Here is a 72,089-nt window from a genome sequence, read left to right on the forward strand (position 1 = left end):
GTATTAGTAGAAGTAATTAAGATCAGAGTTGCAGAAAAGAAAGGGTTGCAAACAATTGTAGTTATAACACAATGCAGACCGCACAAAATGTAGTGCGGCCGCACAGGGACCAATGCAAACCGCATAAAATGGCAATGCGGTCCGCACAAAAGTGGGGTTCAGACTAACCACTCTTTGTATCCAGGCAATGCGGACCGCACAAAATGTAGTGCGGTCGAACAGGGGACCAATGCGGTCCGCACAAAATGCTATTACGGACCGCACAAAGGCACCGCAGACCGCACAGAATCGACTGTGGTCCGCACTGAGTGCCCAAAAGCAACACTAACTTAGGGTTCAATGTATTTTGATTTTAAGTCCAATTTTACACCTAAGAAAGGTTCATATGTGTTTGCCTAGTGTTTCTAACTACCTAATTCTACTTTAATCAAGAAATTAACTAACCTAATTTTACCAAATCAAAAGAAGTACGGGAAGAATAGAAGGGAAGCAAGAAAAACAAAAATTAAGAGAAATTAACAAAACTAACAAAATTAAACAATTAAAAGAAGTTAATGGTACCAGATGTGAGATGAACTGAAGGTAAACAAGTCCAAGCAGATAATTATGAGCAAAAGGAAAGATGAACAGTGCTTTTATGAGTTCTGAGAGCAAAGGTTCGAAAAGTGTGAAAGGAGGACCTCAGGCCCTATTTATAGAAAAAGGACCTGGGGCCCAGCTTACCAACCCAATGCGGACCGCACAAAATGGATTGTGGTCCGCACCACACAACATTGTTTCATGTTTGAGAAGGCAACCTACTGCGATCAGCACAAAATGCCATGCGGCCGCAGTGGTCCACCGCGAACCACACAAAATGTAATGCGGCCGCGATGGCAAACTTCAGAGAGCTAGACTTTTCGTCCTTCATCAGTGCGGTCCGCACTAAATGTAGTGCGTTCGCATTGAAAACTTCAGATACCTAAACACTTTTTCCACTATGTCCTGCACTGCATCAACACAATCTTGTAGCATCTCACAACCAGTTAGTCCAAAAATAAATTCTATACTACAATGAAAATCAAATAAAAACAAGAAGAAAAACACATGGGTTGCCTCCCAAGAAGTGCCTGATTTAACGTCGTGGCATGACACAGGTTACCATCAAATCATTTGAGATAAAGAAGTGTAACCACGTGGTTGTCATCAATTTTTCCCAAGTAGTGCTTGACCCTATGCCCATTCACTCTGAAAACTTCCCCATTTTTGTTCTTTAAATCAAGTGCACCAAACGAGGTCATACACATCCACTCCATTTTGACTTAAGCTTTCCCGGAAACAGACGTAACCGAGAGTTGAACAAGAGAACCAAATCACCTACTTTGAACTCCTTGCTACGAGCATATTTATCATAAAGGTACTTCATCTTGTCCTTATACAAGGACGAACTAGAGTAGACATGGAATCTGAATTCATCAAGTTCATTGAGCTGCTCCACATGAAGATTGGCTGCAACATCTCATTCAATATTTAGCTTCCTCAAAGCCCACATGGCCTTGTGCTCTAACTCGACTGGTAGATGGCAAGCTTTCCCAAACACAAATCGATACGGAGACATACCAATATGAGTCTTGTAAGCAGTCTTATAAGCCCATAAAGCGTCATCCAACTTCTTTGCCCAGTCGGTCCTCTTTGTATTGACCGTCTTTGACAATATACTTTTGATTTCCCTATTGGAGACTTCAATTTGACCACTTACTTGAGGATGATAGGGAGTAGAAACTTTGTCATTGACACCATACTTTGCAAGCAAAGTGTCGAAAGCTTTATTGCAAAAATGAGACCCCTCCCCATCACTTATGATTGCACAAACAGTACCAAACTTTGTAAAAATGCTCTTCTTGAGAAATGCAACAACACTCCGAGCCTCATTGTTGGGCAAAACCACGACTTCAACCCACTTTGAAACATAGTCCACCGTCATAAGAATGTATGTGTTCCCACACGAGCTAACAAACGGGCCCATAAAATCAATGCCCCATACATCAAAAATATCAACCTCAAGGATGGTATTGAGAGGCATCTCATCTTTCTTCGAAATTCCACCCGCTCTTTGGCATTCAACGCATCTCTTCACAAAATCACCCGCATCTTTGAACAAAGTTGGCCAATAAAACCCACAACTAAAAACTTTGGAAGCCATCCTTGCCCCGCCATGATGACCATCATAGGGAGAGGAATGACAAGCCTCCAAGATACTCAATTGCTTTTCCTCCGGGACACACCTTCTGATCACACCATCCGTGCAAATCTTGAACAAGTACGGCTCATCCCAATAGAAATCCAAACTATCCCGCTTGAGCTTCTTCCTTTGGTTAGAAGAGAGCTCACACGGGATTATACCAGTCACAAAGAAATTAGCAACATCAACAAACCATGGCATATCATTCATAGACACCAAAAGGAGTTGTTCGTCGGGAAATGAATCATTGATCTCTAGGTCGTCACGAGGCCTCCCCTCCCCCTCCAAGCAGAACAAGTGGTCCGCCACTTGGTTCTCACTACCCTTCCGGTCCACAATCTCCAAATCAAACTATTGAAGTAACAAGACCCATCGCATCAGTCTAGCTTTGGAATCCTTCTTCGTCATCAAGTACCGGAGTGTGGCATGGTCGATATGAATAATAACCTTAGCACCCATAAGATACGGCCAGAATTTTTCCATTACGAACACAATAGCCAAAAGTTCTTTCTCGGTCACCGTGTAGTTCACTCGAGCATCATTCATTGTCTTGCTCGCATAGTACACTGGATGAAACATTTTGTTCACTCTTTGACCCAAAACTGCCCCAACCGCAACATCGCTCGCATCACACATGATCTCAAAGGGCAAGCTCCAATTAGGTGCGGTAATGATAGGAGTGGTGGTCAACTTATGCTTGAGAAGTTCAAAGGCTTGCATACATTTTTCATCAAACACGAACTTAGCATCCTTTTCCAACAACTTGCACAAGGGATTCACTACCTTCGAAAAATCTTTGATAAACTCCGGTAGAACTCCGCATGCACAAGAAAACTTCAAACTCCCTTGACAGATGTAGGGGGAGGGAGCCTTGAAATCAAATCAATTTTTGTTTTGTCTACCTCAATACCATGCTTTGAAATTTTATGCCCAAGAACTATCCCCTCTTCCACCATAAAGTGGCATTTCTCCCAATTGAGAACAAGATTGGTTTCTTCACAACGGTCCAAGACCCTATCAAGATTTTTCAAGCACTCATCAAATGAATCCCCCACAATACTAAAGCCGTCCATGAACACATCCAAAATGTCTTCCACCATATCGGTGAAAATGGCCATCATACACCACTGAAATGTAGTCGATGCATTACACAACTTAAAAGGCATCCTAGAAAAGGCAAAGGTGTCATATAGACAAGTGAATGTGGTCTTCTCCTGATCTTCCGGAGCAATCAAGATTTGGTTGTACCCAGAATACCCATCCAAGAAACAATAGAAGGCACGCCCAGCAAGTCGATCTAACATCTGATCAAGAAAAGGCAAAGGAAAGTGATCCTTGCGGGTCACTTTATTCAACTTGCGGTAGTCCATGCATACCCTCCAACCAGTGACGGTTCTTGTAGGAATCAACTTATTTTGTGAATTTTTAACCATGGTCATGCCACCCTTCTTCGGTACACATTGCACCGGTGAAGTCCAAGAGCTATCAGAGATGGGGTATACAACCCCGGCATCCAACCACTTGATCACCTCTTTTTTTACCACTTCTTGAATTGCCTTGTTTAACCTCCGTTGATGCTCTAAGGAGGGCTTTGCATCATCTTCCAGAATAATCTTGTGCATATAAAATGCGGGGCTTATCCCCTAAATATCAGCTAAAGTTCATCCAATTGCCTTTTTTCGCTTTTGAAGCACCACCAATGTGGCATCAACCTGCATGTTAGTAAGGCAAGAAAAAAGAATAACTGGCAAAGTAGAATTTGAGCCTAAGAATCATACCTGAGGTGTGGAGGCAGTGGTTTCAACTCCAACACCGGAGGCTTCTCAATTGAAAGTTTTGTTGGTGGAGTCTTTCTATTCTCGAGGTCCAAAGATAATTTCCTAGGCTCATAAGAGTAAGAGCCCATTCCATGTAAATCATTCACGCACTCCACTAGGCTTGAATCCTCATTGACATCAAGATTTAATAATACGGCCTCTAATGGATCCTCCACATTGATCATTGCACTGGTGTCATCAATTATCATTGCTGTGACGAGGTCCACAAAAGAGCACACCTCAGTATTGTTGGGCTGCTTCATTGATTTGCACACATGAAAGACCACATTTTCATCACCCACCCGGAAGGTGAGTTCCCCTGCTTCCACATCAACTAAGGCCTTCCCTGTGGCAAGGAAAGTTCTTCCCAATATGATAGGAACTTCATAGTCCACCTCGTAGTCCAAGATCACAAAGTCAGCTGGCAAGATAAATTTGTCCACCCAAACAAGCACATCATCAATAATACCCAATGGTCTCTTCATCGATCTATCCGCCATTTGTAATCTCATGGAAGTCGGCCTAGGTTTCCCAATACCCAATTGAAAACTGAGTAGGGCATCAAGTTGATACTAGCCCCCAAATCACATAGAGCCTTAGCAAAATCCGCACTCCTAATGGTGCAAGGAATGGTGAAAGCACCAGGATCTTCAAGCTTCGAGGCCATTGAATGCACTATAGCACTAACTTGGTGAGTCATCTTTATAGTTTCATAATCCATAGAACGCTTCTTTGTAACCAAGTCCTTCATGAATTTAGCATAGCCCGGTATTTGTTCAAGAGCCTCCACCAAAGGCACATTAATGGACAAGCTCTTCATCATGTCAATGAACTTTTTAAATTGATTCTCATTTTTCTGCTTCGCAAGCCTTTGAGGATAAGGTGGAGGTGGCCTTGGCAAGGGAGCCTTGGCTTTAGGCACAACCGACTCCGGCATGTCTATTATGTGTTCCCTAGACGGGTTCACATCATTTTGAGTTTCAACCTCGACATCTTGAATATCAATCCTCACTTCTTCATTCACATTTTCATCAATCATATTTTCAACCACAAAAGGAACTTCATCTTCTTGCAACTCAACATCATCACTCAAAATTTGCTTTTGTTTGGAGGCATTCACATCACCGCCTCTCCCACTTCTTGTTGTTACGGCCATAACATGATTGTTCCCACCCTTCAGGTTCACTACCGTATCACTTGGTAGAGCACCCTTAAGGCGTGTATTCAAGGATTGAGATATTTGGCGTAACTAAACCTCCAGAGTTTTGATTGAGGTATTGTGGGAAGCCAACTGTGCATCAGAATCCGCATTCTTCTTCATCATTTGTTCGAACATCATTTCAATTCTACCCATATCATTGCTAGAAGAACTAGGACCTTGAGATGGAAATGGGGGTGGATTGTTCGGTTGTTGGTACATTGGGGGCCTTTGAAATCCTTGCCCCCGGTTTTCTTAGTTTTCATTGTTCCATCCACCTTGATTGTTATTACCACCCCAATTGTTGTTAGTACCATTCCAATTTCCTTGATTATTTTGATTGTTGTTCTGATTGCCCCAGTTGTTGTTTTGGTTGTTGTTCCCCCAATTACCATTGCCTTATTGTTGATTGCTCCAATTGCCTTGGGGTTGCCATTGTTGTTGATTAGAAGAGTTGCCTCTTTGGCCTTGATAATTATTCACATATTGTACCTCTTCGTTTTGTTCATCATAACCATCACTTTGAAATCCACCACAGTCATTATCAAATTTCTCAGAATTCCCTTGGTTTTGTTGCCCTCTTTATCTTCTTTTGTTGACAAGCATGTTGACACCCTTCATGGCATTCACCTGGCGAGGATTTTGAACTTGTTGCAACTGTGCTTTTGCTAGTTGGTTCATCGTAGTTGTCAACTCAGCTATAGCATGCCCATGATCATGTAACTCCTTGTGCAAATGAGTAACCGTGGGGTCACCCTGGGGCACATTGGCTCTACTTTGCATGCAGAATAAGTGTCAGCCATCTCGTCAAGAATATCACATGCCTCATCTCGGTCATATCATTATTGAGGCATTCCTTCACCATTGTTCTATAACGCTCCCAAATCTCATGCAAAGGTTCTGTGGGCTCTTGATTGAAAGCCAATATCTCATCTCGCAATGCCGCCATATGCCCCGGTGAGAAAAATTTGGCAATGAACTTGTCTTCCAACTCATCCCAAGTAGTGATGGAATGGTTGGGAAGTCACTCGAGCCAATCCAATGCCTTCCCTCTAAGTGAGAATGGGAAGAGTCTCAACCTAAGAGCATCATCAGACACATTAGTCTGCTTGCTCCCCCAACATGTATCCACGAATCCTTTGAGATGTTTGTAAGCATTTTGATTTGCAGCGCTCGTGAAATACCCACGCTGCTCTACTAATGTCAACATCATTGGTTATTTGAAAATTACCCGCCCGGATTTGGGGTGGGACAATAGCACTTGCATAGCCTTGGTTCGGAAGCACTCTAGGAGCCATTTTTGGAGGCGGCAGAGGAGGGTCTGGAATATTGTTATTAACATTAGCATTAGCCCGACGACCTCTACGTTGTCCTTGAGGTACGAAGGGCACCTCATCATCTCCGACATCATCTACCTCCTCCCCCGCAATCACATTTCCAAGAGGGTCATTGGCATTGTTCGCTGCCATTTGGTACCTGAGTTGTGACACAACCAAATTAGTAACAAAGAAGGAAGGAAGAACAATACACAAAACTAGTTAGATAGATAGCCAACATCGTTAGCTCCCCGGCAACGGTGCCAAAAAGTGATCGAGGCCAACCCTGCACTACTATTGAGTAGCGAAAAAGAGCCGAAGCAGCTTTTACCCGATTAAGGTCGGGATCGATTTTCATAGGGAGCTAGAAGTTGGAGTTAAGTTTCTATCTAATTGAGAGTTGTGTATGTGTTCCAAATTACACTTCTAAACATTTTTAGGTTTTTGTTTTACTTCTAATTTTATCAAACTACAATGCTAAATTAAACTAGAATAAGCTAAGAGTAAACTATTGCGAGTTGTTCAAATGGTTAAAAGGCACTAAGGTAGTGACTTTCGCCTAGGTGGTCAATTGACGGATACTTGAGTCTAAGGCATGATTGACATATTTGGGGAGTATGATATAACCGTTGTACGATTTTACCCACTCTACACCTCTCGGTGGTTCGAGTGATTTTGCCCGAATTGACTTTCTCAAGACCAATTGGGTATGCAAATTTGCACAAGCAATCAAGGTTCAAGTCGGGTATTACTATCTCTAGGTTTAACCCTTTAATTGGGGCTATCAATCTCTTGAGTACGACCTAATTCCTTGTTGGACCAATTTTAGAGACTTAGGCTCTCTTTCTCAAGAAGAGACAAAGTCAACTAAACACAAATTAGTGTTTGCAACCACCAATTCAGCAATTAAACATGAAATTGGCCCAAATATCAAACATTCATAGTCAATCTAGCCCTAAAACACAAGACCCATCAATTACCCACACTAGGGTTGAGCCACAACCCTAGCTTATGGGTTTAGCTACTTATAATTGGAAAAAAAATAATATTAATTGCTAAGATAAACTAGAAGATTCGATGTTGAAACGAAGCAAAAATTGCTCAAAATAGCTAAAACTATCAAAGTCACGAGCGCAGCTCAGTACAAAATCTACTTGATGACCTAAAAATGGGAAAAGAAGATATCTATACTAAGCTGAAATATCTAGACAAAAATACCCCTGTGGGGCTAATGCGGACCGCACAAAATCACGTGCGGCCGTACTAGGGCTCCGAACTTGAAAATCCAACTCTCTGAACTCGGGCAATGCGGACCACACAGAATCGAGTGCGGACGCGGTAGCTTCTAGTGCAGTCCACATGAAATGGAGCGCGGACCGCATTGGCTTCAATCTCCAAATTGGCACTTCTCTGATCTTTGGTTCTGCGAACCGCACTAAATCGAGTGTGGCCGCAGTGACTGCAATGCGTACCGCATTAAATCTCATACGGCCGCATTGCATGTTAGCCTGGAAATCAACCTCTCTGAACCTCACTTGTGCGGACCGCACAGAATGGTGTGCGGCCGCATTGGGCCTGTTTTGCCTGAGTTTTGTCTTGTCTTGGTACTTGTGCAAGTTTCACTCCTTTTTGAGCTAATCTTTGACATCTTGTCACTTTGTTGATCAAACCTGCAATCAAGCACAACTTGTGAGCCTTTTGGGACTATTTTGTACAAATTTTTAATCAAAACATAAGCAAGAAGAAGTGTAAAATGTATCAAAATCTCTAGTCATCACATGTGTACTGTGATATTTACACATCAAGTTTGGGTTACTTTGAGATTCTGGTATTTCCGCACCTGCGGATTCGGGACCGCAGGTGCGACGCCGCATATGCAGGAGACGAGTCGTAGAAGCAAATTTTTGAGGAGTTGTCAGGAACCGCAGATGCGGCTGGGGACCGCGCCTGGAAAGTCGCAGATGTGGGAAAAGTATCGCAGAAGCGAAAATGGCCTGATGACCAGCGACCGCAGAAGTGGCTAGGGTGACCGCATCTGCGATGTCGCAGATGCGGAAGTGTGATCGCAGATGCGATATTTGGCCGGATAAGTGATTTCCGCATAAGTGGATGATGAACCACAAATGCGGTACTGCAGAAGCGGTTAAAGGGCCACATATGCGAAAATGACTGGGCAGAAAGTATAAATTGTGGCCTTCACGAATTTTGAGCTATTTCACCATTTTTATATCGGCTTTGGAGCTTTTTAAGCAATTTGAAAGAGGGATTTCAATTAAGATTCATTGAGGTAAGGAATTTGGACTTGAAAACTCGTTCCTGTGCTATTATTTCACGGATTAGAGCTAGAAATTACGGAAATTAAGGGTGAAAATTGGGGAAACTAGGGCTTGGAAACTTAGGCCTTTGATTGAGGATTTGAAGGACCATTTGGGGTCAGATTTGAGAACTTTTGATATGTATGAACTCCTGGGGAGATAAGGAATCTATTAATATAAAAATTATTGAATTCCGAGACGTGGGCCCAGGGTCGGGTTTTGGTAATTTCGGTTTTTGTGTGGTAATTTGATTATTTTCGCTTGGGCTTCATTCCCTTAGCATATTTTGACGTCCTCGTTCTAATTTTGGATAGATTCAACGCGAGTGGAGGCCGATTCGAGGGGCAAAGGCATCACGAGCTAGAGATTTGACCGGTTCGAGGTGAGTAATGATTGTAAATGATGTTTTGAGGATTTGAAACCCCGGATTACACATCGTAGTGCTATATTGAGGTGAGGCACACGCTTGATGACGAGCATGGGGTCGTGCACTGTTGGGGATTGTGACTTAGTCCGTCTCGGATGACTATTTCACCGCGTATTTCACTGAAATCTATTTGATATCATCATTATTTGGGTTGAATGCCATATTTGGGCCTTGCTATTTGAACCCTTCGAGGATTTTTACTGGTATTTCCTCACTGTTTTTGACTTTTTACTGAACTCAGTCATGTTATATTTTATTGTTTTCGTACTCAGCCATGTTTACTCTGTTTTAAACACTTACATGATCTTTTAAATGATATTTCTGGGTTGAGAAACATGTTTTACTACTGCCTGAGTGGCTTGTGAGGATTTTGACTGAGTAAGGCCGAGGGCCTATGTTGTGAGGAAATATTTGATACTGATTATGAGGTCAAGGGCCTGAGATATGTATGCCACGAGGTGGCTTGATTGATATGAGGCTGAGGGCCTAGTGGTGATGCCACGAGGTGGCTTGATATTGCACTTGGCCCGTAAGGGGCCTCTCCCGGAGTCTGTACACCCCCAGTGAGTGCGAGTACCCATTATGATGTGAGATTGAGCCTGAGGGGCTGGTATTGTTCTATGTGATTGCCCGATGGGCTGGTATTGTTCTGAGATGTTGCCCGAGGGGCAGATTTGTTGATATTGTGCCCGAGGGGCGAACCTTTATGTATTTATTCTTCATAATTGACTGTCAATTACCTGTTTAATTGTCGAAAAAGGCTTTTCAGGAAGTTAAATTTGAATTAAAGGATTTTACCTATATTTCACTGATTCACTGATTTTAAATGGTTTTACTACTTCATTATAGAATACTTTGTGCTTTACGTGATTTCTTACTTTCAGTCTTTATTTACATTTGTTACTCACTGAGTTGGAGTACTCACTTTACTCCTTATACCCTGTGTGTAGATTCAGGCGTTGCAGATCCTGCCAGTGTGAGTTGAGAGCTCCCGGCAGATATCGGAGTCCACGAGGTAGTTGTTGACGTCCGCAGTCTCGTGTTTCTCCCTCTTTACCATTTCTATCTCTTATCAAACATTTGTAATAGTTTGTAGACTTTTCAGACTTGTATTAGGTTTTATAGATGATCATGACTAGTGATACCCTGGTATTGGGCTGTGTTGGATATTCTTCCATTTATTTATAATATCATCTGCTACTTTGGTTTATTTATTCATGCTTAGACCGTTTCTTATTGTTTAACTGTTTAAAAATGGAATTGGGTTTAACTGACTAGCCTTGTCTTCACGAGAGGTGCCATCATGACCGGGTCCGGGTTTAGGGTCGTGATAGACAGGTACGAGACGAGGTAGAGGGTGGCCCAAGAAGTATTGGGGCGAGGTGATCAGACAGGACATGGCGCGGTTCCAGATATCCGAGGACATGGCTCTTGATAGGAAGGTTTGGAGGTCGAGCATTAGGGTTGTAGGTTAAAGGGTAGTCGAGCGGTTTTCCTCCTTATACCGACGAGTATGATAGTGTTTTGGCTAGCACTGCTAGCGATTTATGTTGTATTTCACACCTTTGCATAATACTTGTGTTACTATTTTTTCATTTATTTGTTGTCTCTCACGTTACTGATTATTTTTTGGGTTTTGTTGTCACAGATCTATTGTATCTGAGCTGAGGGTCTCCAGGAAACAGCCTCTCTACCCCTTCTAGGGTAGGAGTAAGGTCTGTGTACACTCTACCCTTCCCAGACCCCACTGGTAAAATTTTACTGAGTTGTTGTTGTTGTTGTATGCAGTTCATTCAATATTACTTTTATTTTTTTCTTCGTATTGGACATTATGTAGTGGTAATGTATTACCAATACGAAGGATTCTTATGAAATTAATTTTATTAAACCTTCCTACATAATTTTAATGAGAATTTAATAGACAAAATTTATTAATTTTAAAATCTTAAATATTAAAAATTAGCATAAAATGTATTGAAGTCCAAAAAATAGGTTATTGCAGTTATGTTCTTTCCCTATGAGTTGTTCATTTTAATATTTTAAGGCTATTTTGATATTTTAATATTGTATTTATGATTTTATAATAATATAGTCTCTCATTTTTCTAAATATATTTGAACAATATAATACATTCTCAAATTAAATTAATAATAGGACATTGTAATATGTTTTCAAATTAAATTAGTAATAGGAATCTTTAAGAAGTATATCCTAAAAGTAATAGGATTACATGACTAAAGATATTTACTTATTCAATTTTATATGAATTAGATAGCCCGAAAGTAATTATACTAATATGATTCCTAAAGGTAATCATGTAGGATTCCTAACGTATAGTATTATATTCTAAAACTAATAGGATTATAAGGTTAATATCTAGAATTCCGATTATGTCCTTTTATTACGAGTTATTATGCTTAATATTATAAGGTTATTTTTGTAAATCGACATTGTATTCATGCCTTTATAATACTACTAGTTACTATGTACGTGCGTTGCACGAAAATCTTTAGTCAGAACTTTTATGTGAAAGAACAACTAACTAAATTTAGTAATAATTTATTTACAAGATGATATGATCATTGTAAAGTAACTAACGTGATAAAAATACAGCAATAATTTAAGTGCTAAAGATTAATGTTATTACATTAATAGAATACTTGAGTTCAAAATGATATCGTCTTAACTTACAAAGATGATCAATTTAGTTAAGTTAAACGGTATCTTATTTATAATGTACAAATATTCAGCGTGGCAGTATCATATCTAATACTTCTTTATAGAGGATGTTTTTGGGGAATGTTTTCTTCTATAATTTTGGCTTCTCCATCTCAAAAGTAAAATATATAGTTTTTCATATTTGGATCACCTCCAGAAAGTATTACTTTTTCACTAGTGCACTTTGACATATTTGTGAGGTTTGTATCTATTATTTATAAAGTTATGTCGAATTTAAATTATGTCGGATATAACCGGAGAAAATTATTACTACTTTATCATATTCAAAGCTATAAAATATTAATCCTACACATGTTTTTATAAATCAAGTCCATGATTAATTGTTTTTGTGCTATTTGTACATCATGACCCTTTACAATTTTGAATTTAAGAAAATGATCTTTTTAGATCTCTTATGTGTAAAAGACAGATCTCTTACTTGTAAAAGTAAATCTCCCATGTGTAAAAAAAAAGGTCGGGTCATAAAACTAAATATAAGTTTGTAAAAAGCCAAAAATCAATTATTTTTTACCAATCATCACGCATAATACATAAATAATATTATTCTAAAGTATTTTGCTTTTTATTTGAATATAAATTAATGTAAATCTTGAATTGAAAATAATTCATGGCACATGAGCATTTAATGAAAATAAACCAATTAACGGAAAATTTGTTAAACTTCGATACATAGGAGACTTGGACGAATTTGTTATAGGAAACCTAATCCAACATCAATCGATTTTCTTTGAAAAATTTGTAAATGAATCAATTAGTCATAGTGAAGTAATAATAAATAATTTAAAGAGCCAACCTCATCTGTATTATTATAATCACTTTATTATCATGTAAAAGAAAAATATTCATATAAACTTGCCTCTATTTTTTATCCTTTAAAATTAAATTTTATATTTTAAAAAAATATGGTTTAATTATTCTGTTATTATTTAATATTTTAAAATATAACTCAATTTATTTCAATTATGTAGTAGCTCCTAATATTTAGGTAAAAAATATTAACTTAATTTAGTTTTAGCTTTATACGAAAGAAATAAAAATTAAGACTTTAAAGGATAGTAAGAATTTTTAATTTTGTAAAATGTTATAGATGTTTTTAGAATGTAGTACTAAATTTTTCTTTTAGTACGTGTCTTTATTTTAGTACGCTCCTTGTTATAAAAGAAGTATAATTAAGAACAACAATTATTTGAAAGAAAATTATGGACGCATTTTTCTAATTCAAGTAGGATCAACGTCGTACGGTCGGGCATATGTATAGTTTAATCGAAAAAGGATTTCATCATTAGGTAATTTACTATTAGATCCTTAAATTATACAAATATTTAAAGGCATAAAAGTTGATCAATGTTTCAAGGATATTTTAGTCGTTCAATATTTAGCATAAATTATTCGTAATTTTATATTAACTAGTCTCTATCTACGTGCTTTGCACGTAAATCTTCGGTCAATTATTTACATAGAGGAGCAAAAATTAAACTTAAGGAAAATTATATACGAGAAATAAGTTTGTTTGAAGATATAGCCTTTTTTTAATAAGTTTGAAGTATCTTCAGTCCATTATTTGCTTTTTAAAATAAATTTTATTTTTCAATTTTAAACAAATTTTTTGAACCAAAAGAAGCAATTTTTGAAGATATGGTCATAAGTCATTTAAATAATTTACCTCAGTTTATACGATAAAAATTGAGTAATTACATATACGTATTATAACCTCTAGAGTTTTTATAGAGCAATTTAAATACAATAAGATAAACTCAATCGTAATAAATAATATCACATTATTAACAAAACTCAAAGACATTGGAAGACAAAAGAAAAAAAATATTCTATGTATAAAAGCCTATTAATATTTTTGCATCTATTCAAAAAAATAAAAATTTGAATACAAAACTTACACTTCATAGACAAATTAAAAAGCTATACTTTAATCATATTAATATGTTTGTGTGTTGTCTTTTATATATATACTAGTTTTATGCACGTGCGTTGCATGTAAATCTTTAGTCAGAACATTTCGAACAACAAACTAAATTTGGTAACAATTTACTTACAAGATGATATGATCATTATAAAGTAACTAACGTGATAAAAATACAACAATCATTAAATGCTAAAAATTAATGTTTATATTAATAGAATACTTGAATTCAAATGATATATTCTTAACCTACAAAGATGATCAATTTAGTTAAGTTAAACGATATCTTATTTATAGTGTAAAAATTATTCAGTGTGGTAGTATCACATCTAATATTCCTTTATAGAGGACGTTTTTGGTATATATTTTCTTCTATAACTTTGGTTTCTCCGGCTCAAAAGTAAAACATATAATTGTCCATCTTTGAATCACCTCCAAAAAGTATTAATTTTTGTGAGGGTTATATCTATTATTTATAAAGTTATGCCGAATTTAAATTATGTCGGATATAACCCAAAAAAATTATTACTACTTTATCATATTCAAAGCAATAAAATATTAATCCTACACATGTTTTTATAAATCAAGTCCAACTAATCATCACGCATAATACATAAATAATATTATTCTAAAGTATTTTGCTTTTTATTTGAATATAAATTGATGTAAATCTTGAATTAGAAACAATTCATGGCACATGAGCATCTAATGAAAATAATCTAATCGACGAAAAAAAGGTTTTAAACTTCAATATATAGGAGACTTGGACGAACTTGTTCTAGAAAACCTAATCAATATATGTTTTTTGAAAAATTTGTAAATAAATCAATCAGTCATACTAAAGTAAGAATAAATAAATTAAAGAGCAATCTCATCTGTACTATTAAAACCACTTTATTATCATGTAAGAGAAAAATATTCATATAAATATGCCCCCATTTTTTATCCTTTAAAATTAGATTTTATATTTAAAAAAATTATCATTAAATTATTTTTTTGTTATTAAATATTTTTAAAAATAACTCAATTTATTTGAATTAGGTAGTCGCTCCTAATATTTAGGTAAAAGATACTAACTTAATTTAGTTTTAGCTTTATATGAAATAAACAAAAATTAAGACCTTAAAGGATAGTAAGAATTTTCAACTCTGTAAAATGTTATAGATATTTTCAGAATGTAGTACTAAAATTTTCTTTTAGTACGTGCTTATATTTTAGTACATTCCTGGTTATAAAAGAAGTGTAATTAAGAATAACGATTCTTTGAAAGAAAATTATGGACGCACTTTTCTAATTCAAATAGGATCAATGTTGTAGGATCGGGTATATGTATAATTTAATCGAAAGAGAATTCTATCATTAGGTAATTTACCATTAGATCCTTAAATTATACAAATATTTAATGGCATAAAAGTCGATCAATGTTTCGGGGATATTTTAGTCGTTCAAAATTTAGCATAAATTATATATATATATATATATATATATATATATATATATATATATATATATATATATATATATAGAGAGAGAGAGAGAGAGAGAGAGAGAGAGAGTGTGTGTGTGCATGTTACATGCACGTATATTTCCAATCAATTGTTATAAAACGTATTTTAAAAAAATAAATTTTTAATTGCATGTATTCACCAAGTATATAGATAAAAAATAATTAGATATTTCTTGAACCTTCTGTATTGGGAAAAATTGTATATAAAGGTGACGTGCCAAGACACGTGGACTGGTCAAATGGTCAAAGAATTACAAGTAGCCAAGAGGCACGAGCAGTAACGGAAACGAGCAAAGGCAAAGGAAGAGGCACGGGCGGTTATTCGAAGGATTCAGTGCTCGTACTTGTTTAAGTCATTTATATCCAAGAATCAAAAGGAATGAATCTGACAACATAAAAGAGTGCAGATACAGTATTTAATAGGCATTACATGCTGAATACGTTAGAGAATTTGTATTGAATATAATGATTATGTAACGTAGCATTCAATATCTTTAATTATTCATAATAGCCTTATTATGATTTGGGCAAAACACATATCCCCAAGATATCTATAAAAGGGAGATATCTGATCAATTGTAAGGACACGAAACATTATTGGAATAAACTTTGGTTTTTTGTTTTTCTCCTGATTATATTCTTGCTACTCAAATGACTCTCTTTTACATATTCTTTTGATTATCAGTAACCTGTGTTCTTTTAAATTCTAGCTTTGACTAAAATTCCATTTTTTGGTTAAATAAATTGGTTCCGTTACCGGGAATCTGATAATCAATTTTCTTTTCGCTTAACTTTCCTTGTTGCATCAACTATGTCGAACAACAATGACAACATTCAAGGAAACCAAGAAAACCAAATAAACCAATAACTTTAGAGAGACCCTCAGGATAATAACGCACTGATTATTTCTCCACAAGGCTCTCCTCGGCGATCTCGTGAAGGCACTCCTGAGGGATCTCATACAGATGGACAGGCTCAATTCGAAATGTTGAAGCTATGGATGAGGTTTTGCAAAAACTTATTACCGCACAGGTCAATAAAGTCGTTCAGGACTTGGTTAGCCAATTACCTGCTGCACCACCCACACCTACTCCAAATAACAACACTCTGGAGAACCCTCGTTCCGGGCTTGTTAATTCAGGCAGTGGTGGAACCCCCAGTGAATCGCAAGATGGAGAACTAGGTAATTTAGTTAATTCAGATTTACAAAATTTAGTACTAACCTTGCAGAAACAGCTTAAGGAGAAAAGTGAGCGCATAGAGCACATACTCGGGGTGCCGCCCATAATCAAAGGGGTAGATATGGATAGATATTCGCAACAACCCTGGAAGCCAAGTGCTGCTCCACTCCCAATTCCAAAAAAGTTCAAAATGCCTGATACTCCAAAATATGATGAAACAACAGACCTACGAGATCATGTGACTGCATTCACAATGGGTGTAAAAGGCAACGATTTGACTAAGCAGGAGATTGAATCAGTATTAGTTAAAAAAATTGGTGAAACGCTCACCAAAGGAGCGCTAACATGGTATTCTCTTTTACCCAAAAATTCTATAAATTCTTTTGCTGAACTTGCAGATTCTTTCATCAAAGCACACTCGGGAGCTCAAAAAGTAGAGAAAAGAATGGAGAATATTTTTAAAATCAAGCAAGGAGACTCAGAACTGCTTAGAGAATTCGTGGACAGATTTCAACGTGAAAGAATGGAATTGCCACGTGTACCTGACAACTGGGCAGCTATGGCTTTCACAAGTAATTTGAATGAAAAAAGCTCGGAAGCTACGAGGAGGCTCAAGGAAAGCCTTCGAGAATTCCCAGGTACAACGTGGAATGATGTTTATAACAGGTATAGCACGAAGCTGAGGATTGAGGAAGATATTGTTCCACGATTTCAAAAAGAAGAAAAGGTAAGTTCGAGACGTGCGGAGACCGAAAAACGATCTGGTAAAAATAGTTACGAGCCTTACATGGGAACTACGGGAAAGGACTCACGGTCAAAGCAGAATAATCAAAGGTACGATCACAGATCAAGAAACAGAGAATCAGGTTCTTCATCAAGAGTCAGGAACGAGCGAAATAACTATGAGTCATGAGATGATGATAGAAATTTAAAAGCGAGATTCGGTGGTTACAACTTCAACGTCAGCACCTCCGAGCTCGTAGCTATTTTGAGAAACATGGGAGATAAGGTTCGATGGCCAAAGGAAATGAGATCGAATCCAAACAGGCACAACCCTGACCATTGGTGCAAGTTTCATAATGACCACGGACATAAAACAACAGATTGCAGATTTTTACAAAGTGAAGTTGATCATTTATTAAAACAAGGGTATCTTACTGAGTTGTTCAGTGAGAAAGGCAAGCAAGTTTACATGAAGAACATGCAGAAGCCTCCAAAATCACCTTCTCCCAAAAGAACTGTCAACGTTATAAGTGGGGGTGAAGACGTCAATGGTATATCATATACTGCAGCTAACAAAATTTCCAAAGTAACAATTACCCAAGGGAAACGGGTGCGGCATGTTTTAGAGGAAGACAACATTACATTCAATGACGCAGATGCAGATGGCGTATTAACCCCTCATAACGACGCACTGGTAATATCTTTAATTGTACATGATCCTAATGTGAAACGAGTTTTGATTGATCTAGGTAGTTCCGTGAACATTATTTTACTAAGAGTATTACGTGAGATGCAAGCCGAAGATAAAGTGATACCAAAGGCGCATACTCTATCTGGATTTGATAATTCTAGTGTCCTCACGAAAGGAGAGATAACACTCACCACATTCGTTAAAGGAGTCGTTAAAGATACAAAGTTCCAGGTAGTAGATATGGAGATGGCTTACAACATGATTCTTGGGAGACCATGGATCCATGAAATGGATGTTGTTCCTTCAACCTTGCATCAAGTTATTAAATTTCCATCGCCATGGGGAATTTGTCAAATTCGTGGAGATCAATATACAGCCAGGGCTATCAACTCTGTTGCAGATACAAGCACGAGAAATGAAGGTAAATAGCAATCATAGAAGGCAGTTGAGGACACCACAACACCAACCTCAACTGAACAAGGTCAAACAAATGTAGATTCAAGGCTTGATACCATTCAAGAACCAGAAGAGAATGAAAATATCAAAACAACAATAGAGGAATTAGAGTCTGTCGTGTTATTTGCTCAATGGCTTGATAAAAAAGTCTATGTTGGAGCCAATCTTAGCCAAGGTATGAGAGGTAAGTTAATTAAATTTTTGAAAACTAACATGGACTGCTTTGCTTGGTCCCATTCTGATATGACAGGAATACCACCGGAGGTGATGACTCATAAACTAAATGAAGATCCATCATACCCTCCTGTCAAGCAAAAGAAAATAAAGCAAGGAACTTTCAAGAATCAGGTGATTCAAGAAGAAGTCCAAAAATTGCTAAAAATTGGTTCCATTCGTGAGGTAAAGTATCCTAACTGGTTAGCTAATACTGTTGTAGTTCCAAAGAAGAACGGTAAGTGGTGGGTTTGTGTAGATTATAAAGATCTTAATAAAGTCTTCCCTAAAGATTCTTTTTCACTACCACAGATAGATCAATTGATTGATGCAACTGCAGGTCACAAACTATTAAGTTTTTTAGATGCATATTCAGGTTATAATCAGATTAAAATGGATCCGGGAGATGAAGAAAAAACTTCATTCATAACAGACAGGGGGACTTATTGTTATAAAGTAATGCCCTTTGGTCTAAAGAATGCAGGTGCAACGTATCAGAGGTTAGTTACCAAAATGTTTCAAGAGCATTTAGAAAAGACTATGGAGGTATATATATATGATATGTTTGTTAAAACTCAGTATTCAAAAGATCACATATCACACTTATCTGACGCATTTCAATTTTGCGCAAATTTAATATGAAGTTAAATCCCGAAAATGTGCATTTGGCATTGCATCAGGTATGTTTTTGGGTTTTCTTATTTCTAACTGTGGTATTGAAGTGAATCCAGCATAGATTAAGGCCATTGAGGAAATCCTTGATATACTTTCAAATAAGAAAGAAGTTCAAAGATTAACAGGGAGAATTGCAGCCTTGGGAAGATTCATTTCTAAATCATCAGAGAAGTGTTTTAAATTCTTCTCAGCCCTTAAGAAGCAGGATCATTTTGAATGGAATGAGGAATGTCAATAGGCACTCAAGAATTTGAAAACGTACTTATCAAATCTACCTTTGCTGGCAAAACCAAAAGCTGGGGAAAGACTACTCATTTACCTTGCTGTTTTGGAAGTTGCGGTAAGCGTTGTTTTGGTCCGAGAAGAAGAAGGTAAACAATCCCCTATCTACTATGTTAGTAAATCTTTGTTAGATGTGGAGATGCAGTATCCTCAGTTAGAAAAACTTGCACTTGCATTAATCATGCCATCTAGAAAGTTAGGACCTTACTTTCAGTGTCATCCTATCGCTGTAGTAACTGCCTACCCTTTACGTAATATATTACATAAGCATGAGTTATCAGGTAGGTTAGCTAAGTGGGCAATAGAGTTAAGTGAATACGAAATCACATACCAACCTAGAACTGCTATAAAATCACAAGTGTTAGCTGATTTCGTGGCTGATTTTAGCCAAGGGATGCAATTAGAAGCAGAAAAAGAATTACAGGTATTCAATGGAGCTAACCCGGGAACTTGGACTTTATTCACTGGTGGCTCATCTAATGTAAAAGGTGCAGGTTTAGGGATTGTCTTGGTACCACCTACGGGTGAGACCATTCGACAAGCTATTAAATGTCACTCCATAACTAACAATGAAGCGGAGTATGAGACTATGATTGTAGGTCTAGAATTGGCACAAGAGCTTGGCATAAATCAGATTATAATTAAGAGTGATTGCGCAACTCGTGGTTAATCAAATGTTGGGGACTTATACAGCTAGGGAAGCAAGGATGCAACAATACTTAGAAAAGGTACGGGAATTGATAAAGCAATTTCAAACCTATAAAGTTATACAAATACCAAGGGATGAAAATGTTGAAGCGGACGCCCTAGCCAATCTCGCATCTGCAGCTGATGTGGCAAGCGATGCAAACGCCTCAGTTATACATTTATTTCATTCAGTTCTCGAACTTGATAAGAATGAGGTAAATTTTAATAATTTAACTTGGGATTGGAGGAACGAGATTGTTGCTTTTTTGCAGTATGATACCGTCCCTGATGATAAGAAAAAAGCTCATGCGCTTTGAAAGAAGGCTGCTCGGTACTGCTTAAAGCAAGGCAATTTATATCATAAAATGTTCGGTGGTCCCTTAGCAAGATGCCTCGAACCTTCGCAAATGGAGTATGTAATGAAAGAAATACACGAAGGACATTGCGGGAATCACGCAGGAGGAAGGTCATTGGTAAGAACCTTAATTAGGGCAGGTTGTTACTGGCTTAAGATGGAAGAAGAAGCAGAAAGTTTCGTGGCCAAATGTGATAAATGTCAAAGGTACGGTAACAATATGCATATACTTGAGGAGTTATTACATCCGGTCATTGCGCCATGGCCATTTATGCAATGGGGAATGGATATCGTGGGTCCATTACCACAAGCAAAAGAACAGGGAAAATTTCTGTTCGTACTCACTGATTATTTTACTAAATGGGTGGAGGCAGGAGCATTTAAACAGGTGCGAGAAAAGGAAGTCAAAGATTTTATTTGGCGGAATATCATATGCCAATTCGGTGTACCAAATGAGACCGTGTGTGATAATGGCCCTCAATTTATTGGAGCTTAAATCATGGAATTCTTTCAAAGTTGGCAAATTAAAAGGATTACGTCAACACCTTATCATCCGGTGGGTAATGGGCAAGCAGAATCAACGAACAAGGTTATTATCAATAATTTAAAGAAACGATTAGAGGAATCAAAAGGTAACTGGCCTGAAGTGTTACCTGGAGTTTTATGGGCATATCGCACAACTGCAAAAAACAAGTACAGGAGAAACACCGTTTTCATTGGTTTATGGAGCTGGGGCTTTAATTCCAGTTGAGATAGGGGAACCAAGTACACGGTTCACACAGGCGACACAAGAATCTAATGACGAGGAGATGAGGGTCAATCTAGATTTACTCAAGGGGAGGAGAGAAGCTGCATTAATAAGAATGGCAGCACAAAAGCAAGTCATAGAATGATATTACAACCGAAAAGCACGCCTCAGATTCTTCAAAGTGGAGGACTTCATGCTTAAAAAGGTTTTTCAATCTACAAAGGCAGCTAACGCGGATAAATTAAGTCCAACATGGGAAGGACCCTATAGAGTTCGTGATATTGCAGGAAAGGGAGCATATGAGCTGGAGACAATGGATGGCAAGATACTACCTTCACATTGGAATGTTGTTCATTTGAAGAGATACTATTTCTAAGAAATACCCACTATCAGGTATCACTATTTTAAATTTAATTTTTGAATTGTTAAAATTTTACTAACGGTTTTAGATGATAGGCAAAAAGCTAACCCGTACTAAATGATGAGTCACGACCTGTAAGGCACACGGAATAACCTAAAATTCCTGGCCTAGGGTTATAATTATTCTGATAGAAATTCAAACGGGTTAAGCAGTCTTCATCTATAATTGCACCTCCGAGTCCCGTATGTTTTTCCTTTTCAAGAAAAAGGACCAAATGATAGAAACTATCAAGTGCTCGAGGATTCATACTTCAACACTCAAACACTTAGGGGACTACATAATATACACAAACGTGTGTATAAAGAAGGCAAAGAAGATTAAGGAAAAACCAAGCCTAAAAGAGTCAAGTGCAGAGTAAAAGTCACAAAGTCACGAGATGGAGCCACGAGCTAAGGCCAAAGAAAAACCTCACTATAGTTAGGGTAAAGGCTATGTACTAAAACGGGTTATAAGAAGAAAAAAACGTGTCTATTATTCTTCTTTTGAAAAAATCTGTTACAAGAAAAACAGTTACGAGAAAGTTATAGATGTAATTCAAATACATGTAAAGTATTATTCAAAACTTGTCAAAGTTATTTCAAAGAAACATGTGTGTTCCTATTTCTTTATCATATGACAACACCATTATAAAGTTGAGACGTCTTCTTCATTAAGTGTCGAAACATAAAAGGGCCCTCTTTTATAAAACTCATGTTTAAATTAATTAGTCATGAGGTTAACAGAAGCATTTTCGAAAAACAAAAATGCAAATTATTCTGTAAGTCCTTAAAAATAAAGGCAAGAATAAAGCAAATAGAAGTTTAAGATAATAACATGGAAAACTTCTTAATATGTAAAAAATCTAAGACTAAGTTCGAACTTAGTCATAAAACTATGAAATTGTTTATACAGATTGCCCCATAAAAGACTTGGGGACTTGCGTTTCCAAAATCAACCCTCAAATGAAGCTAAGGGTTTGATTACAATTTTCCAAAATAAAAACAAAAACAAAATCATTCAAATGATTAAAACTGGTCACTGAGAAGTTTGTGGAACTGAAGCAGGAACATCAATAGCAGCGGGCTCAATTTGGGCAGGTGCATCAACAAGTGCGGTTTCAACTTGGCTTGCAGCAATAGGCTCGATTGGGCTTGAAAGAGTTGGGATACCCGTATCAGCTTCAACATTTACGGGAGCTTCAACCACGGGAGAAGGGAAGTCCTGAGTTTGCTGAGCTTTTTCAATGGTTACATTGATCTTAGCTAACTCCGACTCCAGGTTGAAGTTTTCTTGGCCAGCTTCAATTAGGGTATCACGACATGAATTCAAAAATGCCCAACTTACCTCAACAGTAGATTTTTCTTCAATGGTCTCATAATCCTTTTCCCAATCAGCAATCTCATTCTTTAGCTCTTCATTTTCAGCCAAGGCGGAGTTGTAAGAAGCTTGAAGAGAGGCATGGGAGCTCTCTAAAGCACGAACCTTATCAGCAGAGACTTGAAGGTCTTCTTGTGCTTGAGTTAAGCTTTGCACGAGCTCCCCAGCGTAAACTTCTTTTTGACTCAAAAGAGCCTTCAACTCTTTGTTCTCTTCACTGGCCTTACACAGTTACTCTGAGAAGGAAGATTCGAGACGTTTTTTTTCTTTTTCTACTTGGCTTGAGGAAGCTTTTACAACCGCTAACTCTGAAGTTAAAGCCCGCACCTGCTGCTCTAAGGTACTTTTGCTCTCTTGTAAATCTTCCATATCAATTTTTGCACTCTCAAATTGTTCCTTCCAATTGATCGCCTCCAACTGAGAATCACGTTCTACCTTCTCCAAGAGAGGGATTCTGTTCATCATTTCTGTGCTGAGAAGATTGGCCTAAAAAAAGAAGGGAAATAATAATCCCAAAGATAAAAAATTTTACAAAAAAGAAAGGAGAGAAGGAAAATACCTTCAAAGTGGCATGCACGATATCATTCATTAGAGTCAGGGAACTATGGCTCTCCAACTTTGATTTTTCAATTGGGCCAATTAAAGGCTCCAGTCATACATCTACCTGACCTGACTTCCTCAAAAGGCTGCTATCAGCAGGAACTTCAATAGTTACCTTCCTCATAGCGGCACTTCTACTTGAAGAGCCCACTTCCGTATGGTGAATTATAGGAGGGGGAATTGTCGAAGGAGGAGCGGTAGAGGAAGTGAAAACAGTAGAAGAAGGAACAGAAACAGCTGAGGCTGGTAAGGAAGAAATCACGAGCACGGGAGTTGAAAAAGAAGATAAGGGTATTTCATCTAAAACAGGCCCTAAACTTCCACTACCAAAACCACTGATGAAAAGTTGATCAATAGACTCATGAGTATCATGGGGAGTGACGTCATCGTCAGGAATTATTACTGGGGTTTCAACAGGTTCGGTAAGACAAACAGAAAGACGAGGGGAAACTTCAGCTTCGTCACTAGAGACGATGCGTCTCCTAGCTCGTGGCCTCATCACCAGGGAACTTCCATATTCCTCTTATTCAGAGTCTTCTTCTTCAACAGTTTTCCTTTTCGCAGAAGAAGAACTCACGACTATTTCTCGGGCTCTTTCTAAAGAGATACGGGTTCTCGAAGGAGTACGGGTTCCCGAAGAGACACGAGAGGCCGCAACTGCTTCAGCAGTAACTCCTCGAATAACAAATCCTGATAAAAATAAGGATGGAAGTTAGAACAATAAAGGAAAATATAGGCATGAAAGAACAAAATATAAACTCTTACCATGAGTCTTTACTTTCCAACCGATACGATTAGAAAGTGTTTTCCAAGACCTACCATCCATTGATGCGGTCTTCAGCAATTTATCTACCCAACCACGGAAATTGGGAACATCCTCCACAACTCTCATGGTTGCTAAAAAAAAGTAAAATTAGAGAAGTTGATAAACTTGAAGGAAAAAGGCACGAGATGGATAAAAGACTTACGTGCAAAATTCCACTTCTCAGGGAAGGGAACGTTATTCTCACCGACTAAACCAACAGTGGGGGCAGCAACAAACCAGGCGTACCAGCCACGGTCCTTGTCATCTTCAGGGCTCACCAAAATCCTCTTGCTCCTGGCCACTAGTGTAATAATACCATTGCGAAAAAGCCTAGGAGAGTAAAGATGAATCACGTGAGGGAAAGTAAAAGGAACTTCAGCTTTAGTGGTTAAATGCCTTAAACAGGCAACAGCCCTCCATATGATTGGGCCAATTTGACCCAAATAGACATTGAAGAAACGGCAAAATTCAAGAATGACTGGGTCAATAGCTGGTTTGAACCCTAAAGTGAAAGGGTATGTGTAAACAAAAGAGAACCCAGTCAAATAAGAAGTAATTCTCTGATTTGGATTAGCGATAATAATGGGAAAATCGTTACTCCAATGGCAGACTTTACGAACTACAGGAGTCAAAAATTCTGTAATTTGAGTGGGGTAAGCGTAAGCACGATCTAAAGCGGAAACCTGGATTCTAAGAGATTCCCTATCATGGTAAAAAGATAGTTCTGTAAGGACTATCTCCTCTACTAAAGGCTCACGTAATGGTTCAGAAGGTTCTTTACTCCTAGAAGAAGATTTGTGAGAAAGGGAACCTCTGGTTCTAGAAGAAGGACCAGAACTAGGAGAAGGCATAGACGGACCACCACGAATAGATCCTAAGCTACGAAGCCTACCTTTCCTTCTATGCCTAATGGGGGCATTGGGAAAGGTATCAACAATGGGAACTCTCCTAGGGTTAGGGTTTGGTGAAGACATAGCGAAGAAGAATGATGTGAGGAAGAAGTAAACAGAGATTTGGAGAATTAAGTGTTCAATAAGCTTTATGAGGTAAAAGACAAGGAAAGAAGTTATATTTATATCGATAAGCAACCGCCAAAGGTAAAAGTGCAGTGATGGAAGGACCATAAGAATAATAACTGGCACTTCGTGAATAGTGGAGCCGTAAAAAGCTTTGAAAAGGGCTGCAAAACTGCAGAACCAATGGAAAAATGACACGTGTATGAAACATTAAATGGAAGCGACAATTGAAGCGTCAATTTTGTCATAGCATTAATGGTGACAAAAATTCTCTTTTAATGAAATCCACTTCCCAAATATTCAATTGATGAATAAATGGAAAGTGGGGGGGCTATCTGTATTGGGAAAAATTGTATATAAAGGTGACGTGTCAAGACACGTGGACTGATCAAATGGTCAAAGAATTACAATTAGCCAAGAGGCACGAGCAGCAACGGAAACGAGCAAAGGCAAAGGAAGAGGCACAGGCAGTTATTCGAAGGATTCAGTGCCCGTACCTATTTAAGTCATTTATATCCAAGAATCAAAAGGAATGGATTTGATAATAGAAAAGAGTGCAGATACAGTATTTAATAGGCATTAAATGTTGAATACGTTAGAGAATTTGTATTGAATATAATGATTATGTAACGTAGCATTCAATATCTTTAATTATTCATAATAGCCTTATTATGATTTGGGCAAAATGCATATCCCCAAGATATTTATAAAAGGGAGATATCTGATCAATTGTAACGACACGAAATATTACTGGAATAAACTCTGATTTTTTGTTTTTCTCCTGATTATATTCTTGCTACCCAAATGACTCTCTTTTACATATTCTTTCGATTATCAGTAATCCGTGTTCTTCTAAATTCTAGTTTTGACTAAAATTTCATTTTTTTGTGAAACACCTTCTAAGATGAATGATTAAATTAGATAATTGGTGTCCTTGTTCTAGATAAAAACTAATTAAATATTTTCTAAGAGGAATGTCTTACTTGTAATAGGAAAAATAATTAAATACATCATGCAGAGGCGAGCATGATGTATCTGATAGGCTACCTCGAATCTACGGCGAGAAAGAGAACTGAATTAGAATCATAGGAGCAGATGCAGTGGTCATTAACTCTATTTCTTCACGTTATTTTCTTCTAAAATGCTGCATGCTATCCTACAATAAGCTACATGCTAAGAACTGCAAATTCCAAAGAAAAAAAAAGGAAAAAGAGACGAAAAGAATCTAGGGAAAACCTTAGTGTGGTGTAAATCTTAAATATTAGACATAGGCCTACGAAAGATAACAAAAATAGGAGAATCGAAGTTGTAAATTTATGCTTGATTTCAGAGTTCCAAGTCTTGTAGTTTAATTCGAAAAGGAATTTTATCATTGAGTAATTTACAATTAGATCCTTAAATTATACAAATATTTAAAAATAATAATAGGAGAATCCAAGTAGTAAACTTATACCTGATTTCAGAGTTCTAAGTCTTGTAGTTTAATTCGAAAAGGAATTTTATCATTGGGTAATTTACAATTATATCCTTAAATTATACAAATATTTAAGGGCATAAAAGTCAATCAATATTTTGAGAATATTTTAGTCGTTCAATATTTAGCATAAATTATTCGTGCTTTTATAATAAAATATAGATAGATATAGATATAGATATAGATATAGATATAGATAGATATAGATATAGATAGATAGATAGATAGATATAGATAATTTGTTCAACATAACAAGATTTTAATTTGGTATAAGCCACCGCAAGAGGAGCCTTTCATCTAACTTTTTTGGTCTCAAGATTGAGTTGTCATTAGCAAAAGTATTAGAAAATCTAATTCAGAAATTAGTTGTTTCAACTAAACAACAACAACAACACCCCAGTAAATTTTCATAAGTAGGGTCTGAAAAGGGTAGTGTGTACGCAGACCTTACCTTTATCCGAGAGAATAAAAAAACTATTTCCGAAAGACCCTCGGCTCAACCTCAACTAAACGTCTTGTCTAAAATTTGTTCCCCCACTTTCCTATAACACTTGAGTTATCTTTTTAACTAGTTTTTCATACTATATATGCATATATGGTTGTCCTCTTTTGAAACATCCGGAATTATCAAGTTTGCAACGTCCAAAATTGCTCAAGCTGTGAATAACATGTTTCCAGGATTTATCTTTAGTTAATAAACAAATAAAGAAACTATAAAGACGTTGAAATAGGAAAACAAGCTTGAAATAAACTCTCTTTTCTTTTCTTTTCTTTTCTTTTCTTTTCTTCTTCTTTTTTTGGCTCTGTCGATACTGTTTTATACGGAATTTGCATTTATATGAAAGAGCCGTACTTTGAAAGGGTGAAGATTAGAAAATAATCATCAGTGATAAAGGTGTCTAAATGCAATCCAATTTTTCCTAATAAAGGAGAAAGGAAATCAGATATTTCCCCAAAAGAAACGTACTTGCAAGTTAGCCAATTACAAGTGAATTTTTCCATATTTAAACCCTCGGGAAGGAATTATGATATCTCAAAAATAATGCATTTAAGTTTATTTTCACACGGAATACGAGTAAATCACTTCGACTGACTAACAACAATCTCAAGTTATATATATAGTAAAATATTTATAAATATTTAATAATTTATTAATACAAATATACAGTATAAGTAAAAGGTACTTGATTCACGAAAAACCATACGCTTCCTGATTGTCCATCCATCCAAAAAGAACAACCAAAATGGGAAAAGAGTTAAGAAAATTAAATTACGGGTGGATTCGCACACATGAGATTCCATTTTGTGAAAGGTCGTTTATTCTTCTTAATATCAATTTTACATATATTTTTAATGGAATCCATTTTAGTGGTTTGAATCTATCAAACTGATAAAATAGAAAGTCAGACGGCTATCAAATTCTCTGTATGCTACAATTTTTAAATTTTAACACTAGTGGATGAAAAAAATATTCATTCTTAATCCTTTCTTTCAAGTCACTAAGAATTCCAAGTCCTAACAATGAATTATTACTTGTGAGAAATCAAAACTATATATGTGGCATACATTGCTGCAGGGGCGGCTAAAAATATTGGAGACCGGAAGCCAAATATTCTTAAGAGGCTTTAAACTAAAAAAAAAAAAATCATTTAGAGTAGCTTGATTCATACTTTAAAGTTGATATATGTGAACTTTGATAAATAATAAAAAGGTAATATATTACTATGAGGTAAATATATAAAAATTTAAATTTAAATAAAAAATGATAAATGGTTAGAACAAATGAACCTGATTCTAGAAGTTGATAATTGGATATCAGAATAAAATTTCATTGTTGAAGCAATGCTTTACAAAATGAAAAAAAAAACAATTTAATTTATTTAATGCCTCTTAAAGTTAAAAACTCATTTGTACCGGAGTTTACACTTAACTAAAAAATTAACCTTAGGTCAACAAATCAATGTGAAATGTGTATCTCAATCATGGTTAAGTCATAAATGTTAAAAAAGAATGGAAATTAAATTAGTCACCATAATCACATTGGTTAAATAGTTCTTTATTCTTTTTTACAAAAATCATATATTTACCATAAATATGCAATATGTTGTGAAAAAATTACCATAGAATTAATTTATTATTAACCTAAGAAAATGGACCCTAAAATTTGGGGGCCTAAAGCCATTGCTTTATTGACTTTGCCCTCAAGCTGGCACTACATTGCTGCATCTTATTTGCAACGATCAAGTCTTGTTCGTGTGATCTATAGATAGCGGGCGAGTCGTGAAAGTAACTATTAATACTTGCATTAAGATAGAATATTTACCTTATATCCTTAAGGGTCCGACTCTTCCCTGGATCTTGCGTAAATACAGAATACTTTATGCACGATCGCCCTTTTACATCATTGTATCTCTTTTATAGACATAATTTCTTATCAGCTTATTATCCAAAAAATGTCCAAACTGCCAGTGGCAAAATACATGTGAATTTCCTCAATATATGAAAGAACAAAATTTTGGTAGACATTCAAAGTAACCTCTCTTTATCACCTCCAACAAGCAATCATTTTCCTCCAAAAGTATACAAAAGCTAGAACTCAAGAACCACCCTGCACGTTTCCCTTGCTTAGTATAAATTTTTTTATATTATTTTAAAATTAAAAAAAGAAACTAAGAGTGTGTTTGGTATAACGAAAAATGTTTCTTGGAAAATAAGTAGTATTCTTATTCATTTTCCGATATTTGGTACGCAAATTAAGGAAAATGACTTCTCAAGAGTATTCTTAAATAATTTAGATATAATAAACATGAAGCCATAAACTTTTAAACCAACAATCTTCCGAACCCACAAATTTCATAAACTTTCGAACTGCTAAACTTTCAAAACTGCGAAATTTCGAACCCGTAAACTTTATAATTTCTAAACCCGTAAACTTCCAAATACATAAACCTCTGAACTTATAATTTTGGAACTTGTAAAATTTTGAACTTTCAAACCAATAAATAAAAAAAATTATAACTGAAAAATATTATTTTTTGGAGGGCGGGGCTGGGGGCAGTAAAACGAAAAAAAAAATAGAAATTTAAATTACAAAAAAAAGTAAATTTTTTTTTTGTGCGGGAGGGGGTTGGGGTGAGTGGTGGGTGGTGCAGAAAAATGAAAAAAAAAAACAGAAAAATTTAAAATTGCAAAAAAAAAATAAGGTAAAAAAATAATTTTTTTGCGGGAGGAGAGTGTAGGGTGGGGTGGGGTGGAGGGGTAGTAGGGTGGGTGATAACAGAAAAATTGAAATTGAATAAAACAAAGCCTTTTTTGAAAAAGAGGTAGGGTGGATTGATTAGAGTGGGAAAGGTTGAGAAGAAGTTTTGGAAAAACATTTTCCTCCGGAAAATTGCCTTGGTACCAAACACACCCTAAATGTTAAATCTTTGTACGTCACTTCAACCAACGTTATAATCTCAATGGAGAAATTAAAGTAGATACTGCCGCATTCACTTTCAAAAAGGTCCATTTTCAGACAAATCTTTTCATCAGTATTTTAACGTTTACAATGTAACTTTTCTTAAACGAGACACACTGTACTTAGCCTAATGATTCCAAAACTCACTTGATTGCCTCATAGGATAAAAACAAGTGCTACTTCCTCACAAACTACTACTCCCCTGAGATTAAAACGTTGGTTGAAGTGACGTAGTGGTGATTTAATTCTTTGTCTTTTTAGTTTCTATCTACACTTATCCCATCTTTACATGTCGCAAAAATATTACTCCTTCCCCCTAAATTTAAGTGCATACTTTTTACTTTATTCCAAAAAATATTATGTATATTCTTTTAATAAATATAATATAATTTAAACTTTATGGGATAATTTATAGTGAATTAAATATTCATGACTTATTTTAGATTATAAATTTTTAAAGCTTTTTTTTTTCCTTACCACTCCATATCCTGTCAAACGATATCGAATAAATTGGAACAGATAGAATTTCAACATAATTTCTTAATTTTGAGAACTTTTATACTCCATGATCATTTTTTTTACTCTATGTTCTATTCAATATGACGTTTTTACTTTTAGTTTGTTTAAGAGAAAATACATAAGTTACCCATCAAATTTGTCCGAAAAAATCATTTACACACCTTAACTTAACGGGCGACCTATCAGAGGGAGTAGTTTCACTCTCCAAAACTCGCGTGTAAGAGGGAAATGATTAAAAATAGACATATATTTTTACCGTCTGCGTCCATTTTTCTTTTAATTCTTCTTTTCTTATTTTTTTCTCTCTCTACCTTTTCTTCTTCCTGTCACCATTTCCCTTTTCCCATCTAAGATACTATTGTATCTCCATTTTCCGCCATTGTATCTGCCTCCATCCCCTCTACTTTTTTTCTTTTTTTCTTCTTTTTCTCTTCTGCTTTTTCTTTACCCGAGTAGAAATACTCTCTACCACCTTTCAGCAATAGCAATAGCATGTGTGTATATATATATATATATATATATATATATATATATACTTGTACTAGCTACAAAAAAATCATGCCTTTTTGATTTATTTCTTGTAATATTTCGTTGAAAAAATTGAATAAATAGTGTAATCTGGCCTCTTTAAAATATTGTTGTGGTTTTTTTCTTAAAGGAGTAATAGTGCAGATGTTGAAATCAGATGATACAGATTAGTTTACATAGCGCCAAATTAAGAGCTTGAGATTTTTGTAAAATATTTCCCACAAAAGGGTCTTTTGAAAGAGGGAAGTGCATAGAATGGCCTACGGATCAATAGCTCGCCTTGAAGCCATCGAAAAGTTACAATTTATTGAAATTTGAAAGTGCTTTTCTGTTTGGACATAAATTTTGCCGAAGCTTGAGGGATTTTAACTGGCTGAAAAGTTTGGGATTTGTCGGCTTCATTTTTTTGACGAGGAATTTTCCCCTACTTTTTAAAGCTGAAAGTGTTGGATCTTCCATGGTGGTGTAGGCGGTGATGAAGATGACATGGAAAAAAAGAGTTCAAGAAAAAGTAACGAAATAAGTGGGGGGAAAATAAAGTAGCTTTTGACACGTGGCGAGCGTGTTCTACACATCCCACCATAAGACTGATTATGTGTTATTAATGGGGTATTAAATTCACTCCAAACAAGAATAGTGGGGGGACATAGATCGCCCGTGAAGTTAAGGTGTGTAAATAATTTTTTCCAACAAGTTTGATGGACAACTTATGTATTTTCTCTTTGTTTAAAGAAAGGGAATTTTTCATAAAGCACCATCTTTTTGGTCTAATTAGCCATTTATAGATACTCTTTGCTATATTACGTGTTATAAATACCTTTATGTTTTTATACAATGTATTTCATGTATTTAAGCTGTTGTATTCATTAATACAACCAAAAATATAGGCGTAAAATCTGGAATTCCAGCTAAGTTTGACATGTATTTAGCTATATTCAAGCGACATTAACATTAAATACAGTAACGTATCTGCGCTAAAAACGGAAGAAAATAAAATCACATGATGTTCTCCTAATTTAACTCAACAAACTAAAACGATCCCTCATTAATCTTATTTGAAAGATACATAATAAAGATTATAGCTGAATAAAGAGAAATACATATGAATAATACAGTTGAATACAACAAAATACACATTAATTCATCTGAATAAAACACTTGAATACAACAAAAATACAATTGAATACAGCTGAATAAACTATTGAATGCAACAAAATACAACTAACTTCTGTTGAATAAAATAGTTAAATACAACTGGTTAAACCTGAATACAAGTGAATGCAGCTGAAGAATACATTCGAATACAACTGAATACAAATAGGCGATTTGGGCGATCTAGATAGAGAAACAACCCTATGGCTTCGCCGGCCGGCGGCCAGCCATTAATTCCGGCTGGTCAGCCATGAGGCAAATTCCTTGTTTTTTCCCTTTTCACATTACACTTACAAGTAAAAACTCAATCCTCAAGCTTGAACTCAACGAGAAAGTTGCTGCCAATTCTAATCAAGAAGTGGAACAAAGCCAACGGAAGCTATGGTGAGAAGAATAAATTAATAGCTACTCCAATTACAAATGGGGTTTTGGTTACGTTCTTCCTTGACTCCAGCAGTGAATTGGGTCTCCGCTCAAAACCTCCACAAATACGGTTAGTAATTCCAATTTGTATTTCTTATCGAATATACACATAGATAACGTTGGTGACACGGAGCAGAAAATTGAGAATTTGTGTGGGAGAAGAATTAAGAAACTAGGGTTTGTGGGAGAAGAGAGTCTGGTTGTATGCAAATAGAGAGAGATTGTATTGGGGTTTGCAGATACGCGGTAATTATGTGAGAGAAAAATAATATTTAGCATATATGGTGCCTTAATTGTAGGACGTAACTATATTTAGATTTTTTGCAATAAAGGATAAAAGGTATTTATAGGATGTAATATTTTAAAATGGTATTTATTTAAAATAAATAGGGTACTAAGATTTTCTATATGGTATAAAAATTCCTTAAAGAAATACTAACGTTTTCTTATATGTGAAAACTCATTAATTTTAAACATTTTTAATTTTATCCATATTGATATATTTTTATATCCATAAAAATGTCATCACATATTTACTCTGCAAGTTCAAGTAAGATGCTGACATGATCTATCGTTTTTTTTTTTTGACAATTTGTACCTATTTTGGTCTATATTTAAAGAGTCCTCTTATATATTTTTTCTTTTAAATTTGTGTTTTAAACAAAAACTACAAACAAAAGCGTTAGAACTTGGAACCACACCACTATATACACACAAACAAACCTACGGTTCACAAACTGGGAAATCTTCTCCGGTCACCTCCCTCCCTCCCTCCCTCCCTCTCTCTCTCTCTCTCTCTGGACCCATAATTTTCTCTTTTGACTTTCTTCGGTTCTGTGTTTAGACTACTTGTAAAATGTCAACCGGTGGCACCGCCACCAATTCCGCCAGCGGTAGTCCTCGAGTGGGCGGCGGACCCACCACTCACCACCGCCGCCGTGTCGCCGACACCATGAACGACCCTGAAAAATTATCAGATCATTTACAAATCGGGCTTGATTATTATGGTGATAATAATACTAATATCAACGCTGGTGGAAACTTTCATCATCACCATCATCGTCATTCGATAATACGTTACTTATTAGCATGTAAATGGGTGCCAGAAAGTATGGTATTTAGAGTAGAAGAATGTTTATTAAGTATTGGTACCATTATGGCATATTTAGGATCAAGAAAGAATATGGTTCGTACGATTTTTGGGTTGTTATTGGTATTGGTGGTTTTATCTATATTTCTCAAGTTTTCTATTATGATGAATGGTAACATTGAGGATGTAAATAATGGGAATCTCATGAGGAGAGATAATGGACTTTTTGTTCTTCAGAATTTAAAGAATGATTGGATTAATGCTCAAAGAGTTGTTTCTGAAACAGAGACCACTGCCTTTTCTGCTTCTGAGGTTGTGCAAAAACGTCAGATGAAGGAGTTACCCGTAAGTTGTGCAAAATCACTTCTTTCTCTCTTTAGTTTTACTTTTTCCCTTCTGAGTTAGAATAGTGAAAATATTACCTATTTTTGGTGTTCATGTAAAATTGTTTGAGTTACCTTATATATGTGTTAGCTAAATAGTCGAAGTGCGGTTTGAACACCACTGCCACCACCAACAACCCAGTAAAATCCCACGATGGTGAGAGTAGCGTGTACGCAGACCTTACCCTACCACGATGGCATAGAGAGCATGTTTTCGATAGACACTCGGCTCAAGAAAACGAAAAAGAGGAAAAGAGATAATATATCAGTACCATCGAGAGAAATCATAGAAATAATAACAACATCATAAAAAGAAGAAAATAGATGAAACGCAATAACAATAACCAGTAAAGGACGCCCGGTGCTATGAAAAATGGAAGAATAGTGTGAACACAACATCAACCTCCAACAGTCTAAGACAAACCCTATCAAACTAATCTCACACCCGGTACGAATTAGACTGGTTCGAACACCACCGTCATTGAACACGCCCAGCTTTAACTATGCATTTTTGGTCCAAAGCTTGATATACTTCTTAAAAGGGCTAATTTTTAGAAATAGTAATTTTCAGGATGAAACTTAGGTAAATTTTCATTTTTTAAATTTGATGGATAAAATGAGGTTTGGCACGTTTTCTGATAATCTCTTAGGATGTAAGGAGTAGGCAGAATAAAGCTAAAGGTTGTATGTGGGCAATGGCTAACTGGCTTTAGGGAATGATTAGGTGACAGTTGTGGTCCAAGTATGTTGGATATTCTGTTTATTTTTTTGCTAATTAAATGAGATATTGACTTTCTCTAGTTCAAGTTACTGTTCTCTGTTTGACTTTTTCAGTAAATTTCCTGATTTAGAACCTTCATTACTACTCTGTTTCCAGTTGATTGCTTATGGAAGATGTTTTGCATGGAGCAGGATCTGCTTTCTCGTTTCGTATACCCGCAATTATTAGGCTTGATTGACATATCTAAAGCACTAGTTCAATATTTGATTGTTTTGGACAGGTACCAGAAATATGGATGAAGCCACCCACTGATAATTACTACAAATGCATTGCTCGGCCTAGGAATCGAATAAGTATGTCAAGCTTTTAGATTTTGAATCCTGAATATTCACTTTTTTCCTATTGGATCAGTTTCATTCCTATTTTGTGTATACTTACATTTGGAATTATTATAGGAAGTGGCTCATCGACCAATGGATATATCTTGGTTCATGCCAATGGAGGATTAAACCAAATGAGAACAGGGGTGAGTGAAGCTTTAAGCTGCCTATTCCATGTTTTTTCAGCTGATGGGAAGCTGTAATTTATGATAATCATTGTTGTTGGATTAATGCAGATATGTGATATGGTGGCTATTGCAAAGATTTTGAATGCCACTCTGGTTCTTCCTTCTCTTGATCATGAATCCTTTTGGACAGATCCGAGGTACAATTCTTTAGTTCTTCTGATCAGTTTAGATTCGAGCATGACACGTCTGGGAACCTTTTTGTTTTAGTCCTAATCCCTTTCCATTTGTTGCAGTGATTTTAAAGATATTTTTGACTGGAGACGCTTCATTGACGTTTTAAGAGAAGACATCGAGATTGTTGAATCTTTGCCACCAAAATATGCAGCTGTGACCCCCATTCACAAGGCACCTGTGTCTTGGTCAAAGGTCTGTAAAAAGAACTACAGTTAGAATGCTCAATTTTTTTGCTTGTTGGAACTAAAATTTGATGCTTTTCTGCAGGCTAGTTACTATAGAGGGGAGATTCTTTCTTTACTAAAGAAGCATAAGGTGATACAATTTACCCACACAGATTCAAGGCTTGCTAACAATGGTCTGGCATCCTCCATTCAGAGGCTTCGCTGTCGAGCAAATTATGAGGCTCTACGATACACAAATGAGATTGAGGAGCTTGGAAAGAAGTTGGTGGATAGACTTAGAGACAACGGTGAACCATACATTGCTCTCCACTTAAGGTAATCTCTCTAAAATGGTATCCCTTCGTCAATTTCTCAACCATTCCATCTTTGGATAAGTTACTTAGCATGTACGCAGATATGAAAAAGACATGCTAGCCTTTACTGGCTGCAGCAACAATTTGACTGCTGAAGAGGCTGAGGAACTTCGTATTATGAGGTATCAAGTGAAGCACTGGAAAGAGAAAGAGATAGACGGCAATGAGAAGCGACTGCAAGGTGGCTGCCCTATGTCCCCTAGGGAAGCTGCCTTGTTTCTTAAAGCAATGGGCTATCCCTCCATGACTGGAATATATATCGTCGCTGGGGAAATTTATGGCAACAACAGCATGGATGCGTTTCGGAAAGAGTATCCCAATGTTTTCTCTCACTCAACTCTTACAACAAAGGAAGAACTTGAGGCGTTTAGGCATTATCAAAACCGTCTTGCTGCCCTAGATTATCTCGTAGCCCTTGAAAGTGACGTCTTTGTTTATACATATGATGGTAATATGGCGAAGGCGGTACAAGGGCATAGAAGGTTTGAAGGATTTCGAAAGACCATAAACCCCGACAGGTTAATATTATCTTAAGATTTTTATACTGACTTTGTCATCACTTAAATTATCTAGGATTTGAGCAAACAAACAATTTTCTTTTGGTATTTCTCTTCATTTCAGACTCAATGTTGTAAGATTGGTTGATTTGTTGGATAAGGGTGCGATCTCTTGGGAAGAGTTTGCTTCAGAGATCAAGGCGTTACATTCCAACAGATTAGGAGCTCCTTACCTTCGACAAGCTGGAGAATTACCAAGATTAGAAGAGAACTTTTATGCAAATCCTTTTCCAGGTTGTATCTGTGATAGATCTTTGATGGAAGTGAGCAAGCAGCAAATTAACAAGAGACCGAGTTTGAAAGCTGCTACACAAAGATAAGGATTTATTTCAAGTTGGTAATAGGTTGTAGATTAGACAAATGCCAGCATATGATCTTAATTTACTCAGGGGGCTGCCAAAGTTTAGCCCTTTTATGCCTTTTAGTATATTAGGCAGTAAACAGAATCAAAGAGGAACTTCACCATATGAACTACTTTGATAAACAAATTTTAAGCCAGCAAGCAACTTTGGAAACATAGATGGTGGCTTATAAGACGAACAGAAGAGGCAGATACAAACACAGGTACTCGAATCATTCTTTACTGTGCAGTATAGAATTTTATTTTTCTTATTTATTATGATTTGGATTTTGTGATTAGTTTACTTATTAGGTTTCCACAGATTCATATGTAACAATTTACGAAATGATTATACAAGTCTTTTTACACAGTTGCCATCTTCATATTTGTCCTCTTTTCCTTCTCATCCCTTTATGGATTGAAAGATTTACCAGGTGAACTGTTTGCATCATCTCGGTTGCTATGATTGTGAATAGATAATGTTTTTATTCCTACATTTTTATGTAATATCAATAAACTCTTTATGTTATTAACTCTTTGCACAAGGAACCAAAACCAAGCAAACCTAAATACGGATGATTAGTTTTTACCCCTTTGCTGATATGTAAAGGGCCATATAAGTAGTAGAGAAGAATGAACGAAAATATAAGCTCCAGCACATCTCTATTAGCGTCTATTTTGGAAACGTTAAGGAAACAGGTAGATTACCATAGACTAGCGTCCATAAGATGCACAAACTAATGTTCCATTTGTTGAACTGGATGACCATCATATCTAAAAACTTGAAAAAGACTACACTTTACTTACTTTATTACAACATGCTATGCTACTATGTTGATTATTGTGATTATGTCGTCTAAAAACATAAGTTGTTTGAGACAATGCACTTTTTATTACTTCATTATTTCTCATTTCTCATTTTCTTGCATTATAGAAGTGAAGTTGGATATGAACCTGATGCAGGACCATAATTCAAAGTTTGGATTTACTCTGGTTCCTTTATAACGTACTCAAAATACATAAAGCAACATTATGCTATTACTAAAAATAGCAGTGACGACAACTGATGGAGGCAAGCCCGACATTTACTTTAGTCTGATAATGCTTTCTTATCGCTGAACCTGCATCCTTATCCTTAGCCCAACAGATTCTGGTCCTAAATCAAACTCATTCATCAAGTAAGGTACTGGTTAAATTTGGCAAGATTCATACGCCATTATGTTTCCAGTTTTGTGCTATGATGTCAACCAAATCTACGTTAAATAGGGTTATGATCATTGCGTTAATGTTGGATAGGATAGTGAATTTAAACAAGTCACATGATTCTGTTATGACGTTTCCTAAAGATTCAAATTCTCCAGTAAGTTTACCAGTTACTAGTGAGGAGGAAGAAAAATAACCAAGAAAAGACTTTGTTACTCACTGAGATTGTTTTCTTGAAAGAAGTCACTCATACGAATGTTGCATTGAGAGGTCTTATTTGCGGAGTACTAAGTTTTAGTACTAAGTTTACGCACCACAGTCATTTTAAAAAGGTGCACGAAATATCCAACATTTATGCAGGGTCCATGGAAGGGCCGCATCTCAAGTGAGTGTGATGTGGGCAGTCTAGTCTACCCCTAATGCAAGCATCAGTGGTTGATTCCACGGCTCGAACTCATGACCTATACCTCACACGAAGACAACTTTACCGTTGTTCTATGGTCATTTTACATTTTGCTAAAAGGAGACTTGAGAGCATGTTTATTATAACACAATCAACAAGTGGCTGAATCTAACAAGTTACTAGTTGTGGGAACTTGAGAGTTCTTTTAACTTCATATCTTGCCGTTCCAGCTTGAAGTGAGACTATCAATAATATGGTGCTGCAACAAAAGAATATAAAGAGGGAAGAACAATAATGAATACTAATTTAAGTGTTCATCAGTACAATCAAAGTCATAGATGGAGATGTCAAAACTTAAGAATTGAAATGGACTAATCTAGGCTGCAAGAATGAAGGCCAAAATATCTTAAATTTTGTTACAATAAGGTACTTCCAAGTTTCCAGAAGGATAAAACTAGCAGAGCACATGTCCTTTTCCTAATGTTTTAACTCGGGAACGCGATTAAAACAATATTTTAACGTGTGATATGAAACCCGTCGCGATATCTTGCATTGTATCTGCTTCACAAGCAACTAGGACCAAAAACCTCTTTGTATTAGCATTTATACAGTGTTTTGTATGATAATGCACGCTTGGATGAAGTGGTGAACCAAATGGTTGATATGCTTGAGGTGGAGCAGTGAACTGAGAGTTCCGAGAAAGAAAGAACCCCATATCATACGCTACACAGGCTTTCCATATTGGAACTTTTCTTTTCCCATAATTGGCAAAGGAAACGCTCAATTGGACAACAATATATTCTAATTTGTGACCTTACGGTTTGAAATTGAAACATCTTGACCATCCTAGTCACATATTAGAGATCTAGTTGAAACATCTAGACCATCCTATTGTCACGTAGTAGAGCTCTCCAAATTAGACTCAATGTGCCATTTTGTCACGTAGTAGAGCTCTCCAAATTAGACTCAATGTGCCATTTGGCAGAGGTGGACCTATGTGTTATGTGGGGATCAACGGCAGAGGCAGATCCAAGATTTTAATAGGATGGGTGTACTATTATAAAGAAGTGGATCTAGAATTCATATTTGACAGGTTTAACTTTAGTCTCTTATCCTGAACCCCCTACACTTTTGAAATTATATGTTCAAAATTAATTTTTTTTTAAAAAAAATTTATACTCCACATTGAAAACAAGACCATCCGGAGTGGCTTTTGAACCACTAATTTCACTTGTCGAGGTGTATCCAATAATTATTGTGCCATAGGAGTTTTTGAGCATGAGTGCACGCGCAAATATTTAAGTAATTTTGAAAAAATATAACATTGTTATATATGATTTAAGGAGAGGAGCATGGATTCACCTGATCCCATATCCCAAGACCTAAATATGCCCCTGATCATTGAACTGTGTGTGTACCTTAAAAATAGTTGTTTAGATCTTTTGGTGCACCAAGTTCTAGGGGAATGGGCTACGAAGAACACCAAAATATTGTCATATTTGCAATGTGTACAAGAGCTGATCAAGAGGTTCACAAAGATAGAGTTCAAACATGTTCCAAGGATTCAGAATGATCAGTTTGTAGATGCGTTAGCCACTTTGTCTTCCATGATACAATACCTAGACAAGAATTTCATTGATCTTATCCCAATAGGAATTCATAAGCTTATTGTGCTCATGTTGAAGAAGAGATTTACGGGAATCAGTGGTTCCACGATATCAAGCAATACTTGGCAAAGGAAGAATATCCAGAGCACACTACTTATACTCAGAAGCGCGCGCTTCGAAGATTAGCCAACAATTTCTTTCAAAGCAGAGGAATTTTGTATAGAAAGACTCCTGACCTAGGATTTCTGGGGTGTGCTGACGCCAAGGAGGCATCCAGATTGCTCGAGGAAATACATGTCAGAACCTGCGAACCGCACATGAATGGTTTCATTTTAGCCAAGAAGATACTAAGAGTAGGGTATTTCTGGATGACTATGGAAACAGACTGCAGTGGAAGTAGCCACAACTTTGATCCTTCTGTCAGTATTAATATGTGTTGCGGAAGCCAAATGTATATAGTGTGAATAAGTCACAACTACTATACCAAAAATTATGACAGCCACCAAATAATAAATAAGACAATAAAACAACAATAAAGGGAACACCAGAATTTACGAGGTTCGGCTAATTTTGCCTACTCCTCGGACACAACCAATATTTTATTTCACTCCAAAAATACAAGTGAAATAATACTAAAGAGAGAAGATACAAATGCCTTAAACAGATGAGAAGGCAAATGAGAGGTGTGTTTAAATCCTAAACATTAAGCCTTCTTTTATAGGGGGAAAATCCCCCCAACTTTTGTTTTCCCACCGATGTGGGACAAACATTTTGCCAATTTCAACAAATCTCCACCTTGGCAAAATTCCACATCTTCAATTTTCTCTCAATAACAAATTTTGGTTGTGTCTTCATCTTCAATCTTCAGTGTTCAACAATGTTGATCAAATCCAAACAATGTTGAAACTTGATCGCAGTTACCACCTTTGTCAGCATATCAGCAGGATTCTCCGTAGTATGAATTTTCTTCACTGTGACTCCACCTTCTTCTATGATTTCTCGTACGAAATGATACCGAATATCAATGTGCTTCGTCCTTGCATGATACACTTGGTTCTTCGCTAATTGAATAGCACTTTGACTATCACAAAAAATTGTGATACCTTTTTGTTCAACACCAAGCTCCTTTAGCAATCCTTGAAGCCAAATTGCCTCTTTCACAGCCTCTGTAATAGCCATGTACTCTGCCTCTGTTGTAGACAAAGCAACTGTTGACTGCAAAGTAGACTTCCAACTAACTGGTGTCTTTGCAAAAGTAAACACATAACCAGTAGTTGATCGTCGTTTGTCCAGATCACCCGCAAAATCTGAGTCACAATATCCAACTACAGACTGATTGTCTTCCTGCTCAAAAACTAACCCGACATCTACAGTATTATGAATATACCGTAGAATCCACTTCACAGCTTGCCAATGCTCCTTCCCTGGATTGTGCATATATCTGCTAATAACTCCAACAACTTGTGAAATGTCAGGCCTTGTGCAAACCATTGCATACATCAAGCTACCAACAACATTTGCGTATGGTACCTTTGACATATACTCTCGTTCAGCTTCATCCATTGGCGACATATTAGTACTTAGCTTAAAATGGGGAGCAAGTGGAGTACTAACTGGCTTAGTCTTGTCATCTATGCCAAAACGTTGTAGTACTCTTTTCAAATATTCTTTCTGAGATAAACAGAGTTTCTTTGAACGTCTATCTCTTATTATCTCCATGCCAAGAATTTTCTTTGCCTCACCCAAATCCTTCATCTCGAACTCCTTCTTCAGTTGAATTTTCAACTTATCAATTTCTTCTGAATTCTTGGAAGCTATCAACATATCATCAACATATAGGAGAAGATATACAAAGGAACCATCTTTAAGCTTGTGCAAATACACACAATGATCGTATTTGCTTCTCTTGTACCCTTGCCGCAACATAAACTCGTCAAATCGCTTGTACCATTGTCTAGAAGATTGTTTCAATCCGTACAACGATTTTTCAAGTTTCCACACCACATTTTCTTTTCCAGCAACTTTGAATCCTTCTGGCTGAGTCATGTAGATTTCCTCCTCCAAGTTTCCATGTAAAAACGCAGTTTTTACATCCATCTGAACTAGTTCCAAATCCAATTGTGCTACCAAAGCCAACATAATTCTAATGGAGGAATGTTTTACAACTGGAGAAAATACTTCATTGTAATCAATTCCCTCCTTTTGAGCATATCCTTTGGCCACCAATCTTGCTTTGTAGCGAACATCTACTTGGTTAGGAAATCCTTCCTTCTTTGCAAATACCCATTTGCACCCAATTGCTTTCTTTCCCTTCGGGAGATTGGCCAATCTCCATGTATGATTCTGATGAAGGGACTGTATTTCATCATTCATGGCAATCCTCCACTTATCTTCTTCTGAACTTTGGACTGCGTCTTTATAAGTGGTAGGAACATCATCAGCTACAATTGAGGTTGCACAAGCAACTGTCTCTATGAGACGAACAGGTTTCGTTATTGTTCTTTTTGGCCTGCTGGTTGCTATTGATTCAAGTTGTTGTTGAGGTTCCTGAGTTGGAATCTCCTCTACTGGCTCTCCTTCCAGAGGGTAATCTTCATTTGTTTCCTCCTCTGCTTCTTGTGTAGGAAAAATAAATTTTCCCTCAAACTCCACCTGCTTAGAAGCACCTTTATTTTGTTTGGTATCTTCTGTTACCTTATTTACCATAGCAGATTCATCAAAGGTAACATCCCTGCTGAATATTACTTTCTTTGTCATAGGACACCATAAGCGATATCCTTTGACTCCAGAAGTAATTCCCATAAAAATAGCCTTCTTTGCCCTTGGATCCAATTTTGACTCCGTCACATGATAATATGCAGTTGAGCCAAACACGTGCAAAGAGTTATAATCTACAGCAGGTTTTTCATACCATTTTTCAAATGGTGTCTTGCCATCAATAGCAGCAGATGGTATACGATTAATGAGGTGGCATGCATATGTAATTGCCTCAGCCCAAAATTCTTTGCCCAAGCCAGCATTGGACAACATACACCGTACCTTCTCCAGCAAGGTCCGGTTCATACGTTCTGCCACTCCATTCTGTTGTGGTGTATGTCTAACAGTGAAGTGTCGGACGATGCCATCATTTTCACAGACCTTATTGAAATGATCATTTTTGTATTCACCTCCATTGTCTGTGCGAATACACTTGATCCTCCTGCCTGTTTGATTTTCCACCATCGTCTTCCATTTGAGAAAAATTCCTAGCACTTCATCTTTGTTTTTCATTGTATACACTCACACTCTTCGAGAAAAATCATCAACAAAGGTTACAAAATAGTGCTTCCCACCCAATGAAGGTGTTTTGGAAGGACCCCAAACATCAGAGCGTACATAATCCAAAATGTCTTTAGTATTATGGATCGCTGTACCAAATTTAACCCTTGTCTGTTTCCCTTTGACACAATGCTTACAAAACTCCAAGTTGCAAGCCTTGACTCCTTTTAACAATCCTTGATCTGATAGAGTTTTCAAGGATTATCCTCCAGCATGTCCCAAGCGCATGTGCCATAGCTTGGTTGCTTCTGCCTCTTTGTCGTCACTGGATGTCACTGTCACTGTCCCAATAACTGTACTGCCACGATAGCGGTACATATTATTATTCTTCTGATTAGCCTTCATTACCACTAGTGCACCGGAGCATACTCTCATCACTCCATTTTCTGCAATGATTTTGAACCCTTTTGATTCTAGGGCTCCCACAGAGATGAGATTCTTCTTCAAATCCGGTACATATCGAACATCTGTTAATGTTCTGATCATTCCATCATGGTTCCTTAATCGTATTGAACCAATGCCATATGAGGTAAGAGGGCTGTTATCCGCTGTGTGGATGACTCCATATTCTCCTTCTTGAAATTCCACAAACCAGTCCCTGTTGGGACACATATGATAGCTACAAGCCGAGTCCATCAACCATATGTCTGATGATGTTGATGACTCTGTTGTAACTAATGAGAAGTCTGAATCATCACAATCAGCTACATTTGAATCCATAATGGCCTTTCCATTGTTATGTTTGGCCTTATTCTTCAACTTCGGACAGTCTTTCTTCCAGTGCCCTTTTTCTCGACAAAAAGCACATTCATTTTTGCTGGGTCTGGATCTTGACTTGGATCTTCCCTTCTTTGTCCTCGTTTGATTTTGAGGACGACCCCTCACAAATAGTGCTTCTCCTTCTCCGCCCTTCTGTTTTTCTCGCTTTCTTTGTTCATAGTTGTACAAAGCCGAACAAACTTCTCTGAGAGAAACTTCGTCATTTCCATGGAGTAGAGTAGTTTCAAGGTGCTCGTATTCATCAGGAAGTGACGCCAACAACATTAAGGCCAAGTCACCATCATCATAAGTTGTATCCATATTTTGCAAATCTGTGACCAACTTATTAAAACTGGTGATATGTTCATTCATCGTGGTACCAGGAACATAGGTGAAGTGAAACAGTCTCTTCTTCATGTACAATTTATTTTGACTGTTTTTCTTCAAAAATTTATCCTCCAGTGCTTTCCATAATTTACTTGCAGAAGTTTCCTTTGTGTATGGATATTTCTGCTCTCTAGCAAGGTAGGATCGAATGGTACCGCAAGCAACACGGTTGATAATTCTCCAATCTTCTTCTCCAATAACATCTGGTTTCTTTTCTTCAATGACCAGATCTAGCCCTTGTTGAAAAAGAACATCTAGAACCTCGCCTTGCCACATCCCAAAATGTCCGGACCCGTCAAATATTTCTACCGCAAATTTCGTATTTGACACAATTCTTGTCATAAGCGAAGATGCCAATGATGACGTATTGTTGACACTTGATGTAGATTCTTCTTGTTTATTGTCTCCCATCTTTGACACAAATATTATTTAATAGCTGACGACACAAATCAAGATTATTTCCTTTCTGGTGTGGAAGATCAGACTAAGCTGCAACCACAGAGCATACTCAGACAGAACCTTGACTCAGTTACCAAGATAAATCTTTTCTGATGTGGAAGATCAGAATATGCTGCAACCACAGAACATACTTAGACAGTACCTTGGCTCTGATACCAATTGTTGCGGAAGCCAAATGTATATAGTGTGAATAAGTCACAACTACTATACCAAAAATTATGACAGCCACCAAATAATAAATAAGACAATAAAACAACAATAAAGGGAACACCAGAATTTACGAGGTTCGGCTAATTTTGCCTACTCCTCGGACACAACCAATATTTTATTTCACTCCAAAAATACAAGTGAAATAACACTAAAGAGAGAAGATACAAATGCCTTAAACAGATGAGAAGGCAAATGAGAGGTGTATTTAAATCCTAAACATTAAGCCTTCTTTTATAGGGGGAAAATCCCCCCAACTTTTGTTTTCTCACCGATGTGGGACAAACATTTTGCCAATTTCAACAATATGAGTACCACCTCATGAACTCAATGCAACAAGTTCACCCTAGCCTTTCTTCGCTTAGGGTATGTATGTCATCGGACCAATCAAACCTGCTGCTTTAAACAGACATAGGTTCATTGTGGTGGCCATAGACGACTTCACAAAATGGGTTGAAGCTGCATCTTATAAAGTTGTAACTAAGAAAGTTGTAAGGATTTTGTTCGGGATCGCATTGCTTGTCGATTTGGAATACTAGAGTCAATCATTACTGACAATGCCACCGATCTCAATAGCAATTTGATGAAGCCATGTGTGAAACATTCAAGATCAAGCATAGGAACTCTATAGCGTACAGGTCGCAAATGAACGAAGCCGTGGAAGCCGCCAACAAGAACATCAAAAAGATATTGAGGGAAATGGTGAACAATTACAAATAATGGCATCATAATCTACCATTTTCTTACTCGGGGTATCGTACCACAGTTCGTACATCAAATGGGGCAACTCCCTACCTACTAGTTTATGGTACTGAAGTCGTTATTTCCGCCGAAGTAGAAATTCCTTCTTTAAGAATCATACAAGAAACCGAGCTCAGCGACGAGGAATTGGTACGAAGCCAGTATGAACAACTAGCTCTCATTGATGAAAAGAGAATGAATGTAGTATGTCACGGTCAACTCTACTAGAACAGAATGGCAAGATTTTTCAACAAAAAGGTCAGATCAAGGAAATTCATGCTGGGGCAATTGGTGCTAAAGCGAATCTTATCACATAAAGATGAAGCAAAAGGAAAATTTTTACCCAACTAACAGGGCCCTTACATGATTCACCGGGTATTGACAGAAGAAGCACTTATACTGGCAGAAATGGACAGAGAGAAGAGTGTGAAATGAAAAACAGAGAGTAAGGACTTACCACATTAGGTGCTTGCAAAACCACATTGGTTTTACTACTTTACTATGGCAAAGTATAAAATTGAGCTAAAATATGTGCTAATTAACTATGAATAATTGACACTAGCTAGGGTATGCAAAGACATTGTCAACAACGTAAACATATAAACAAGAAATACACAATTCAATACTAATAAACACCAGATAAAGTAGGTTCACAAGCTAGCTTCACAGCCGTCTCATATTTTTCTTTAATACACCATTTTCAGCTCACTCAACTGGAATCATAACTTCATTGGTCTTAAATGGAGGAATTGTCCAAGGAGGATTATACCGAGCCAACTCAAAATCACCAATTATCTTATACCCATCTCTCTCCAAACATTTCCTTAAATTCTCCACTTTCTCTTTAACCACTTTATCACTTGCAGTCCCACTAAACTGCACCACACCAAACTTTCTTTCCCCTTCTTCTTTAACCACCACCCTTTCATCCAACGGCTTAGGTGCCTCTTCAGCTTTTGTATACTTTGCTGGTAAAATAAACTGCATCGTCACCATATTGTTCTCTCCATCACCACTCTTAGTCACCACTGGTGCAGTCATCGCGATTTTTTCGGACGATTTGGTGATTACAGGAGCTGTCATGGCGATTTTTTCAGGCTTAGCGTTTTGAGGATTGCCAAGTGCGCCGATGTAATTGGCTAATAGCATAAACCCACCGTCTTTGTTTCCTTTGAACTGGGTTGGATCATATGTGACTTGTGCTATAACAGATGCTGGGTATTTGCGGATTTCGTAGTCAGCTGTAGATTGAATCAATTCGTATTTTGGTGTTTCCACAGTGATTTTCCCCAAAATCATGCCCATTTTGATGGAACGAAAAATTAGTTATTGGGAATGGAATTTGAGAATGTTTTGATAGTAAATGGAGGCTGTGAATTTGTTACATATAAGGGGAGAGAAGAGGAAGTTTCTTGTGGGAAATCGGAAAGAGAGGAAGAGAGAACTTGGGAAAGGGGTTTTTGATTGCTGCAAAATGAATGGCGGTAGATGAGGGAACTGCTGTGGAGTTTGTTTTGCCACGTTTGCACCATAAGCTGGTGGAGATAAACCTATACTGGAATAGTTTGTGCTCTAGTTTGGTACCCATAAGTGGGAGTCGCAAACTGGCGGGGCGGGGCGGATATAGTTCGGTCGAAAATAGATGATGATAAAACGAATAAATTATCCAATCCGATTCATATTTAATACAGATAAAAAATAAGTTAACCGGCAGATAATATGGATAACCATATTATTCATGACTTCTTGCATATAATCACTTTTGGGAGAATTCTTAGTCTCCCTGCCTCGAGGAACTCCTAATTTGAGGCTTTACAAATGTAAAAGTTATACTCATTGGTTATCCATTTAGAAAATGGATAATATGGTTCTTATCCATATTTGACCCGTTTTTAAAAAGTTCATTATCCAACCCATTTTTTAGTAGATAATATGAGCGATTAACTGTTAACCATTTTGCCATCACTACCCATAAGAGATAATTAATTATAGAATTAAATTTGAAATTAGTTTATTTCACGTTTGGTTTAAATAACGTTGTGGCATAACTAATCTCGAAATTAGTTATCTTGGGATTGTAGTATTATTTTTATCTCTATAGGAAGATGGGATAACAATTCCGTAATAACTAATCCCGAGATAACTAATTATTTCCCAACCAAACTACGCAGTTGTATAGGTCAAAATCTGCCCTAAAATACTTAAGACAAGATAGCGCTAAAGGAAGAGTTTTCAAGCCGTAATCAGTCGAGGTCGATCAAGAAGTAGCGAGATTCGTAGTTGAGATGTCAACAAGGTTCAAGGAGAACACCATTGGCAAAGTTGTAACGGCTAGTTGTGAAAATAGAATATTAAAAAGAATATTCCATTGGGTGAATCATTCATTTATTTACTTGAATGTCATTTATTATTGCTTGTTGCTATTTAACGCTCTATTATCACTCACATTAATTGGAATGAATGTTACACACCATTATTATATTTCTACCGGATTTTCCTAACATTAATCACGCTTTCATAACTCGTATCTAAAAATATTATTGTTAACTAGGTTTAACCCCTTAAATACAAAAATATAATTATTTGAGCCAAGAGTTGCACTTTTTTGTCAAACACCAGTATTTTAGTAGAGCCGTTGAAATTGACTTGCGCTGTCTAAACCAATCAGTAATACAATATCAGGTGCCAAAACTTTCAATTATCAGTACTTCTTAAAATTATGATTAGATGTTCTAAAAGGTTTGAGTGTAATCAGCTTAAATTTACAAGGCTAGTATAACATATGGATCTACTAATTAAGCTCAAGAGTCCACCTTTTGCACTAAAACTTTCTTGTCACTGCAAATTGCACCTCATCAAAGACTTGTCTAACTAGGACGTGCGATAATTTGGGGCGAAACATTCACAAATAGCACTTTTTTAGCCTTTGGAATTGAAAAATTGTCCTGTCATGTCCTGGAGTTTCAAGTTCCGCTAAGTGAAATTCCGATGTAATATTCAAGAGTTTTCCTGAAGTTTCACTTGCGTGGAATTTGAAACTCCGAGACATTAACTATTTTTAAGATATAGGGCCAAAAATTGAACAGTGAACTCTCTTGGCCAAAGTTTGGTGTACAAATAGCATGGGCTAGACAGTTTTTGGATTGGTAATTAAAAAATAACCACTATTTTGCTGCAACATGAAAAGTTCCAACATAATATACCGGAGATTGGAGCACCTGTGTATGAACTTGCAGCATATTATGTTGGAACTCCAGCACACAGAAAGTTCCAGTATAATATACTGGAGATTGGATCACCTGTGTATGAACTTCCAGCATATTATGTTGGAACTCCAGCACATGAAAAGTTTTCACTATAATATACTGGAGATTTGAGCACATGTGTATGAACTTCCAACATATTATATTGGAACTACTGCACACAAAAAGTTCCAGTATAATATACTGGAGATTAGAGCACTTGTGTATGGACTTCCAACATATTATGTTGGAACTCAAACACATTATGAAATTCCAGCATGTTATGCTAGAAGTTCACATATAAAAAATTCGAACTCCAGCATATTATGCTCGAATATTTTTCGGATTTTGAACAATATTTTTCATATTTATCTTTTATATAAAAAATTGTGGCTATTTTTCAATTACCATTTATAAATCTGACTATCTTTGAATCTTTCCAAGTTTGGTGGGTAAAAATATAATACTACTCCGAGTGAACGATACATGTTGAGGGTTTCGTGTTGCTACAAAGAAGTCCAAACTCAACACTTGATGACTAGAGAAATAATTTGTTGATGTGCTCAATTATCTCTTGATTCATAGGAACAACATTTCGCAAGCCAGAGTTAATAAAGTCATAGATGTAACAAAACATGAAATTAACAATTTGATTCATTTAAGAAGTCGTTTGATAACTTATTGAACAGATAATCTTAATACCAAATTAAGGATTAAAGATAACTGTGTGTATACAGTCAAAATCAGGGAAGGTCGATTTTAAGTCTTTTGTAGCATTTCAGGCCCAGCCTCGATTGGCTCGGAGCACGGTCTAAGGCTCGTCCCCGAAGCACTCGCCTTGAAGGGGTATATCAAAGACTCACCACAGCGTACCTCGAGGCAGCATGATTATTGACAACAGCCATAAAGAGGCGGGAAACCCCCGAGGGCACGTGATTAAAGCTAATAAAGTCTGCGAGAAACAATGCCAATATGTACTAGATCATTACACAGCTGTACCAACAGTATTTCTCTGTCATGATTAGACTAGTACTATGTTGGGATTCGCCCCTCCTATATAAAGGGGATCCAAATATTCTTGTAGGAAGATTTTTTCACTTGATAACAGACACAACATTGAATACAATAGAGCATTCTTTGCTTTTCTTGCCTAAACGTGCTCAACAATTACTCTATGAATTTATCGCCTTGTTCTTCATTTATTGTGTTCATTTGTTGTTATTCATTTATTGTTCATTATCAACCATTAAAGGCCGCCTCTCGAGGTCCTATAACACTGAGCTCGAGGCTCTCAATCTTGTTACCACGCTGGTTTGCTATCATTTCTTGCTCATTTATACTTAGCATCATTTACATAACAACTAGTATTAAGATAAATCATGTATTGTTAGAACCATAAATCAAATATAATTGTAAATACTGTTTTCAAGGTAAACAGTTTGGCGCCCACTGTGGGGCTAAAATAATAGTAATTGCTTTGGTGCTAGTTTTCTGAAAACACAAGTTATTCTTCACACTTTTCTTGTCCAAAGATTTCTGATTTCAGGTCAAAAAATGTCTAACTCAGCAAATGCGCAGGAAAACAACGATATAGGGCTTCATGGAAAGAATGGAGCAGAAGAACCTCAGCACATCATTCACATGATCATTGGAGGAACCGACGTCCCACATGACCCATGTTCAAACGGTCCAAAGTGTCTATCGCAATGGAAAGGCAAACTCGGAGCTATATATCCGAGGATGCCCTTGTATTTAGAGAAGAAGACATCGAGGCCTTGTCCCAACCACATGATGATGCACTGGTAATTTCTTTTCTTTTAAATAACGTTCAAACTAAACGTGTGTTCGTGGATCCAGGTAGCTCAGACAGCGTAATCAGGTCGAAGGTGGTAGAGCAGCTCGGACTGCTCGACCAGGTCATACACACCTCTCGCATCCTCAATGGATTCAACATGGCAAGTGAGACAACGAAGGGAGAAGTCATCCCCCTAGTCACCGTGCCCGGCACAGTTCAGGATACCAAGTTTCATGTCATCGAAGGTGACATGAGGTACAATGCCTTACTTGGGAGACCGTGGATACACAACATGAGGGCGGTACCATCAACTCTTCACCAGATGATGAAATTCCCAGCAATAGATGGTATAAAAATGGTGTACGTGGAACGACGTGCAGCAAAGGAGATGTTCGCGGTAAATGACGTGGCACCAACATCGACTCCCCCGTCCAAGATGAGTCGGGAAACGGGTCGATCACTGAGGGACAGGTGGTCTATGAGCGTTCGAACGAAGATGACGAAGAAGACTTCCTCACTCCTCGAACTTTCATTGCCCCCGAGGAGTCGGATGCAACGAAATCAACAGTCGAAGAACTCGAACAGGCCGTCTTGATCAAGCATCTTCCAGATTGAAAGGTATACCTGGGAACGAGATTAGCCCCCGAACTTAGGAAAAAACTCATCCAATTTCTTGTTAACAACATTGATTGCTTTGCTTGGTGCCATTTAGACATGACAGGGATCCCACCGAAAATAGCCACCTATCGATTAAGCATCGATCCTAGGTTCAAACCAATGAAGCAAAAAAGGAGGCCTCAATCCGAGGTAAAACATGCATTCATCAAAGACGAGGTAACAAAACTCCTCAAAATAGGATCGATTAGGGAGGTAAAATTCCCCGAATGGTTGGCTAATGTAGTAGTGGTCCCTAAAAAAGGAAATAAATTAAGAATGTACGTAGATTATAAAGACTTGAATAAAGCATGCCCCAAAGACTCATTCTCATTGCCCAACATCGATTGTTTGATCGATGCCACGGCCAGCCACGAGATTCTCACTTTTCTCGATGCCTACTCCGGGTATAATCAAATTCAAATAAACCCAGAGGACAAGGAAAAGACTTCGTTCCTCACGAAGTATAGTACATAATGTTATAATGTAATGCCCTTCGGGCTAAAAACACAGGAGCTACGTACCAACGCCTAGTTAATAAGATGTTCGAACACCAAATAGGCCAATTTATGGAAGTTTACATTGACGACATGCTTGTTAAGTCCCTGCGCGCAAAGGACCATTTAACTCATTTGCAGGAAACATTCGATATCTTTAGGAGTTAAAACATGAAGCTTAACCCCAAGAAATGTTCCTTCGAAGTAGGATCGAGCAAATTTTTAGGCTTCATGGTGTCGAATAGGGGGATCGAAATCAACCCTAACAAAATCAAAGCCATTGAAGAAATCACAGTGGTGAACAATGTAAAGGCCGTACAACGGCTGACCGGGCAGATAGCGGCCTTAGGCCGGTTCATCTCGAGATCGTCAGATTGGAGTCATTATTTCTTCTTCTTGCTCAAGAAGAAAAACCTTATTTTTCTAAGTGGACTCCAAAAAACAGAGTCGAGAGATATTATAACAGGAGAACAAATCTCTGATACTTCGGAATCGGGGACTTCGTCCTAAGGAAAGTCACCCTCAACACTTGAAACCCAAATGAAGGGAAGCTAGGCCCTATCTGGGAAGGACGGTACCGCATCCTCGGAGTAGTAGGCAAAGGGTCCTACAAACTTGGCACCATGGAAGGCGAGCAACTTCCGAGCAATTGGAACATATTGATGCTCAAACGCTATTATTGCTAAGGTATAACCTTCTCCCTTTTTCGCTCTATGTCTTATACTAATTTCTTACAGATGTTCAACGAGAGACGCCGAAGCATCCTTCGATTAGAAGACCTTGTGTTTTAAAGCATGTGTTGCACTCTTTTTTCCTTCGATCGGGTTTTATCCCAAACGGATTTTACCGGCGAGGTTTTTAACGAGGCAACATCTATATGCTACTTAAGAAGAACTCAACAAGTATTCAAGGCTTTCGCTTAGTCAACCTCGAATACTGGGGGGGTACCTCCCTCGGAGGTTATCTTTTCGAAAAAATCGAGTTACGCCTAAGGGGACCTCAATAGAAAAACATTGTATTGGGCCAAACGATCAAATGAACCATGTCCATGTAGAACAATCGAGCCCCCGAAGGTAAGAACATGTACACATATATCAAGTAATCAAAGAAGCCTCTCTGCTTGTCAAAACACTGTGTGCCTCAAAGAAGTTTACTACTTTTACGAAAAATGACTCAAGGGCCAAAAATCCTCGAACACTCGGGGACTGTCACCGACAGTCAGCTCATCGAAGCCATTAAAAGCTCGAATCCGTAAGACCTCAGTAAGGCATCATCGGATTTGTAAAGACCTCCATGAGGCAATAATGAGCTTAGAAGACCTCAACAAGGCATACTCAAATCTATAAGACCTTAAAAAGGCGTAACCTCGATATTAAGGCCAAGGCTATATATTTGAACTTGTAAGACCCCTAAAAAGGCATACCCTCGATATAGATGCCAAGGTTACCGCACCCGGAGACTAAAAGCTACGGCCAAATAAATGCGGATCGGAGACGTTCGACTGCCGCCATAAAACTAAACGCCTTCAAAAATACTTCGAAAAGAACCGATTAATCAGGCTACCCTCGACATAGGCAAAAGAGCTTCGATAATATCAGCTACGAACAATAAAAAGGCTTCGAAAACAATCAGCCTTCGATGAAAAGGTTTCAAAAACTCAGCCTTCAACAAAACCTCCCAAGGTACTCAATTATCGTCACATATCAACTCATAATCGAGGTTCTCTTTTGAGCCGTTGAAGAGTCGGACGAACATAAAACATGCCAAGCCATACTCAAAACTTCAAAAGTCTTCAGCCAAAATGAGGGAAAACTATAGCCATATTAGAGGTCGCATCGACCAAATCTAAAAAGAGCCTAAGGGCCAGCCTAAAAAAGCCTCAGGGCTATCTTTATTTCGAGTTCGAGCGAACACTCACTCGACTACTAAGCCCAAGGGCTACCCGAGTTCGAGCAAGTTCTCACTCGGGGACTATTAATAAAGCCCCCGGCTATATTTATTTTGAGTCGGGCAAACGCTCACTCGACTGCTAAGCACAAGGGCTACCCGAGTTCGAGCAAGTTCTCACTCAGGGACTATTAATAAAGCCTCGGTGCTATCTTTATTTTGAGTCGGGCAAACGCTCACTCGACTATTAAGCCTAAAGGCCACTCGAGTTCAAGCAAGTTTTCACTCGGGGACTATACATAAAGCCTTAGTGCTATCTTTATTTTCAAGTTCAAAAAAATTTCCACTCAATTAAGGGTTATCTTTATTTTTAGGTAATCGGGCAAACATCCCCGGTTGCTAGAGACTACTTGAGTTCGAGAAAATTCTCACTCGAGGACTATCAATGAGGCCTAAAAAGGCTAGCTTTATTTCAAAAATCGTCTCATCTCTTACTCAACTCGGACTCAGAAGTCCCAGTGGCCGAAGTTTGCATCAAATCAATCCAAGCTTAGTCCTAGAGATAACAAAGGACTTTAAGGAGCATCATATCAATCAATCAAAAAACCTAAGGGTTTATTACGTTACGGGTCCAGTATTCGGATTAATCGTTAGAGTCGTGCAATTGGAATCAACACGAATCGAAGGCGAAATAAAGAAATCCTTGTATTAATAAAAGATGTTTACAAAGTCCATGAGGGGTCCACTACACAAAAATAAAGAAAAACCTAATCTACCACCAGGGTCACTTGACCGGACGGAGCTCCCTTAAGAGTTGTGCCTTCAACGGCTTGGCCCTCGGCTCTCGGAGCATCAATGGCCTCCTCCCCCTCGGGAACTTCACTTTCATATTCATCATCCTCCGAGTGGCTGGCCGAACCATTGGCTGAACCATCATCGGAAGAAAGCAAAGCCGTCGATTCTTCCTCTAGAGCCCTCACCCTCTCGCTTTCAGCAGACAAATCGATGCCCCCTGCATGTAGATCCTCGAGAGCCTATCTCTAAGATCTTAATCGGGCATGCCTTAGGGCTCGGGTCAGTTCAAGCTCGGCCTCTTCGGCTACCTTCTTAGCTCGAGAATTTGTGGCAACAACATCATCTCGGTACGAGGATATGAGCACATCGTCTTCAGACTTGGCTGCAGATAATGCGACAACCGATTCAGCATGAAGATCCTTATACTTGATACTATACGCCCTTACATCCTGAAGATGATGATCAGCCAAGGTCAACTTCCCCTTGAGGGTATCTCTCTCGGAGGTTATCTCGTCCACACGTTGCTTGAGCCCGAGAATCTCGATATCCCTGGCTCTAAGCCCCTCCCTCATCAGGACATCTTTCTTCTCAAGATGCAAAAATCAACCCAAAGGTGGTAAATGCTAAAGTCGAAAAAGCACGAGAATAAAAACATACGAAGACTGTATTACCTGCTCAGCAAGATCGGTCTGCTTTCGAGACACTATCTCCAAATGAGCCCAAAGGCCATGGAGTTCTTCCTCCTTTTGGTAAAAAGAGCTTTGAGCTCATTAGCCTCTGATGAGAGCCTCCTACACTCTCCCTCACAGTGGGTCAACTCAGCTTGGGACTTAGCAAAGGCCTGATTGTAAAGCAATATAGCCTGAAAGCATGAAAGGAACAAAATCAGGAAGATAAGGATCAAAGCTCAAAGCATAGTCAATGGAAGATTACCTATTTACGGAGCCTCTCGATTTCGTCGAAAATGAGCAAGGCGTTAAGCTCGGGGTTTCTTCGACCTTAGTGAAGAGTCCTTCAAACATGTCATTCTCCTTGAGGGACGCCCTCGCATCAGAAATCTCTCTATTAGGGGCATCTCATGTCTCCCTCGGAAGGAACATCGGGCCTGACAGAGAATCACCTACGCCAATAACTCCGATTGGATCGATTGGGGCCTTCTGTTGCTTCCGAGGAGCCTTAGAACTGGATCCCTTGACTTATATACCGAATGCCCCTCAGCTCGGGAACTATTTTGGCCATTGACCGGATCAGGGACATCATCTGACCAGCCCTCGAGAGCCTCCTCGGCCCGAGGTGGGACAACATCAGCAACTTCTAGTTCATTTGCCATCGGCTCAGCAAGGTTCGAAGCAGTCACGCTTCCTCTTTCCCCGGGCGCTAGCGGGGAGTCATCTTTCTCTTCGCCCCTCGCTTGGGGGCTCTCTGCTACTTCCGAAGTTAAGTCCACTGAATCGACCTTGGGCTTTTGAGTTTTAGCCTTCTTCGGCTTCGGGGACTTAGTCGGTGATTTTCTCTTTCTCTTCTTCTCCTTGGTGAGTTTGGGGTACCTGCCTCCCTGGAGGGGGCCATTCTCATCAAAGAGGGCTCTCCCAAACCTGCCCAAATGCAAAAGGAAGGTACAAAAAATGAGAATACAGTCAAGGGATATCTCCTACAAAGAGCTCAAGTATGGCAAAAGAAAAATCTCACCATGATTTTTAGCTTCCCATCGGGTCTTGGCCAGATCGTGCCACACAGCTTAGCATACGGGCAAGTTGAATCGAGCTGGCGAACCCAGCCCGAGAGATCCTTAACTGCATTAGGGTACCACATAACAATTGCATCATCAAAGGGAGTCAGTTCAAGGGGAAGATGGTCCAAAGGAAAGAGAAAATATTTAATTAGCAAATTCGCTTATGATTCATATTCCATTCCTCAGGGAATGGCATCCTTTCAATAGGAATTAGATCCAAGGTCCTAACTCGGACAAAATGGGTCATCCACCCTCTGTCCTTGCCTTCGTCGGTGCAAGCAAAGAAAGCTTTTAGGGCCCGATGTTGAAGCTTAATCAGACCGCCTAGATAAAGTCGGGGCCTGTACATCCTAAACAGATGGTCAAGGGTGAAAGCCATCCCCTCGACCATGTTGTGAAGTGCCTAATCATGTAAATAGTTCGCCAAAATGATGGATAGATTTTGCCGAGTGTTACCTGATATTGTCTGCAGAAATCGAGGATTATAGGGTCTATTGAGGGCAAGGAGGGTTCTACCGGACCTAGGGTAAAAAGATATGTGTATACACTAAGGAAACCAGGTTTGTGTGTCCTTATATCTTCCTCCCCAGAAGGAATCTCCACTTGTACCACCTCTCTCCAGCGGCAATAAGCTTTCACCTTCCTAGTGTCGGTTATCAGGCTAATGTACCAGGGCATGGGTTCACACTGCCCCGATTTCGAAGAAGGTTATTCAACCGTAAAATCAGAGGATGTTTCACAGGGTCCGGAGATGCACTCCTCAAGACGAGGAGGTACTATAGGCTTGCCCTTAGACGAATGAGAAGATGAAGAAACTTTATCATCTTGGGGAACGATTTTAGAGGACTTCGCCATTTTACTGAAAGATTTCAGAGGAAAAGAGGAAACTGGACGGGAGACAAACACAAGAAAGAAGTAAGAAGATCTGTTGAATGTTTGGAGATGTGATGAAGAGTAAGAAGTGAAGGATTGGAGTATTTATAGGGGCCAGTAGTGCGCGTTGGTGAAAGCCAAAGGACAGCAAACCGTCTTAATCAATTCGAGGCTTTTCAATAGCCGTGCGAACGTGGAATTTGAACATCCTTCTTTGTCACATCAATTGCTCACATAACATAACTGACGTAATGATGAAGGTATTAAAGAGTTGAAGAATTTAAATCATTCCTTGTTATTTCACTCCAAGGAACGTGGGGACTATCTGTATACGGTCAAAATCAGGGAAGGTTGATTTTAAGGCTTCTGTGGCATTTCAGGCCTGACCTCGATGGGCTTGGAGCACGGTCTAAGGCTCGTCCCGGAAGCACTCGCCTCGAAGGGGTATATCGAACACTCACTACAACATAACTCGAGGCAGCATAATTATCAGCAACCGCCGTAAAGAGGCGGGAAGCACTCGAGGACACGTGATTAAAGCTGACAAAGTCTACGAGAAATAGTGACAATCCGTACTAGACCATTACACAAATGTACCAACAGTATTTCTCAGTCATGATTAGACTTGTACTGTATTGGGATTCGCCCCTCCTATATAAAGGGGATCCAAATATTCTTGTAGGAAGATTTTTTCACTTGATAACAGACACAACATTGAATACAATAGAACATTCTCTGCTTTTCTTGTCTAAATGTGCTCAACAATTACTCTACGAATTTATCGCCTTGTTCTTCATTTATTGGTTCACATTTATTGTGTTCATTCGTTGTTCTTCATTTATTGTTCATTATCTAAAGGCCGCCCCTCGAGGTCTTATAACACTAAGCTCGATGCCCTAAATCTTGCTACCACGCTGGTTTGCTTATCATTTCTTGCTCATTTATACTTAGCATCATTCAGATAACAACTAGTATTAAGATAAATCACATATTTTTAAAACCACAAATCAAATATAATTGTAAATACTGTTTTCAAGGTAAACACTGTGGGGCATATAGAAATTTTAAAGAAAGTTTAATGAAACATTTATGCAAATGTATGATACATTATTCCAATTTTAACATGTAGGTTTGGTCATATATATTGACCAAATATTGGAAAAATGACATTGTATAATCGCTCTCAAAATAATAGTCGAAAAATGTATATTTTGTGTGTGTGTATATATATATATTATGTATGTTATATATAAAAATTATATAAATTTTATATATTTTTCGACAACAAAATATAAATAATTTTTGGCACAAGTTAAAAATGATAATATCCCCTTCTTTTTTTCTGGCTCAGAATAAACTCACGGCCAACGGACAAGGTAGGAGATCTTAGTTCGGTGCTCTTCCTTATTGAGTTTGTTTATAAAATTTGCCATTCAAAATATTCACATGCAATGGCACCTAGTCAAACTATTGGTTCACAGAGAACATTATTTGGCTCAAGTTGAAAAACTAAGGTATCGAAGTTGCAATTGGAAAAGAGTATTTAATTTAATTTTTTTGTTGTCTTAAAAAGAGTATTTAATGGTGTTTGTTTGAAGTTCCTGAGATTTTGAATTTGTAAACTCATATTTTGGAGTTTTGGCAAAAATATTTGTTTGAGTTAAAATTTGAAAAATACATTGAAAATAAAAATTTGAACATTGTTTTTCAAAAATTTCAAAAGTGATAGGCTCCTAATATTATGTGAATATTTCAATCAGGGGCTTGAACTCTTTATACTAGTCCATTATTGGAGTAAAGAAACTTGTTTTATTTACCTCAATTATTTCCATTTGTAAATTGAAGTTGGCACATCATAGAAGAAAAACAAATCATAATAGCTCAATAAGAGGGGTTGGGAGGGGGGGGGGGGTTACTCTTTTGCAAAGATGTGTTCAAGACGTGGCACCTATAGAGGATTACTTTGTTCTTCGGGGCATAATACAACAATGATTGAAACATATTTATTCGTCTTTATTTTAAATCAAATTAAATAATTTAATCATAATAATTATACATTAAAAGGAAATATATATTAATTAATTATATACGCCACATGTCTTTTCTTCATATTGCATAAGGGTGACAAACGAACAGATCAGATCGGATATGAGAAGGGTAAAAAACAGGTAATGAAAAAATGGATAAATTATTCAACCCGACCCATATTTAATACAGATAACAAAATGTTAACCGACGGATAATATAGGTACCCATAATATCCATGGCTTCTTGAAGATGATCATTTTTATTTTTCCAAACTTGATGAACCCCCAATTTGAGATTTTTTTTTACAAACGTAAAAGTTAAAACTCAATAGTTATCCATCTTCTAAATGAATAATATGGTGGTTATCCATATTTAAACCGTTTTTAAAATATTTATTGTCCAACCCATTTTTAGCGAATAATATGAGTGATTAACTATTTTTTTTATAACTATTTTGCCACCACTAATTTTGCATGACACATTCATTTGGTGCAAGCAAGTTTTATTGGAGGAGAAACTAGCCATAGATGAAAAGTTAAGGATGCAATTGTACTTTGATTAAACTAAAAGGACCTATAATGCCTTATGCCATATATCCTAGGCCTTCAGTACTAAATTCCTTAGCTTATCCAGCTGTCCTCCACAAATTTCAAATTTCAAATTCTTTTCCACAGATTCCAAGGTGTCAAGTCAAATTCAATCTGACCGTTGATTCAGTAACCGTTACCAGGAGAGCTCCGGCTCCGCCGCTCACCCCGACCCCATCTCCCAAACCCTAAAATAATTTAAATCTCACTATAAAATCAACCCCCCTCTATGTCCCTACACACCTCTCTTTAATCCCCTCTTTTCCTCTCTCATTCTCCTTTCTCCTCCGCTCCTATTTTCAAAATGCGTGAAATCCTTCACATTCAAGGTGGACAATGTGGCAACCAAATCGGTGCCAAGTTTTGGGAAGTTGTCTGTGCCGAACACGGCATTGATTCTACCGGCCGATATGACGGAGATGCAGATCTCCAGCTTGAGAGAATCAATGTCTATTACAATGAGGCAACCTGTGGAAGGTTCGTTCCTAGGGCTGTTCTTATGGATCTGGAACCTGGTACCATGGACAGTATCAGATCTGGTCCCTACGGTCAGATCTTTAGGCCTGATAACTTTGTTTTTGGCCAATCTGGTGCTGGTAATAACTGGGCTAAAGGTCATTACACTGAGGGCGCGGAATTAATTGATTCCGTTCTTGATGTCGTTCGTAAGGAAGCTGAAAACTGTGATTGCCTACAAGGTTTGCTTCTCAACCCGTCACTTTGTCCTCCATTATTGATAATTGTGATTTTGTTCATTGTGATATACGATTCAGCATATGTAACCTTCGATTAGGATTAAATCTGTGTTTTTGGTCTCTTTATGTAGAAAAATTGTTGCATTTACACTATTTTTATAACTATATTACCTTCAAATATGGTGTAAGAGCACTGACTTAACGTAATATATAAGTAATTAAATGGTGAAATGCTTAACAATATTACATACATTTGTGAAAATTCACAAGCAAAAGGATTAAAAATGCACATTTCAATTAATGAATGCTAAATGCATTTAGGCAGATATGGCAAGGACTAAAATGAGTATTTGCCAATAACGGAGCAGCTAAAAGTGCTACTAACCCACCCTTACACAATTCAGCAGAATGTTCCCCATGTGTTTTTTTTTTTTTTTTTTGGGATCTGGTCATTTTCTGAGATTTACATGTCTTTTTTGGTTTTGATGAATGTTTTTCTTTTGTTGTTTCAGGATTTCAAGTGTGCCATTCATTGGGTGGAGGAACAGGGTCGGGTATGGGAACCCTTTTGATTTCAAAAATCAGAGAGGAATACCCAGATCGAATGATGCTTACGTTCTCGGTTTTCCCTTCCCCTAAGGTTTCTGACACTGTTGTCGAACCTTACAATGCTACTCTGTCCGTTCATCAACTAGTTGAAAATGCAGATGAATGTATGGTCCTTGACAATGAGGCTTTGTACGACATTTGCTTCAGAACCCTAAAGCTCACCACCCCAAGCTGTAAGAACTTTAGGCATCTTGATTTGCTCTTTCTCATATATTTTCTCATATTCACTTAATTGTCATGTACTTGTATTAACGATTTTCTTATTGCTTGATGGAACAGTTGGAGATCTGAATCATTTGATATCAGCCACAATGTCTGGTGTCACGTGCTGCTTGCGTTTCCCTGGGCAGTTGAACTCTGATCTAAGGAAATTAGCTGTGAATTTGATTCCATTCCCAAGGCTCCACTTCTTTATGGTTGGATTTGCGCCTTTGACTTCCCGTGGTTCTCAGCAGTACAGAGCTTTGACAGTTCCTGAGCTAACACAGCAAATGTGGGACTCTAAGAACATGATGTGCGCCGCTGACCCTCGCCATGGAAGATACTTGACCGCCTCTGCTATGTTCAGGGGTAAAATGAGCACAAAAGAGGTCGACGAGCAAATGCTCAATGTGCAGAACAAGAACTCCTCCTACTTTGTTGAGTGGATCCCAAACAATGTGAAATCAACTGTTTGTGATATCCCGCCAACTGGACTCAAGATGGCGTCGACCTTCATTGGGAATTCGACATCCATTCAGGAGATGTTTAGGCGTGTGAGCGAACAGTTTACTGCTATGTTCAGGAGAAAGGCTTTCTTGCATTGGTACACTGGTGAGGGAATGGATGAGATGGAGTTTACCGAGGCTGAAAGTAACATGAATGATCTGGTTTCAGAGTATCAGCAGTACCAAGATGCTACTGCAGACGAGGAGGGAGAGTATTACGAGGATGAAGAGGAAGCTCAGGAGGATTAATTTGAAATGTGATGGTGACTTTTTAAATATGAATTAAGCCAAAACCACAACCTCCAGTTGATGTTCTTTTGGCTGTGAGATGTAATAATACTCTTCAAACTTCAGGCTTTTAATATCTTGTAATATTTCTATTAGCTTTGGAAGACTACATGCTATGCTTATACAAGTATTATGTTGCTTGTCTGTTTGATAGTACTTATTTCTTTTGGCTTTGTTTTCTTGAACAATCTTATCTTAATTGTCCTTTAATGCTGCGTTGATTATGTGTTTATCTTTTGTTTTAGTCCTTTAATGCTGCGTTGATTGTGTATCAGCAGCTTGTTTGTGCTTCGAGATTTTCCAAGTTGTTTGTGTTCTAGTTGTCTAGATTACATTCATGTCGGTTGATTTCGATGTTGCACTTGTTACTATGGCGACATGGAGCATTGTTCAAAGTTCTCCACAGAGTACCTCTGACCTGTTGTCAAAAGTCATGCTCTGCTATTTTAAGGCTCTGGTAGCTTAAGGCAAGTTTGAGTTTTTGCCAATCTTATCCTATTATTGAGAATTGTTGATTTTGTTGGATGTTTGGTCAAAAGTTTAATTGTTTCCATTGTACACTATGTTCGCTAGTATGCTCCGAACATTATAACGAAGCCAGGGGTGGTCGATCACATAATTTGCTGTAAGCTGACCAAGAAGAATAGCTGGCTGGTTACCTACAAAATCAACAATTCTCAATAATAGGATAAGATTGGCAAAAACTCAAACTTGCCTTAAGCTACCAGAGCCTTAAAATAGCAGAGCATGACTTTTGACAACAGGTCAGAGGTACTCTGTGGAAGGATACTATATGTTAAAGCCTTGTGATATGCATTTTCATATGTTGTGATCATTACGGATTGGTGAAGTTGTCTAAGACAAATTCACCTGAGATACCATACGGTCACTGCTCAAAACATGCTTTGGTCTCACGAGCTTATTCGAACTTCTTTAAGGATGATATTTAGCCTGGTGATTAAATTGATATCATCTCCAAGATCTGCAAGGAACTCTTCATTTAGGCAGTGTTTTCTAAACATAGAGCGATCAATGTTTTGAGAATCCATTAAGAGAATCAAGCACCACAACAGGGGCAAGTTTTCGGGAAAGCTATTATTATACTCCCTTCGATTCAATTTATGTGTTTTAGTTTGACTGGGCATAGAATTTAAGAAAGTAAAGAAGTCAAAAAAACATGTGATCCGAAGCTAAATATGTGTGTAATATACCAACATGTATGTGAATCTTATGGTCTTGCCATGTGGAAATATGGAGTTAAAGAGTTACTATATATAAAAAGAGACATTCTTTTTGAAACAGCTAAAAATGAAAATATATACTACTCCCTCCGTCTCAAATTATCTGTCATGGTTTATAAAAATAGTCGTCTCATATTATTTTTCATTTTAGAAGTTCAAAATAAAATTTTTATTTTTATTTTACCCTTAGTAATAATTGTTTTTATTCAATGAAGATAGATTATACCTTCAGACATAAATAAGCGTAAAATAGTCAAAAAATATTTTAATTAATACTTATTTCTTAAGGATCGTGTAAAAGAGAGATATGACACTCCCTCCGATCCACAATAAGTGACCAATTTGTTTTTTTAATTTGGTCCAAAATAAGTGTCCATTTATATAATCAAAAAAATATTCGATTTGTTTTTCCAAAATTACCCTTATGTACGTATTCCTAAAAAGTCTTTTATTTCTCACATTAAATTATGGCGCAATATTTAATTAAGGGTAGTTTAGTCACACTAACTATTTTTGTCTAGAATTTAGTATTTTCTTAATGAGTGTGTCCAAAATAAATTAATCACTTATTGTGGACTGGATGAAGTAGGTATTTTGATTACGGATGGAGCACTTCACATGTTTTCCTGCTTCAAGGAACTTCCTCGTTCATTTGCGGTCAACCATTGAAAATACAAAGGATATCTGCAGGGCTCCATGGGAACTTCGTGTTTTGGGTATGAGTGCTTAGGGAAATGACTTGGGCTGGACACCAGCTTAAGTCTATGTAGGGATAGCAATGGAGTGATGCGGTTGTGGGACGGAGCGGGTTTCAGCATTTGCGGGGCAGGGCGGGTTTCAGCGTTTGCGAAAGAAAGCGGGGCGGGGCGAGGCGAGGGGAGGTTCTAATTTTTAAAAACGTTCAATCTTCTTTGATTGTTGGGTTTCCCTTGAGATGTGTGTTTTCAGAATCTATTTGTTTAACCTATGAAACCTGCAAAAATTTTAAAGACCATATACGTTTAGTATTCCTCAAGTTTTTAAACATAATCCACAAATTAAGAAATTAATTTTGAACCATATTAATTTATCATATTTCTCTCTCATCGTTAATCTAAACTTACCATTTTTATGAAAGTTCCCCTAACAAATTGTTGCTAGAATTTCGATTTTTCATTATGCAAACATAGTCTAAATAAATCCATATTTTCATTATGTATATTTGCTTATACTGAACTCATTTTTTTTTCTATTCAACGTATAATTTCGTATATGACGTATAAACAAATATACATATTCGATATACGTATTATGTATATTTATTGTATAATGTATATACACTTGACGAGATATATATAGTTTAAGTATATTTGACATGTGAAATATATACTACATATATGTGATATATTATTTATTTTGATATATATTATGCACACACAATAACATAACATATATGTTTATAAATATACTATTATGATATTGAAACAAACACATTTTAATAGAAACAACTTTAAGTTTACAGATCCACAAAATATTTATAATATTTCGTTAATCTAATTATATTTTTCTTACTATATACGAAAAATAACAACTAGAAAATTAAAACAAGTGCTACTTTCCTTTGGAGGATTCGACGATGTTGTTTGGTTGTGATATTAATGTAGAAGAGAAATGTGTATTGAATGTAATTAAATGGTTGTATAATCTGATCAAATATTTTGGTAAAGAAAAGTATTAATAGGATTAATTTTCGGTAATTAATAGGATTGATTATCGATCAAACAGAGAACCCCTTTGTTTGATTGAAATCTGTTTACACATGTAGAAACTTGATTTTTAGTCCAACATTATATGTTTAAAGTGGAATTTGTTTAAGTAAAACAAGACATAGATGAAGAAAACCAAGTGTTGGCACTATGAATTAAGATTGTAATTACTGGCCAAAGAAAAGAGAGAGACAATTTTTTTTAAATCTACTAGGCAGGGCGGGACAGAGTGGGTGTGAGTATGGGGCGGGTGGGCGCGGGTTTAAGTGCTATGCGGGGTTAGGGGGTTGGTTGAGATAGAAACCACACCGCCCCTACCGTCTGCCATTCCTAAGTCTATTCTTGATACTGGACCGCTTTCTTCATAATCGTAGAATCAGTTCTTTTTTCTATAAGACATATAAAAGTGGTTATTGGGAATTATTTGGAAGTAATATCTGATCAGATGACATGTACTTTCATGATTTGATTAATACTTTAAAAATATTTTAATTATCAAAATACAGCAGGTTAGAAATACCAAAATTGAATAGGAGACACCATGTCAATTCAGTGGCAAAGGCAGGATATTTGCGAAGGGGATTCAAAAATTTTAAAAACCAAATACACAAAGAAGCCAACCAAAAAAATCGAAAAGATTACAGATTTTGATGGGTTTTGAATGTCTTAAACTTATGCTTCTTATGTTTTGATGATCTAACAAACTTGTTGTGAAGAACCAGATGGAGAACCTTGTTCCACATGATACACATCTTATTTGAACTGTTCGAAGCCTGAAAATCAGCAAATGGATCAATAACCACAGGGAGGAACACAACAGGGACCCGATGTGTTGTTCCTTTAGGGTTCTCTGACAAAAGCACAAGTCAGTGGTTGTACGCATTCAATATAAAGAGAAACACAACAGGGACCTGCTCCCTTAGGGTTCTCTGACCAAAGTACAAGTCAAGTGCACAGCCGAAATGCAGCAGAAGAAAGTGACCATCTAGCAACTGTTACAGAAAGAGGAACACAACTAGGACCTGGTCCTAGTGTATGTCCTGACAGAAGTATTAGGACCTGGTCCGTTGGTATGTCCTGACATAAAGCACAAAGTCCAGCTGGAGCGCAACTGCCAAGAAGTGGTTGTGCAGACAGTGCAACAGTCACTTTTCACTGAGAAGAAGTATACCAAGAGTTGACACCACTATCTATTGTGATATCTTTTGTGATAAAACAACCTGGTGCAAGACATACCATCACTTGTGCATACAGTAATATTCTCTCAAGAAGAAGAAGCATCGATCCGGCATTGAAATCACTGGTGTGTCAAGAACAAGAAGACAACTCCACTAAGGATCAGTTTCTAAACGAAGTCTTATGTATATCCATAATTGAGTTGTAATCTTGTTAATTGTTCTACATTGTAATTCCTAGTTTACTTTCTTAGAAGCGCTGTTTTAGGAACAAACAAAATTCATAAACTTTAGAGTTTATGTTGTGACTAGAAATAGTCATAAGTTAAATCCTCTGTAACTAGGAGAGTTAGAGAGTGGCTTGTGGTGGTTGCATCACTAGTTAGTTTAAAGTCTTTGCAATAAGGTTTTTGCAAAGTGGCTTGTAATAGGTAGATTACAAGTTAGTTGAGTTAAAAGCCTACAAGAGTAGGTCGTGGTTTTTTGATCCCCTTGTGTGAGATTTTTCCACATAGAAAAAATCTCTTGCCTTCTTTACTTTCAGCCTTTACAGCATTCTACGTATAAGTCTCATACGGGACCAGGTACTCTATAGTTTGGTAGACTCATATAATCTATCAATTGGTATCAGAGCAGGTTCTTCCTATCAGGCTAACACCTAGGAAGGATCCTAAATGGATGCTCCACCAAGCTTTGAATAAGAACATTACAACCTATAGACCTCCCAGATTCAATGGTCAATACTATGGATGGCGGAAGACTCGGATGCATAATTTCATAATGGCTGAAGATTCAGAACTGTGGGACATCATTTGTGATGGTCCACATGTTCCCATGAAGAAACTTGATGAAACAGGACCATTGGTGCCCAAAGGGAGAAGAGAGTACAACGACACTGGCAGAAAAGTTGTAGAAAAGAACCATCGTGCCAAAAAAATCTTGATGTGTGGCATAAGACCTGATGAGTACAACAGAGTATCAGCTTGTGATACTGCCAAGAGATATGGGAAGCCTTACAAACTGCACACGAAGGAACCACTCAAGTCAAACAATCCAAGATCGACATGCTCACCACTGAATACGAGCTCTTCAGGATGAAGGATGATGAGTCCATACAAGATATGCACACCAGATTCACCTCCATCATAAATGAGCTTCACTCACTTGGAGATGTCATTCCCAGAAATAAGCTTATAAGGAAAATTCTCAGTGTTTTACCTGGGTCCTGGGAAAGTAAGGTAAATGCCATTACAAAAGCTAAAGATCTACAGACTCTAACCATGGATGGGTTGATTGGTAATCTGAAAACATACAAGATGAAAAGAAATAAAGACAGTGAAAGAAGAGAGCCTAAGAAGGAAACGAACCTGGTGCTTAAGGCTGAAAGGAGTGATTCAAGTGATGAAGACAGTGACATGGCCTATCTTACTAAGAGATTTCAAAAAATGGTTTGAAGAAATGGTGGCATACCAAAGTGGGGCAGTTCAAGTAAAACAAGGAACAACGATCTCTGTCACGGATGTGGAAAGTCAGGGCATTTCATCAAAGACTGCCCACTCGCAAAACAGGAGCAGTACAAGCAAAATCCTGACAAAGCAGGAAAAAGGAACCTGGTTCTAGAGAAAAGATTCAATCGAAAGGTGCTGCTGACAATATCGTTAAGCAGACTCTTGCTGCTTGGGGAGACTCCTCAAGTGAATCCGACATGGAATCAGATACAGAAAACAGTTCCATGATGACAGTGGAAACTGAAGCAGCGAAGTACGATTCATTGTTCACGCTGATGGCTTAGTCAGATAATGATGATGAAGAAGATGAAGACGATGAAGTAAACTTCAGAGATGTTCAGAGAAATCTGAAATCTTATTCCTCTAAAAAACTAAGGTCTTTATCAAATGTCCTAATTGATGCTTATTATAGTCTTGTAAATGATAAGGAGATCCTGACCGTAGAACTAGGAGAGACCGAACAATCTAGAGATGATCTAGTGGTCTGTGTAGTGGACTTAAATGAGACCATAGCTAATCTTGAACTAGAGAAGGAGGCCCTGAATGAAAAAATAACTATTGTGGAGAATGAGAGAGACGATCTGATGGTAGTAGTTGTTGATCTAAAAGAAACAATAGAAGGTCTTAGCAATGAGAAACACACCTTAGAAGAAAAAATTGCCTCCACTGAAGAGGAAATGGATGACCTTCTAAGTGATATGTGCTGATCTAGAGGAAACCATTGAGGGACTCAATAAAGAACATATGAATGTAAGTCTTGGGAAAGGGAAGGAAGTAGCCAGTGAGTCGCACATCTTGCTCGAAAAGGAGTTAACTATTGTAAAAACCAGTCTTTGCAGTGAACTCGAGAGGAATCAACAACTCCAAACTAAGTTGGAGAAAGTAAGAAATGATCTTGAGAAATCCCTGAAGTGGATCTGGTCCTCAGATGCTGTCACTACCATGTATCTCAACAATAGTGGGAACAAGCAGGGCATCGGGTTCCGAAGAGAGAAACCTCCTTACACCCCACATAGAAAGTATGTCACTGTACCTGATAACTGACTATGTACCCACTGTGGAAACAATGAGCATTTTAAAGAAAATTGCCAGGCCAGGGTTCAGTCTGCTCAGAAGAACAAAGCGTTTGCTGATAAAGTGACTACTAGCAAAGGACCAGGTACCACTCACAAAAAGCGAATGCTGCCTGCGTGGACCAGGAAATCCCTCATTCATCCTTTTTTATGGTAACAAGGGACCCAAACTAGTTTGGGTTCCTAAATCTAATCCTTGATGTGCATGAGCAGGGAACAGTGAGAGGGAGCGGACTGTGATGGACTACGGACAGAAGATGCTCAAAACACGCAGCTGAAGAACATTATGAATTTCTTCTCACTGAAAGCCCTGCAGGAAGGGAATGTATCGTTGAGAAGAAAGTAAAGGGTACATTCTTAGTGAATGAAAAGACAGAAAGGTTCCTTTTTGCACTTGAGTGGGAACGAGCACTATGTGAATGACCTATAAAATGCTGTCATCAATCCGATAACTAGCCAAGTAGTATCAATGAACAAAGGAAACAAGAATAGTCACTCTTGCTAATCATCAAGTGGAGAATGAGATGAGTAAAGTCACAATCATAGGATGAAGGAGTAGTATATGCAAATTTCTCACCTCCGAAGAAACTAACTCAACCAGACGTGGTACGTGGTTTGCCAAACTCAAGCGTCACCTGGACATGAGTTCACAAAAATGATGGAGGAGGATGAGAAGGGATATCGCACAATTTCTCAAACTCCAAGGATTGCATAACAAAAATGGCATAGCTGAAAGAAAGAACGGATCTAGAAATTGCTGCATGGACTGTGCTCATCGCCTATGGAATCGCCAAGAAACTTCGAGCAAAAGAAATGAATACTGCTCTCTCTTTGAGAACAGGTGTCGGACCAGGTCCCTCCTAAATCAAAATTCACCAAGAGCTGCCAAATTGGAAGAAAATGTCTTGTTCTTGACAATAGGAAGGATCAGCTTGGGAAGCTCAATGCAAAAGGACAAGCTAAGGAATCCTTCTGGGGTACAATCCACAAAACAAGGCCACAGGGTCTCCAACAAAGGAAGCACAAAATGGCAGGAGATGCTCATGGGGTATTCAACAAAACACTCTCCCTTACCAAGAAAGAAACCATGAGGATTAATATGATGAACCAATCCTGCCTCTGGGAAATATCTAAGGCTTCAAATCAGGAGGATGATAAAGTAATCAAGATGAAGGAGACTGGTAAAAGACAACACAATATCATCTTCCATGTCTCACAAAGACCTGGTATATCACTTGCTACCACTGAAGCTGAAGGAAGAAGTAAAGATGCAGCTCATGGCACTACACAAGCAGCAGAACACAAAGTGTGGGAAATCAAATTAATCTCCATATCTCTCTCTTCAACCAACTTCTTTCTCAAATTGGAAGACCAAAGTGCACCTGACATGATTCATGCCTCATCTTCTGGGAGACAAGGAAGCAAAACGAAATGACCTCATCAACAACTGGAGAGAAATTTCAAACACATTGAAGGGTGAGATCCTCTTCTGAGAGTCAATATAAAGAAGGGATTGATCGGTGGAAAGCATTGAAGAATAGAAGACCGAACTCCAGATATTTGCATCAAAGCCTCAAGTAGTGAATATTTCGGATAAATCAAGGTGAAGACGGGTCACAAAAATATAATGAAGAACCTGATCCTCTATCTGTTGATTGTGTAAGACACCGTCAGGTAAAGGTAGCTAAAGTATTTTCTGACCAAGCCTAACTCACATCAATACCATTGTAGGTAAACACACATGACGATCATAGAAGCTAAAGGTACAGTCATGAACTGCAAGAGGGGGGGCTGCTAAAACCTTGTTCAAAAGATTGCTCTGGCATCAGGTTCCTGTATCTCAAGTTAGTAGTAATGTGCTTAAATTTTGCATGCCCTTCCTAAACAATTTTTTTTTTAAAATATAAATATCTATAATTCAGGTGTCACATCATCCGACTTTTCAACGTCTGTGTCATGTCTTGTCCGTCAAATCCCTTCATCCCCTCTGCACGGTAACACTTCCCCACAAACTGCCGCCGTTTTCAGAACTATTCAGAACCTGTTTCGCTCTCCACTCATCATTAGTTCTCCTTCCAATAAAACTTTTTTTCTCTCTCACCGCAAGTCATGAACATTCATCTTCCGTTTATAGCTAGGATCCTCTTCCCATCTATCTCTTTCTCTCTCTACTCATCTACTAAGTACTCATCTAATGGCGATCGAACAATCTTCTCATTCCCCCGCCATTAACACTGCTTCCACTTCTTCATCGTCATTGAAATCATTCCCAGAACATTA

General features: G+C 37.6%; 3 protein-coding genes across 3 annotated transcripts; 2 read left to right on the plus strand and 1 right to left on the minus strand.

Annotated features, from left to right (window-relative positions):
• Positions 1-33,914: 33,914 nt before the first annotated feature.
• LOC107775165 (O-fucosyltransferase 19-like) lies at positions 33,915-37,976 on the plus strand. Its single transcript, XM_016594868.2, has 8 exons — positions 33,915-34,658; positions 35,698-35,770; positions 35,873-35,943; positions 36,034-36,122; positions 36,219-36,351; positions 36,427-36,659; positions 36,739-37,215; positions 37,319-37,976. The coding sequence occupies exons 1-8, from the start codon at positions 34,080-34,082 to the stop codon at positions 37,572-37,574; spliced, it is 1,911 nt and encodes a 636-aa protein (XP_016450354.1). The 5' UTR covers positions 33,915-34,079; the 3' UTR covers positions 37,575-37,976.
• A 9,131-nt stretch (positions 37,977-47,107) lies between these two features.
• Positions 47,108-48,206, minus strand: LOC107775162 (heme-binding-like protein At3g10130, chloroplastic). The gene has a single exon (XM_016594856.2). It carries the CDS (start codon positions 47,981-47,983, stop codon positions 47,384-47,386), a length of 600 nt encoding a protein of 199 aa, XP_016450342.1. The 5' UTR covers positions 47,984-48,206; the 3' UTR covers positions 47,108-47,383.
• Positions 48,207-60,979: 12,773 nt separating this feature from the next.
• On the plus strand, positions 60,980-63,211 carry LOC107775153 (tubulin beta-2 chain). Its single transcript, XM_016594844.2, has 3 exons — positions 60,980-61,466; positions 61,976-62,245; positions 62,352-63,211. The coding sequence occupies exons 1-3, from the start codon at positions 61,073-61,075 to the stop codon at positions 63,026-63,028; spliced, it is 1,341 nt and encodes a 446-aa protein (XP_016450330.1). The 5' UTR covers positions 60,980-61,072; the 3' UTR covers positions 63,029-63,211.
• Positions 63,212-72,089: the final 8,878 nt, after the last annotated feature.

The sequence above is a fragment of the Nicotiana tabacum genome, chromosome 5, assembly GCF_000715075.1.
Source record: "Nicotiana tabacum cultivar K326 chromosome 5, ASM71507v2, whole genome shotgun sequence".
NCBI lineage: Eukaryota > Viridiplantae > Streptophyta > Magnoliopsida > Solanales > Solanaceae > Nicotiana > Nicotiana tabacum.

Coding starts and splice junctions, on each gene's coding strand:
- LOC107775165 (XM_016594868.2), top strand. CDS start 34,080: ATGTCAACCGGTGGCACCGCCACCAATTCCGCCAGCGGTAGTCCTCGA. Junction 35,944..36,033: donor TAAACCAAATGAGAACAGGG/GTGAGTGAAGCT, acceptor GGATTAATGCAG/ATATGTGATATGGTGGCTAT. Junction 37,216..37,318: donor AAGACCATAAACCCCGACAG/GTTAATATTATC, acceptor TCTTCATTTCAG/ACTCAATGTTGTAAGATTGG.
- LOC107775162 (XM_016594856.2), bottom strand. CDS start 47,983: ATGGGCATGATTTTGGGGAAAATCACTGTGGAAACACCAAAATACGAA.
- LOC107775153 (XM_016594844.2), top strand. CDS start 61,073: ATGCGTGAAATCCTTCACATTCAAGGTGGACAATGTGGCAACCAAATC. Junction 61,467..61,975: donor AAACTGTGATTGCCTACAAG/GTTTGCTTCTCA, acceptor TTGTTGTTTCAG/GATTTCAAGTGTGCCATTCA. Junction 62,246..62,351: donor AAAGCTCACCACCCCAAGCT/GTAAGAACTTTA, acceptor TTGATGGAACAG/TTGGAGATCTGAATCATTTG.